This window comes from Triplophysa rosa, linkage group LG2 (genome assembly GCF_024868665.1).
Source record: "Triplophysa rosa linkage group LG2, Trosa_1v2, whole genome shotgun sequence".
Classification (NCBI taxonomy): Eukaryota; Metazoa; Chordata; class Actinopteri; order Cypriniformes; family Nemacheilidae; genus Triplophysa; species Triplophysa rosa.
This window is the reverse complement of record NC_079891.1, coordinates 30,835,658-30,896,439: the sequence shown is the minus strand read 5'-3', so window position 1 is coordinate 30,896,439 and position 60,782 is coordinate 30,835,658. Positions and strand designations below refer to the sequence as shown.

The 60,782-nt window shown below is 37.5% G+C and overlaps 3 protein-coding genes across 6 annotated transcripts; all 3 read right to left on the bottom strand.

Annotated features, from left to right (window-relative positions):
• Positions 1 to 12,036: 12,036 nt before the first annotated feature.
• Positions 12,037 to 30,996, bottom strand: susd2 (sushi domain containing 2). Of its 2 annotated transcripts, XM_057348998.1 has the most exons (15): positions 30,622 to 30,996; positions 30,283 to 30,478; positions 29,301 to 29,449; positions 29,032 to 29,199; positions 28,279 to 28,453; positions 27,936 to 28,137; positions 27,620 to 27,705; positions 26,630 to 26,898; positions 26,241 to 26,384; positions 26,005 to 26,163; positions 25,581 to 25,829; positions 24,910 to 25,188; positions 23,296 to 23,472; positions 17,386 to 17,482; positions 12,037 to 13,292 (listed from the first exon to the last, which is right to left on the bottom strand). In XM_057348998.1, the coding sequence occupies exons 1-15, from the start codon at positions 30,695 to 30,697 to the stop codon at positions 13,238 to 13,240; spliced, it is 2,481 nt and encodes an 826-aa protein (XP_057204981.1). In that variant the 5' UTR covers positions 30,698 to 30,996; the 3' UTR covers positions 12,037 to 13,237. The 2 variants fall into 2 exon arrangements, with proteins under 2 accessions (XP_057204981.1, XP_057204990.1); XM_057349007.1 differs by lacking the exon at positions 17,386 to 17,482.
• A 319-nt stretch (positions 30,997 to 31,315) lies between these two features.
• slc39a14 (solute carrier family 39 member 14) lies at positions 31,316 to 53,227 on the bottom strand. 3 transcript variants are annotated; one of them, XM_057355864.1, is made up of 9 exons: positions 53,054 to 53,227; positions 46,559 to 46,845; positions 44,138 to 44,309; positions 41,792 to 41,961; positions 38,473 to 38,595; positions 37,779 to 37,964; positions 36,157 to 36,376; positions 35,685 to 35,869; positions 31,316 to 34,166 (listed from the first exon to the last, which is right to left on the bottom strand). In XM_057355864.1, exons 2-9 carry the CDS (start codon positions 46,826 to 46,828, stop codon positions 34,014 to 34,016), a joined length of 1,479 nt encoding a protein of 492 aa, XP_057211847.1. In that variant the 5' UTR covers positions 46,829 to 46,845; positions 53,054 to 53,227; the 3' UTR covers positions 31,316 to 34,013. The 3 variants fall into 3 exon arrangements, with proteins under 3 accessions (XP_057211847.1, XP_057211831.1, XP_057211841.1); XM_057355848.1 differs by lacking the exon at positions 41,792 to 41,961 and adding an exon at positions 39,591 to 39,760; XM_057355858.1 differs by lacking the exons at positions 41,792 to 41,961; positions 53,054 to 53,227 and adding an exon at positions 39,591 to 39,760 and having other exon boundaries at positions 46,559 to 48,231.
• An 873-nt stretch (positions 53,228 to 54,100) lies between these two features.
• On the bottom strand, positions 54,101 to 57,476 carry piwil2 (piwi-like RNA-mediated gene silencing 2). Its single transcript, XM_057319434.1, has 4 exons — positions 57,131 to 57,476; positions 56,387 to 56,640; positions 56,110 to 56,217; positions 54,101 to 55,986 (listed from the first exon to the last, which is right to left on the bottom strand). The coding sequence occupies exons 1-4, from the start codon at positions 57,233 to 57,235 to the stop codon at positions 55,830 to 55,832; spliced, it is 624 nt and encodes a 207-aa protein (XP_057175417.1). The 5' UTR covers positions 57,236 to 57,476; the 3' UTR covers positions 54,101 to 55,829.
• Positions 57,477 to 60,782: the final 3,306 nt, after the last annotated feature.

The following is a 60,782-nucleotide window of genomic DNA, read 5'->3' as shown; positions in this document are numbered from 1 at the left end:
CAGCAGGCATGACAGAATTGTTCAGTGACTTCATTGACCGCTGAAATTAAAACGAACTCACCCAAAACCCCAAATAGCTTGGTAAAAATAACACTAGCTGCCTGGTGCCTTTTTCAACGTTTGAAATGATTTGCTTGGGTATGAAAGCGAACATAAGCGGGTGAATCATCGAGAGGATGGTCAAAAGGCTGTCTTGAAGATGTGGGGGTCTTAATCGGTCTCCATGCTCGAACCATTAAATGTACAAAATGAACCTTTAATAGTTAAGTCTAAAATGATTAGAGAAGGGGCATGTAACCCCAGGTAACACAGTTACGTTGTGACGACGTACCTGGACCGGACCATATTCGTTGCCACGACGTACCATAATAATGTTCCAGCGACGTAACTTTGTGATCCCCATATTCGTCGTGACGACGTAACATAATCATATTCAATGCACACACATGCAACCTGGTCTCGTGGGGAATACGTACCTCTGTACACTTTTTGCAGCACCACAAAATACGTACCATCAGGTACATATTGCTACAGTTTTGAGACACAAAAGTCCACTGGGGGCGCTAAAGAGAAGCACTATCTTGGTTAGTGTCACGATTTTCCTCTGTCCTTAAAATAGATATTTTATAGCACCTAACCCCACTTCTACCCTAAACCTAAAACTACCCACTTCCCTACCACATAAACAGTCAGACAGTATTTATTGCAAACACTGACCAAAAACAGTATAAAAGCATCACAAATGGGTCGCGTTGTGTTTCGAATCTTATAAAGCCGTACGATATTGTTGTGTGAGCACAGCAGGTTTTTGCGCTCCAGGGGGCGTATTACAGAAAGTTCCTTATCTTAGGTCTTAATTTAAGATATGATACGTTAAATTAGGATTTTTCACAAATTCGAATTAGAGAAGCAAATCTTAACTTGATTTGGGATTCCTATCCTATATTACAAAATCGTATCTTTTCTCTTAGTTAGGAAATCCTAAATGGCACCATTAAGTTCGGCAATCCACTTTCAGGTCTGTTACCAAGCAACCAACACTGCTAGCTGCTGATGAGGTAAACAAAATGGAAAAACAAAACTGGCGAGCTTTTCATTTTAGTGCCGCGGAAATAGAAACTTTAATAAGTTTGGTAGGAAAGGCAAAGCTGATACTATTTGGTAAGTCTTCACCTTCGCTCACTAACGAAGACAAAGACAGGGAGTGGGGCGATAATGTGTCTGCAGTGTCCGCCATTAACCGTACAGCTGAGACTGAAGAACAGTTTACCACCCTTGCAAGCGAAACAAAAAGAAAGAGCCCTACAGGCAAGGGAGATTTAATTGTGAGCGAAGTGCTGTTCTGTAATAGCGTTTGTCCTAAATGAAGTCCTAACTGAAATTACCATGGTTACCGAACAGATAGGATAAGATTTTCAAGATAGATACAATATTTCTGTAATACGCCCCCAGGAATGCACCACCCAGTCATGTTTTATTAAAGTGTACGTTCAAGGTTAGCATGTGACGGAATCAGCCAATGCCGTTTCATAACGTAAGCTAGTTTATACCATAGTCTTTTTGAATGCTCGATTCTGATTGGCTGGAAGGTGTGCATTAAACCCTTTAACGCACAGGTAGCTCCAGTAAGTTTGATTACATTTGAAAGTTAACTGACAAAATCACTGTAATTTTCACGTGCATGCATACTTGTCTTTTGCATTCGCGTTGCGTGCATTCACATTTATAATATGTCCGTCTAAGCGGCTAACGCCTCCGTTACGGCCCCATACGTTAGCGGCAAACGTGTCCGTTACGGCCCCATACATTAGCGGCAAACGCGTCCGTTACGGCCCCATACGTTAGCGGCCACCGCCTCCGTTCCAGCCCCATATGTTATTGGCCCACCGGGAAAATGTCCGGTACGCCAGATGGCCAGACCGCCCCTGGTTGTTGGATATTGTGATACCGCGTTGCACTGTTATGTATTTTGTAGCGCTGCAAAAAGTGAACTTGCAATGCCATGGGTTTGTCCATAAAAAAGAACTCTGTCAAATACATACATTTAAATGCGCTACAATGTAAAAAAATTACTGAGACAGATATTTTGAGAAATGTTTTAGTGGTTTTGTATCCATTGAATGGAAGTCAATGGTGGACTGTTGTTTGGTCACCAACGTTCTTCAAAATATCGTTTGTGTTCTGCAAAAGAAAGTCATACAGGTTTGTAATGATGTAACTAAAGAAATTAATGATTCAAGAATTTTCATTTTTGGCTGAACTATCCCTTCAATTTGTTTACCGTAAATGTATAAGATCATTGCTTTGTTTTCATCTGTGTAATAAGGGCAATTTAGTGAATAAATCCTCTAAACATTATACAACTCACAGGGATCAAATACTAAAGCCAGATGCATTTAATTCAATTCAATACAACATTAGAAAAACGTATGTAATTAAAGAGTAGAAAGAAATACCGGATGAGGATCAGGCCTGTGAAGTTTCGGTTATGGTGAGAACAGGGTGAATTGTATCTGGGCTGGTTACTTACAAACCTTAAGTGGTCAATTACAGAGTATCTCTGTGTTACACACAAGGTGCGGCATCAGAAACCTGAAGTCTGTTCTGTGTTGTTCTTATGAAGAGACTATTTACAATTTCTAATTATATTTCTTTTCTGTAATTCCGGTAAAAAAATATTTAGGAGAGTCAAAAACTCTGATATTCTTACAACTTGCTTCACAGCTTTGTCATACGTTGCAACCACAAAAGGCCTTCTCATCTTGTTATAACTTGTTAAAAGCAGGTTATTGGTTGACTGGAAAGTCCTATCCACTTATAGCATCATGCTTGCCATTTACAGCTTGTTTGATGTATACAAACCTTTTTTAATTACACATTTTTTAATCAATTTTTTACGGCTTGTTTGGCGTATACATTTTTAAAAGATGTAAACCGTTTAAGATGCTTCAGTGTGCTAAGGGATGTATTGAAACAGAGGAAGCGAGTCAAAACGTTACTGGCTTTGTCTCGCTTTAATTTCAGCTCTTATCTTTTTGTCTCTGTCAATGCAATGATTCTCACCTCAGTGTGCCTGTTTTAATTTGATTTATGAAGCAAAATACATGCGTACGCCCGACTACTATCATGTCTGCTCTTGTTATGCTTGTGTGAGCCATTTGTTGTTAACATAGGCAACCATACACGTAAATACGCAACACGGTATATAACAGGTTAAATTCACAAAAATATGTCCAGCAGGTCATTATTTTACTCTAGAAAAATAAAAAATGCTAAACAAATGAAAGCATAGTATAGTTTGTATATGAAGACTTTATTTGCCAAAACATTTTCGTAAATCATTTTTATATTGTGCATTCCAAGTAATATCAAACTGCAGTTGGATTGTATTGATCAAGTAATAATAATTTTAAAAATACAACTTTCACAATAAAAACATGACTATCTGTTATCTGTTTTTGCACATGAACTCTTCATATGTATATGATTTATGCTAAACTTCACCACTACGTACGCCCTCCCAAAAAGTAACACTTTGACATTAACTTTGTTTGAACTTACTAATTTGACTATTTTGATGACCACGTACTGCACAACCATAAACATTCTTCTTCTTTTCCCCAGTTTTTTTGAAGCTACGTCTTTCTTCCCAGCAACAAACATATACATTGGTATGTGTTCTTTGGCCTTGGGGTTCTAAAATGTTAGCATTCTCAAAGGAAAGATGAAAGTGGTGTTCCATTCAGCCCACAAACACACAAAAACACACACACATAGACAGACACACACTCATCCATCTCCCCTTGTTGCTTTAAGTTCTTTAATTAAAGCACAATGTCACACAGCGGAACGCTTCGTGATTATTACCTCTCATCTTTAAGACCTTTGAGCTGCAGCCCAGCACAAGCAGAACACCCACAGAAACTATTCACACCTGCTGGGATGCTTCTCACCGCGCTCTCTGATCTCCTCCCTGGTTTACCTGGAGGAAAAAGAACACCTTTTCACCTGCGGCACAGAAACTGAACCCTCCGCTCGGGCCCGGTCCCATCTAAAGCACGGCGACTTGCTGGATCAGCACCTTTTTTTTCGTTTGATCATTTCTGTGATAAAACCCTGCTGGCTGTAGTACTTCGGTGATGAAGCCTTGTGTCTAGTGTAGGTTAATGTGCACAGATAAAGCAAAAATATAAGTAGGGTTATGTCTGATGAGGCAGCGCAACAAAAAAGCAAGATATCTGACCAGAAACCAGTTGCCTGCTAACCAGCAATTTCCAACCGCATGGTCCCTGTAGCCAATAAGGAATGGTTCAACAAAATTGAAAATTCTTTCATCATTTGCTCACCTTCGTTTCATAACAAGCATGTATGGGGTTTTCCTTCTGAAAAACACAAAAGAAGATATTTTGAAGACCAAACAGCATCAAACCCAATCGCAGAGACGTTTCTTAAAATATCTTCTTTCGTGTTTAACAAATACAGTATATCTGGGTTTCGAACAACATGAGGATAAATCAATTTTGGGGCTAACGTTTCCTTTAAGCAAGTTCTACAGTTTCGTTTTTGATTAACTGTCAGTTGTTACCCTGAACTACTCAATAAACTTTGTGTAAATGTTGATTTATTCATTTGGGGTGATGTTTCAAACTAGTTGAGCTTCTGATCCCATCTGGATATCATTTTTAAATAAATTCGCCCTGAGGTCTTTCTCAAGAAAGTTGCTTCACGATTGCCCTGAGAATTGTTAAAACTTGTGAAAGACAAACAAGTTCAGGTTTCATATTAAAGAGAGAGGAAACCACTTTAGCGAGTCTGTTTTTCACAGGCTGTTTAGTTTTTAAAGTGAATTTAATAATATTAATGATAATTCTAACGGATATCTCGTGTAATATGAGGTAAAAGAAACACATTTCTGGTGGGGTGTTGATGAAGGGATGCAGTATTGGAGACGTTGATGAGACTGTGGGGAGACATGAAACAAAAGAGGATGCTAAAAACTGCACGGCAGAGGCACAAAATAGCACTTGTTTTATACCTTTCCAGTTCTGCGCCTAACTGAAGGGTGATTACTTTAACACTTGCTGTGAAACCACAAAAGTTGATAAAAAACAAGACGATCAGTCTCTTTCTAACAACTGACCTTTGAGGAAAAAGCAAGTGGGAAGATTAACACAAACTACCAGAGGCCTCAATAAAAATGTGCTTCCACTGTGAATATCAGATGATGACTGCATACCGCATTTGTATTTCAAACATAATTTGCATTTTAAAAACCCACTTTCATTTGTCTGTCAAATACCTGGACATTCATAGCAGCTGTGTTGAAGTGCAGAAAATAGGAGATTTTAGCATCTTTTATGAAAGACAGGAGTAAGCCATCTGGAATCTTTCTGGAACTGTTCAGAATGAGAAAGATGAGAGGTTTCAGCTGTAAAGTGGCATGAGGATATTCAATGTGACATTCTCCTGTTTGTTTGTTTTAAATATGAAAAACAATGGAAAATCTTTCTCTAACGAATATCCACATGCTCATATGGTACTGAGATGCATCGCAGGATAAAAAAGTGAGAAATTAAACAGTTATTATTAATATGAACTTATATATAATAATACATTTAATATATCAAATATTAATATTAACAATTTAATTTCTAAAATGAATTGTGAAGTAAGATTTAATAGGTATATGCATTTATAGGGGAATCAAAAGCTTAGGAGGACATTTTGTATGATAAACATTTGTGGTACTGTGTTGGATTCTATAACGTAAATTCCTTTAAAGGTCCAGTGTATGAAATTTAGTGGCATCTAGCGGTTGAGGTTGCGAATTTCACCCCTCTTTTTCGAAGCACTACGGTGGCTGACACAGAACTAAGATGTTGTCACATTTTTTTTTTGCCAAAGGAGATAACGCATTTACGAAACGCACTCTGTAGCGCAGTTTGTAGGGCTACTGCAAAAAACACATGGCATATTCTATGCAAGGGGACCTGAGGTGCATGTATAGAAACAGCTTATTCTAAAGTAATAAAAACACAACGCTTCATTATGTAAGGTCTTTATACATTTCTGAAGACATAGTTATGTATATCATATTGCATTTCTGTCAATAGATCCTCCAAAAAAACACACATTGGACCTTTAATCTAAAAGGTCAATACCAGTCAACATTATAGAAGTAAATCGAAAACTAGCTCAACTGGTAGAGCACGATGCTAGCAACACCAAAGATATGTGTTAAATTCTTATCTGAACAAATAAACACACTGATACATGTGCACTCATTGATACTCATTGAATGTCATTTTTACCGTACGCAAATAAATAAATAAATGAAGTCAAAAGATTGCTACAATGAAAATCTATCCTGTGTAGAATATATGATAACCACTGTTGAATGTTAACCATCTATTAGAGTACACGTCACATTTCCGATCATAAATCACAATAACCAAGTCATGAGAAGGCACTTGAGAGAGAAGACCTCTGTCATACTGAGTCATGGAGAGATGACAAAGATAACATGAACAAAGAAGAGACAAGATGGGTTCAGAAGATAAGGAAAAACGGAGAGAAAGAGATTAGAGCCGTGTGCAGGTAGTGATTAACATCACACATGACCTCACTAAGTAATGCGGTCACGTTACTATGGCAATGCTTATAGCACCTAGAACTTCGGAAATAGAGCAGCAAGTAGTTAACTAATTAAATGGTTTTGCCCTTTATTAATGTGACAATCAATATTGCTAAACTTTTTGTATAACATTAGTTATCTTAATCATAGAATTATTGTTATTACTACTACTATTACTACTACTACTACTACTAATAATAATACTATAATACTGTGTATTTGATCATATTTAATATTTTCTCCTTATTTTCACTACAGTGTTTTCTGTAAAGCTGCTTTGCAAGAAAGCAAAGCTGTGGAAAGTGCTATAGAAATTAATTAGAATTTAATTATCAAACCATAAAATATTTAACTATACAGCTGCAGAAAAATGTAGAGACAAATTTTCTTTTAATCAGCATTTCTGTAGTGGCCATTCCAGTCCAGTGTCTGTTGAATTAAAAAAAATCTAACCTCAGGAGTGACAAAGTTATCCGACTGCAGTGTGAAAGACCGATAGCATGACAAGACACATGAAAACTGTAATAAAAATCAAGGTTATTTACTTGTTGAACTTTTCCTAAATGCATGCCATGTACAAATATTACTGTTGTATTGCTTAAGAGTGAATATGAACTTGTTTTCAGTATTTGAGGTCTGAAAAGTACAAAGCATCTTTTCAGTGACTTTGACCTGTTTCTCCAGTTTTCATTTTCTACAAATAAATGCAAATAGAAACAATATTTTTATTTGAAATTTGGTAGACATATTGTTAGTTGTTCGCAGAATGAAACAAAATGAAATTTGAAAATCAGATTTTCTATTTCAAATTTTCACATTTTTTCCGTGGCTGTATTATTAGGACAATACAATAATGTTTTGCCTAAGAAAATACTGAACATGTACTGATGCATATTGTAAATACTATAAGCGTTAAAGGTCCAGTCAGTGAAAGCTAGCAGCAAGGTTGTGAATTGCAACCAACGGCTCACTCCGCTCTGCCCCTCCCTTTCGAAACCCTACGACGGCTGACAGAACATGGCGCATTACATGCAAGGGGACCCGCGGTGTATGTAGATAATGTAATAAAAACGTAACGCTTCACTGTGTAAGCTCTTTATACACTTCTGAAGGCATAGCCATGCACTGTATATAATATTGCATTTCTATCAATAGATCATTCCAAAAATTACACACTGTACCTTTAAATATACTTACAAATGTAGTGAAACGAGTCAAAAACAGCTTTTGAGGACATGGCAGGGATAAAATGTATATTTTATATACATAAAACAAAATGTTCTCACTAATATATCAAGGACGCCATAGGACGCCATCTGTCCACTTAAAGTTGACAATAAGAAATAACACCCTTCAAAACAAGCTAAAAGCTTTTCCTTTTCTGATGAATATTTAATATCCAACTGACATGCCGTTTTTTCCTCTACACTAGAGAGAAAGTCATATTTCACTTAATGAGACGTGTGTTTGATTAATGGCCGAGATGGAGAAGGGGAAACCCCTTTCTTGCTCTTTCTTTTAACTTGCTTTTGGCAGATCAACCCTATTCAAGTAGACCATTACACTTAATCATCCGTGCTGGGTTAAAGTCATTATCTGTAATGGCAGAGACAAAGCTCTCCCAGATCTGGGGGATTCTGGGATGGATTTAGAGAGAGAGCGGCTGTAGCCACATCAGTGGTTGTGCGTCGCAGCTCATCTGAGTCAGATTAAATGGGATTGAGAAATGCGTCCTATGCTTCATCTTTAATGTTTTCGAATAAATCCATGGTAACTATCAGCAAGAGAGAAGAAAGATTTTGTGTCTGTTCGTCAAAGCATGCCTGAGTTTGAAGTGCAACCTGTAAGACCTGAACTGAGACCGAACAATCTAAAAGGTTTTTGTAAAAACAAAGCTGTTTGAGTTGGCACGGGGGCCCAGCTCCCTGTTCATGGTGGTAAGAGAGGGATGGAAGAAACTTGATAGGCCTTAATTGAATTAAGAGATCGAGATTACATGCTGTCTTCAAGCTTGGATGGCAAAGAGAAATGAGGAGGGAAAGAAACGAGAGATAAAAAGAACAGACTTTAGTTAGTGAACATTTGCATGCCCTGAAACTATGAATCAAGCAGAGAAAATAAAACAAAAGAATGTGAACTTTTAAAACACTGACGATGGAAAGGATAAGAATATCATAATCAATTTAAGAATATGAAACATGAACATGAACCTGATCTATAAAACTATAAAACTGACTGTGCATACGGACACTTTAAGGATGAAGTCTACGCAAAGTTTGCGGTATTTTTCAAGCAGATTAACCCCATCCCTTTCTTTTTATAAACATACGAGTTTCCATATTTTGACAAGCATTGGTGAGCGTCTTTGCGGCGTCCGTAGTGCTCTTGAATTCCTATTCTTGGAGCTTTACCTCAAAACGGTGGCAGATTGATGGGCGCTCTAATGGTTTCCGTTGTACAGGAACGAGGGAATACATCTGCATGGGAGGAGTGAGAGTGTTTTTTTCTGTTTCCTGCCTTCTGCGGTGCAGTAAAGTCTTTTCCTGTGGCCTCCACAGAATGACGTTGGACGTTAAAAACAGAAGTGACTCAGGAGATGATGAAAGATCACATCTTCTGCTCGCTCCTGACGTTCTGGAAAGTTCTAGTGAGGAAGGAGATTCAGAGAATGTCAGCGAGTCGAGCTTAGTGACAACGTATGGTGACTAACAAGAATTAGGAAACAATAAACCAATATATAATAGGGAGGAAATAATACAAGAAGTGCCAAGTTACCAGATTTCAAAATGCTGAAACGCCATAGAGAGAAAAGATTTAGTAAGATTTTTAAATAAATAAATTAGGGCTGTGAAACGATTAATCGCATACAGAATAAAAGTCTGTGTTTACACAATATATATGTCTGTGTACTGTGCAAATTAATTTTGTAAAAACATACACATACATGCATATATTTTAAAAATATATCAAATTAATAAACATTTATATATAAAAATCTACCAATTCATATATAAAATATTAACAATGAAATTATCTGTAAATATAAACAAATATTTCCTAAATACGTTTATAAATACAAAATTAATATGCACAGTACACAGACATATATTATGTAAACACAAACTTTTATTCTGGATGAGATTAATCATTTTACAGCCTTAAAATAAACAGATTAGTTCAGGCAAAAACAAAAATGTATGTTTTGTCTTGTTGTATTATTGTGTGAGACCAATACAAGAACACCACTTGTTTGATTTTAGTTCATTTTACCTCTTAAAAAACACAATAGCCCTATTCTTTTCAAGAAAGGAATAGTACACACAAAAATGAGAATGCTTTTATCATTTACTAATCCTCATGTCATTCCAAACCTGTATCACAAAAGAAGATATTTTGAGGAACGTTGGTAACCAAACAAAATTAGCCTCCATTGACTTTCATTGTGTGGATCCAAAACCACCGAGACATTTCTCAAAATATCTTCTTCTCAAAATAACAAAAGTACATCTTTTGTGTTCTGCATACAAAAGAGTCCTGTACAGGTTTTGAATGAAATAGGGTGAATAAATGATGACAGGATTTTTGAGTGAACTATCCCTGTAGGCATGCTAAAAAAAATGACTACATAAATAGAAGATCTGATCAAATATGACACCTTTTGCAGAGCTTAGCAGAAGCCAAAGCTTGGAGTGTTGAACGATCGTTCTTTGATCAATCTGGTGGAAAACCACATCTGGTCCAAAAAAAGCAGCATAAGGAACGGTGTGTTTCATAGTTTTAGTTAATAACATCTAGAAGGACCTTCGGGAGCTTTCCAATATACCGTGGGGTACAAAAGCTGAAGAATGCTAGTGAAAACATTTCAGATTTTAAAAAGGTCATTAAAATATAAAAGAAGGATGATACTTTAAAGGAATACTTCCCCCTTAAATTGTTGCAAACCTGTATATTTTTATGTTCTGTTAAACACAAAAGAAGACATTTTAAATACATTTTTCTATATTGTATAGTCAGTAGTGCACTAGAACTGTTTGGTTACAAACATTCTTCCCAATATCTTTCTTTGTGTCCAGAAGAACAATGAAATGTATGTTTTTGGAATAATCTGAGGGAGAATAAATGATGACAGAAATTCCATTTTTGGGTCAACGATCCCTTCAAGTAAAATGTTTCCAAGAAACATTAGCATTGATTCAGAATATCTCAGTATTTGGTAAGTCACGCTTTAACTTTAATGACAGCATGCACCTGAACTGCCTTCAGTTCCAAGTGGTGAAGGTTTTTAAGTTATTTTTGGAATAACAGATTTTAAATGCGGTCTCAGGTTTTGGACCTCACCGTGAACTTGTAGAATTCACATCCACGTTTAACAATTCAGAAAACCTTTTTCAGAATTCCATTTGTCTTCAGTCACATCACTCTGTTCCCAAACAAGCCGAAATTGGGAATTCCACATTTCCAGCTGTGTTAAATTGGCTGGCTTTCTGCTGGCCCGAGGAAGCAGCTGTCGGATTATAAGTATGACTCTGAGGAAAAACTGCCGTGAGCTGTACGATCACGTCGACCTGCATAGAAGTGACTGACAAGACAGGCAAAACTCTTGAGCTCTGCTTAATCCCACGGTTCAACAGCATTTAATGGTAATGTAATGAGAAATTTCCCTTTGAAGGTAAACAGGTCCAAACAAATCAGAGAGATTTACCTGCTTTTTGACTTCAGTTAAGACTAATTAGGCTAAATAAACGTGAGGACACTTTCACAAAGAACTTATTCACGTTGGTATGACCAACCCTCGATCTCCTCCTAGCACATGAAGAGATTCGAAATAGGCACAAATTATGATTAAGCAACTTCGATCCTTATCTGTAAAGACCACCATGATGTCGAGCTCCAAGGTGGTTGTTATACATTTACATTTATAGCACTTACAAGCATCCCAGGTGTACATTATATCAGTTTGGTGCTCATGCTATTCTCATGCAACCTAAGCGACTTAATTTTTGGCAAAGTATGTTGAACATCTGCAAGTTGGAAACTTTTAAGTGATAGTTTGAATCACACTACTCTGTCCAGATTACTTTAATAGGGGTGAGCACGGGCCACACATACAGTACTGACGGCCATCTATCGCTCAGAGTCATCAGGGCAGAGGCCATACGTACGCCCTGTTTCAAATTCCCTTCCACGTGTTTGTTTTCCGAAGGAAAAGTTACTCCAGCTTGAGCGTCGCATGGGGACCTGTGGCTAGCTGTGAACAGAACATGGATAGGTTTTCAGTGGACGTTTGCCTTTGTACACTGATCTAGTGCCAACTTCCTCTACACCAATGTTTTGGTGGTGCGCTTCTTTGAAAAGTAGAATAAGACAATGAACACAGTTTAAAACTTTAGTTAGTCATTTAAATTAATTTATTAATGTAGATAGAATAATACAACAGAAATTTTGTACAAAATGTCAGTATTGAAATATAAAGACCTGCAAAACGAAAAGAATTGCTCAAAACTTGATGCGCTGCCATGCATTCTGCTGCTGTTTACATAGGCAGCGACCTTCTAAGGGAATATGCATCATAAGCAGACCGAGACAACATCTGCAGAATGGATTTGAATGTGTTGAAAAGAACACAGAGTACTACATGCTTGTTGGTAGCAGAACCAAAAGAAAGCAAATGTTTCATTTGAACAAAGGGATGAAGACCACGGAGAGCATTTCTCTTGGCTCGGTCCGCCATCTTGAATCATTTTAAAACGCCTTAAAATTATGTCAAGGTAAAGAATTTCACTAGGATTTACCCTATTGTTTTACAAGGCACAGTATGAGATTTTGGCAGCGAGAAGTCACGAAGGTGTAGCTTGGTGATGCTGTGAAGAAATGTGTAATGATGGGATTTGTTGTCTCCACCTCCACTGGTGATGGGTCAATCCGACGGCACTCTCAAATTATGGTCACGGATGACAAAGTGTTATAACAATTACGTTATAGCGTAAGCCAACAGACGATACAAGTACTATTATGCATTTTTCATGAGACTCACTGTATTGCTATGAGCTGTATTGAACTGTTTTGAACTGCGCAAATCGATTGTTGTATTACATCAAAGTATCGCGAGAGTGACTTGACAGTACTGTATTCGAATCGCTCTTATGATACTGTGATGTCATTTAGGTCTCAATGTCCTCAAACAACTATTGTTTCTAAGGTAGTAAAAGCGAAAACAACATGACATCAACGTGTGACGAAATAAGGCATGTTACACTGGTTAAAACGAAATTTAACATGGTTGAAAACATTATTTGAGATCACAAGTGAACAAACCATAACACTGTGCAGGTGGTTTTTAATGCGAAAATCTTACATATTGTGCCTTTAAGTTTTAGAAGGGTAGTAAAATCTCCCATGTGTGGTTGACACAAATCTGAAGCCCACAGGTTGCAAGACGACAAATCAGTCAGTGTTTAGCATCTAGAATAAAGCTGAACTATTGTCTAATATGCATAAATGAAATGTATCAATTTAAACTAAAGATTTGACCATTCTAACCTGTCTAATAAAACATATTTACAAAATGTACGAAAGATGAACATCCAATGCATTTCGTAAACATCACAGGTTTGATGCGTAATAGGTCACCTTGTTGTCCTGTAGTCTCTTTGCCTCTCTGAAACGAGAAATAAAAACAAATCATAACTAATATGCAGAAACATCAGTGCGGTTGCATTATCAGAAACAGATGAGGAATTTCTAAACAGACTTTCAATCATTAAAATTGCAGGTCGGCATGAGCGTGCACGTTTGCACGCTACGACACACTCCTCCCATTGGCTGTCCACAGGTGAACAGAATGTCTTGTCTCTTAGGAACTGTCCACGCCATTATTTACAGAAACATCCCCAAGGCTTTTTCTATATGAGATTGCCAAGAGCTCATTAGAGACTATAATCTTTTTCTTGCCCATGTAAATCACCGCCCAGCAGTCCAGCCTGTGAGAACCGTTCTGAAGCAGGACCGGTCTCTCATAAAGCACAAAAGGCTGGTACACGCTGCACCCCCTACCAAAAAAATTAAAACTTTTAAAGTTGACTGACGGATTTAGAAAAGGAACGGGAAGCAGAAATGAAAAAAAAAAAGGGTAACACGCTCATCCAAATAAACATAACAACTGTTGAAATGTTTTGGTCTTATTGTGAAACTGTATCACATTAGCATTTTTACTGTGTCCCAGAAACAATATTTCAAAGTTGGTTGAGAAATATAACATTTTAATTCAACATCAATACAATAACTTTCTCATCTCCAAAAGACCTTTTAGCAACTTAAAGGTCCAGTGTGTAATATTTTCAGGATCTATTGACAGAAATGCAATATAGTGTACTGTACATAACTATGTCTTCAGAGGTGTATAAAGACCTTTTTAAAAACCAAGGGTTGTGTTTTTATTACCTTAGAATGAGCTATTTCTATCTACATACACCGCGGGTCCACTTACATGGAATTTGCCAAGATGTTTCTACAGTAGCCCTAAATGGACAAACTGCTCCACAGAGCACGTTTCGTGAATACGTATCTCCTTCGGCAAAGAAGCAAAAATGTGACGACATCTTAGTGTTGTGTGAGCCACCGTAGTGCTTTAAAAGGGAGGGGTGGAGTGAGCCATTGGTTGCAATTCGCAACCTCACCGCTAGATGCCGCTAAATTTTATACACGGGACCTTTAAGAAACTTACAGTAAGAATGAAAATACAGCAAAAACTGGTAATAGGTTCTTGTATAACTTTTAACGGAGTGATATTTACAAAGGCTTACAGTAAGCATATTCTTGTAGCATAACAATTCTTACATTTTACCTGGACTTAAACCGAGCAAAATAATTTTTACTCAAACGTATTCCCTTAAATGTGTATAAACATCATAAATCTGTAAGCCTTTATAATTATACCATACAGAAAATGTTAAGTGGGTAAAAGTGTTTACTGATAAGCATCTCTCCTGTGCGGGCCCCTGCTTTGACTTTGATGTGCGATAGGGCCAGAATGAGGAACCATAACAACGTGTGTGTGTGTGTCAGTGTTAATGACTTTGCAGCGGGAGGGTGAGAGACCTGCTGAAACTTGCTGGGAAACCCAATCGCTGGAAAGTACCAGGTTGTCTGAGGCAGCTAAGTATGTTAGACACATTGACACACACCTACATGCAGATGAAAGAAGGAACAAAAGGAACACACTGATGCCGACACAGATACACATGTGTAGGACAACGTATTGAACCTAAACACACAAATACACCCACAATTACAGTATATACCCGTATGAACTTGGAGGAAAGATTTCACAATTTATTCACTCAACTAAGACCAAACCATAAGGCTGGAAGACAAAAGTATCCAATATGTCCAAAGAATATAAAAATGACTGACGATGGACTGAATGTGTGCATTGAATAAAAGCATATAGGATTTTTAGAGTTTTAGTATGCATGTGCTCTGCCTAAAGAAAAACAGCAGTCGTATTCAGAAAGATCAGATGCCTACTTAGATAAAGGTAACTTTAAAAGGCATTGTCGGATGTTTTAAAAGATGGGTAGAAATATAATGGTGCACTCTAAAAATATTGCCTTATTTTCAACTCAGTGTTGGGTCAAAAAGGGCTGAACCCAGCTGTTGGGTTGTACAATACCCTGAGCAGGGTTATTTTAACCCAAAATGCTGGGTTGTTTTAACCCTTGGTTGGGTCCAATATAAACCATTTTCTGGGTTAATTTGACCCAACACTTCGGTTGTTCGGTTGGACACAAAGAAAGATATTTGAAAGAATGTTAGCAATTTACAGTTCTGGAACATCATTCACTGCCCTAGTAGAAACAAATATTGTATTTTTTTGTTCTGTTGAACACAAAAGAAGATCTTTTGAAGAATTTAGGAAAGCAAACAGTTCTGGGGCACTTTTGACTACCATAGTAATTTTTCCTACTATGGTATTCAATGATGCCCAGGAACTGAAAATTACCAACATTCTTCCGAAAAAAATTCTTTTGCATTTAGCAGAACAAAGAAAATTATACATATTTGGAACAACTTGGGGGTGAGTAATTCATGACAGAATTTTCATTTTTGGGTGAACTATACCTTTAAATGTGATTCATTGACCCAAAAAAATAAGACCGATTTCTTTCTTTATTAAAAAAATTGAACCGATACAATGCCATAACACTGTTATCGCCGAAAACCGTGTAGTAAAAAAGGTGATATTGTGACAGCCCTATTGTATGACCAGGCCTTGGTAGGTATTAAAATCGAGCTAGTGTGTATCTTAGGTGAAGAATTAACAGCATTAAAAAGCTTGTCTGAAATGTACCAACATTATATAAACAATATAAACAAGTAGATAAACAAGCATTAGTCACAGACCTTTAGCATAAACACCCCGAGGTACAGAGAGACAGACAGCGCGAGATTGAATCTGCTATTCTACTTGCCTTCATGACCACAAATATAAGGGTCTATGACTGCACAGCGTCACACCTTTTAGTTTTATCAGCACATTTGTAACGCTACATCCCCATGCGCTTCTGCCTCTCTCTCTCTCTCTCACTACAGGTGTGCACCTTTGACTCACATTACTCTCCCCCACAGGATAAAAGCGGATGCTTTTATGAGGGGCAGGTGAGACATATTACCCCCCATGGCTGAAACTCTAGACGTGATCTAACTGAATGCTAGAGGCTAGACAACCGGAGGAAAGAGAGTGATGGGGAAGTGACGCTTAACATTTCTTTCATAATTATGGAAACATTTTTATATTTTTGACTAACACGACATTGTTTAAACTGACCTGCATGACAAAATATTGTTTGAACAACTAAGAAAAATTGTAAGGAAAAGCTAAGGAAATGAGATGAAAATGTTGTACTGTAGATTTTTAATATCTACTGTAAATCTCTGATTTGTCTGCGACGGGTTCTGGCATGAAGATGTACAACCGTTTCCTGCACAGGTGAGTTTTACGACTTAACCTTCAACATATCGAGATTAGGCCTATATATGAGACATTTCAGTAGTAAGGTTCTGACAAATTACGACATGAAATATATGCTTGATATTCTACCATAAATTACAGTAAAGAGACCCCACAAAACTCACATATGAAGGCAATGTATTTAACGTCATGTCCAGTATGTATTTTCTTCAAAAACTGTTGTTTACAAACCAATGGATAATGAAACTAATATAATAAATATTTAAACTAAAATTGCTATGTTAAAAAACCATTATTGAACAATTAAAATGATTATTGATATTGCGCTAATCATGCACATATGATAGTACAGTAAATTATTCATCAATTTTCCTCAAAGAGCCACAATTGTTACAAACTATTGTTGCTATAACTAAGACAAAAACAAACTGGAAAATAAAAAAATAAGTTGATAAATTACTTTAGACTTATACTATTTATTTATTAAAAATAACTCATATTAAAAAAAGCATTTTAATAGTTATTGTGGCAATATCGTAAATTCTTTTGGCTATGATAATCAAGTATTTGGCTATGATAATCATCTGATATCCTCTTGTTAAGTCGCGACGTAAGGAATACTGTTTCTGGGTCCAACCTAACCCTAAACCCTAAACCTAACCTAACAATTATGCTCAATTAATTGTGGGAAGCAAACATCATTATCACGATTAAAATACGTTTTAAAGTTTAAATGTAGTTTATAAACAAATAGAAATAAAAAAAACACATTTAGACTCACTTCTTTTGTTGCTTTGTGTAAACAACGATTGCTATCACCATTATAACCACCGCCAACACCGCACCAACACTGCCCAACACAATGGCCAGAGTATTATCTGTAAATAAAAGCAAACAACACAGCTAACTAATAATGAAATATTGTGGAATATAAATGTGAATTAGCGAAAGATGTAAGTTCATTAAACAAAACGATATCAAAAACTGACCATTTTCATCATGGATTTTAGTACAAGGTACTAGGGATGTAACGATTCACTCAGCTCGCGATGCGAGTCACGATTCTGATCTCACGATGCGATTTACTCACGATTTACTCACGATTTATTTTTACAAAATGAGTTGAAACAAATTAGAAATGAACAACTTCCCTTGCATTATTTCTTAAATGCTTCACGTTTCTTTGTATAATAAAATAATGTTTTATTTCAAATAACAAAACTAAACTGCAATTTTATAACAAATTAATAATAGAAAAAGTCTCTTTAATATAAACAAACTAATACTGTCTGAGCTTTTCTTGGATTTTTTTGCATTTAAGAAATATCAGTATGTCCATGTTTAGATTTGCAGTGAAAATAGCGGCCCCTGCTGTTCAAAAAATGTATTGCGATTCAGTTCACACCTCAACCGATTTGAATCGTCACTCATTATAACCGATTTTCAACCGGCTCACGGTGAATCGTTACATCCCTACAAGGTACCATGGTAATATTGTATCAAGTGAATAACCTTAGAGTGCCGTGGAATAAATAAATGAAAATTTAAATTATTTGAGGATTCAATAAATGATCTCAATAAATGTGAACAAGGTAATTGTTACACACACATGGGGATATCCTGAACAAAGGGGAAATCCTGAACAAAGGAAAACATCAAATTGTTCATATCATAACAACAATGCTGATAAGAAAATTTTCTATTCATTGTGCGCCAAGCTGAAATAAAGCATACGCCCAGTGCACTTTCAGCGTACAAAATTACACACCATTTGCATTTTTGACATTTTTATTACGTTTACATTCATTATTTTAGCTCAAGCCTCTATCCAAAGTGACTTACAAATTCATCCCTAAAGGCTCTGACCCTCAGCATGCAGCCAACAAGCCTGCTTTGCATTTCATCCAGGCAAGCCTATTTTCTCTTGATAAACACTCAGTTACATAATCAACGGAAACGTCAATGCAAATGAAGCGTGTTCTCTATTACAACCACAAGCCTCCTTTGGCCATCAAGTCCAACAGGCAAAGTCAGAAAAGCAGCATGACCGACGCTCGTGTATTTAAGAATATTTCATCCAGGTGCATTTCATTCAATGTTCCATCAGCGGAGATGAGAAATAATGATCAAAATAATGCTAAAAGATACACACGGTTTTCGAAGAATGTAATACACATTACATACAGCACAATTTCTAAAGGATCACAAGTTTTTATTTGTACTTGTTGTGCTTTTCTAGCCACGCAAGAGGGTTGCAGGTGACCGCTGACTGATGCTGATGACACGTTGCCTTGGAAACATAAAAAAGAGCAGGACTAAACTCGCACCATCAGTTTCACTCTTTGTCACACTCTCCCCCTCACGGCCGCTGCGCTCGACTGTCACGTCGCATTTCCACCATTGCCTGTGTCCGTCATTTGTTTTTTCCTCTCTCCTCTCCCCGCATCCTCCCGAGCCTGTGAATGTCTCATTGGGATGCTCATATCTGAGTGACCCCATGAATATCTTTTTTACTGGAACATCACTTCTACTAACCTTCCAAATGGATTTCTCAAACTGTGTCTGAATAAATTAGCCAGTGGATCAGCGCAAAATTCCTCAATGTGAACAAAAATCTTACTCGAGTCCATCTGAAATACTAACATTAAACCATTGTATTAGTAGTTATGAGTGTAGCTTAGTTTAGTTTACTTTTTGTTAATAACACAACATTTTGATCGCCACGACAGACAGTGATGTTATCTCCCCAGACCATATGATTTTCCTCCTTGTTACCCGCATCTTTCTCTCCCTTTCCTTCATTTCACCCTCACTTTCCTGGCCTTTCCTCCTCTGGATGTGAACAGTTCCGTAATGCATGCAAATAACTAACCGTTGAGGGTAATTTGCTGGGGGTTCCGAGCGCCATAATGGGAAGTCAATTACAGGCCCGAGCAGCCCTTTGATCTCACTGTCGCCGACACGCTTGACGGGGATGTGGGCTAGAATGTCAACCTTTATCAGCCAATAACCAAAACAAAAGAAAAGAGGAGGAGCGGGAGAAACAGAGATGGCGAGAAAGAGAGGGAAAGTAGCGAAACAGATAAGAGGGAGACAAGTCATTGAGACATTATCTTGGCACATGGCAGTAAACAAGGTTTAGAGGGACTGTCGCTTGAAGTATAGGTGGAGTCCGAGGCTCCTTACTCATAAAGACACTAGATTAGAGCTCTGACGATCAGGCAGGCTGAGAAAGGCCAACCTTCAAAACAAAGAGAATGTCTAAAGACACACTCAAGTGTCACGTCACAAGAGTACAAGATAACGCTATACCACACAGTAAGAACAAATGAGATGTATGTGTGGTTAGATTGTCCTTCAACCTGAACTACAGCAGATCTGTCTGACGTATTCACATTCTTATCATAAATGTAGAATTCTCAAAATTCAAAAAGGAGAGTGAGATAAGTGGTGGGAGAGACAGGTATGGGAGAGTAAAATAAGTGGAGAGAGACAGACAGATGGGGAGAGAGACAGGTACGGAAGAGTGAGATAAGTGGGGAGAGACAGGTATAGGAGACTGAGATAACTGGAGAGAGACAGGGGGAGAGAGACGGGTATGGAAGAGTGAGATAAGTGGAGAGAGACAGGTATAGGAGACTGAGATAAGTGGGGAGAGAGAGACAGACAGATGGGGAGAGAGACAGGTATAGGAGACTGAGATAAGTGGGGAGAGACAGGTATAGGAGACTGAGATAAGTGGGGAGCGACAGACAGATGGGGGAGAGAGACAGGTATGGAAGAGTGAGATAAGTGGGGAGAGACAGGTATAGGAGACTGAGATAAGTGGGGAGAGAGAGACAGACAGATGGGGAGAGAGACAGGTATAGGAGACTGAGATAAGTGGGGTGAGACAGACAGATGGGGAGAGAGACAGGTATAGGAGACTGAGATAAGTGGGGTGAGACAGACAGATGGGGAGAGAGACAGGTATAGGAGACTGAGATAAGTGGGGTGAGACAGACAGATGGGGAGAGAGACAGGTATAGGAGACTGAGATAAGTGGGGAGAGACAGACAGATGGGGAGAGAGACAGGTATAGGAGACTGAGATAAGTGGGGTGAGACAGACAGATGGGGAGAGAGACAGGTATAGGAGACTGAGATAAGTGGGGTGAGACAGACAGATGGGGAGAGAGACAGGTATAGGAGACTGAGATAAGTGGGGAGAGACAGACAGATGGGGAGAGAGACAGGTATAGGAGACTGAGATAAGTGGGGTGAGACAGACAGATGGGGAGAGAGACAGGTATAGGAGACTGAGATAAGTGCGGAGAGACAGACAGATGGGGAGAGAGATGGGTATAGGAGACTGAGATAAGTGGGGAGAGACAGGTATAGGAGACTGAGATAAGTGGGGAGAGACAGACAGATGGGGGAGAGAGACAGGTATGGAAGAGTGAGATAAGTGGAGAGAGACAGGTATAGGAGACTGAGATAAATGGGGAGAGACAGATGGTGAGAGAGACAGGTAAGAGGGAGAGAAAGACAGGATGAGGAGAGAGAGATCAAAGGAAAGAACAGTGGGGGACAGACAGGTGCGGGAGAAAGAGGCAGGTAGGAAGAAAGACACAGATGCGTACGGAGAAAAAGACAAGAGAGGAGATATATGTAGAGAGAGACGGCCAGGTGTATTGGAAAGACTGATGCAGGGAAGAGGAGAGACTGTAGAAGAGAAAGACAAATAAATAGAAAAGAATACAGACAGGTTATGAAGTAAGAGATAACGGTAAGGAGTAGAAGAACTGTATTCCTTTCTCACACATGAACTGATATCAGACTAGCCTATAAAGACCTACTCCTTGGTAGAAAATGTTGTCTGGTGTTTCAAAACATCAACAATCTGTACATGCACTGCCAAAGCGACAAAAAAACTACTTCAATTAACATCAGTGCCAAAAGTTTACTAAACCTCCCGGGCTGGTGCATTACCCACCCACATCACAGTATTGTGAGAAGTAGCGTGTGTGGGAGTGCCCATATATCAAGACAAACACTTTCAGACTATTTCCTAATGGTAAATAATGATCTATTTACTGTAGCCGTGTGAGATGCTGGACAGTGAACAGAGGGAAAGACTAATGCTTCAGTAATAGAAAAATGACTCTCAGAGAGCCAATGGTAAACAAGGTACACACACAAACCTGCAACTGTGTGTGAGTGTAAAACCTGTCTTTATAAATATGATGATCAAGTCCTGTTAATAAATGTTGTGATTATAATGTATTAATACAAAAACCGGACTACAGTGGATCAGTAAAACAGCGAACATATTGGGTTTTGTCCACTGAACATATATTTGTACATAAAACCTTGTGATTCAGGTTATATAAATATTTTAGAAATATAAAAGTTGCCCTATAATGTTTTAATTATTTCAGAGTAACAAAAATAATGTGTTATAACTTGATCTGGGAAAGTTCTGCATATAAATAAAACCCCTATAAATGTTATTATATAAACTGATCTTAAATATCGAAATCCTTGGTTTTATTTTGTGACTATTCTGTGCATTTCAGCAGCATAAGGATACACTGTATGTTTGCAAAAAATGACAAATGGCTTTAAAGTTGAGTTTGTGCAGAAAGTCTTAAGAGTATACAGTTTATATTCGTTATGTAGAATAGTCCCTTTCTTCAAATGAGGGGAAAAAATGATGTGTACACACCTGATGGAATCCACTTACTTTATTGCACAACTAAGCTTGCAATTTACACGCATTACTTTGTGAATGAAATCTATTACATTTGCAACAGCTTTTACCAATAAAAGGCTAGCCGATCAATATCAAATGTGACAAACTGCACTGGCTGAACTCAACTACTGGACGTATTTCGTTACAAATCATCCACTATGTTTGAGATAGCGTGTTTTCAATAAATGAATTATTTCAGTGGAAGATTATTTGGCTCACGGGCTTTTATAAAGCACGCTGTTTTTGTTTTGGCTCTCCGGTTACCAAACTTAACCCCTTAAAGGGCAGCAAATCTGCGGGGGAGGAATAAGTGATCCGTGTGTTTGATGGAGAGGATCCAAATCAGATTCTAAACAGATCCATCCTGTAGATCTGTATCGAGAGGAAGTGTGCGGTTCTGCTCGGAGACCGAGAGGTCAAGAGTTAACAAACTTAAGCACATCCAGGTCTGTCTGTAATAAGTCTGCAGGGGTTCCAGTTATTGTGATGTCTGTCTGTTTGTCTGACTGATGGATCAGTGGGTTTTATGTGTGAATGCCTGTCTGACTGATGGGAGATGTTCATGGCTATCTCACTGAAAAAGTTTATGGATGTCTGAGACATCAAAAAATGACTGGCGACTGTTTGGCTCAGTTGAACGGATTAATAAAAAAGTGCTTATATTGATTTAATGGAATAAACAAGAAAAAGTAAAAAACTGGCCTTTAAAGAATGACCACAGGCAGATGTAAATTTTGAAAGGGCAAACACTGCCACCTAGTGGCGGTTTTGTATAAAATAATTTCGGAACTGCTACTTATTGCTTTGAACACAGTGGGACCACTGGAGATGAAGCCCCTCCCACAAGCTGTGATGTCATGCAGTACATAAAATGTATTAAATGTATGACAGCACTTAACACTCTGCTGAAACAATTCATATTTTATTTTATCCAGATATAAAACCTTGCTTTACCCACCAGCCACACAGCTTGTCTCCTGTCCGGACCATTTTCCGTCCCCGTCGCAGGTGCGTTCCTGAGATCCATAGAGACGGTATCCATCATGACACGAGAATGTGACCGTTGCTCCTTCTAGGTACAAGGTTCCATCCTTCTGGCCATGGTAGGGTGGTGATAACCAACCACAGGATTGCACTAAGATCAAAAAGACCATTGCAGAAGAACAAAAACCTCCTATTATTACACCATATCACAAATAGGTTTTAATAACTGATAAGATAATCATATCAAAAGTTATGCTTATGTAATATGCAATTGTTTTTGAGTCAAAGATCAAATTTATAATTTGTTGCGATTTAATCAGCATGTGATGATGTTTAAAGTTCATCAACACATCTGATTTTGTGATGACACTGTAGTGTTGAAATTCATCTTTATCATAAGACATAAAGCAGAACATTTGATAAGACCTGTGTGAGCGTGTGCAAAAACCCAAAGCTACTGGGCAATAACATGCAAATGTCGAACCTTACCATGAAAAATAATGATTTTCCAAGATTTTCACCAAACTGCATTTGATGGTTTAAATACTTATGTAAGGTCTTGCAAAGTTTTTAAAGCATGATTTTTTTAAAGTCAAGAATTGTCACAACCTTCACGGTCCATTGTTGGGTATTATTGCTTCTATTTTGTGCACTTTAATTCATTAAAATCCTACAAAGCACTGTATGTCATCTCTCAAACACTTGTTTTCTTTTTTTGTCACATCCATAATGCGTGTTTATGTCCCTCATCTTAAATAGAAAATGTGTGTAAACTGATATTTTTGATTTTCCTATTTGATAGGAAAATATAAACAGATGGGTCAATATATTGGCAGCAAAATAATACTTTCTTTGAGAGTTTATTTCAAGTTTTAACTGCAAAAGTCACATTTATAAAGCTGGAATTGCTAACTATTTGCTTTCAGGTACAGTAACAACAAAACACCTTTATTGAAGATATTATATAAAATTGTATAAAATAAAAATAGCGCAAATAACAAACACTCTTAAAATGATGCTAAAGTGTGCCATTTGTTTTATGGTAACATGCTTTCTTATTTTAAGACTTGTAATATAACTTAATTTAAGTTCTTATCTTACGGGCCATTTTTTTCAAATGCATAAATCCAAGCATGTTTTGGGAGTTTTCGGTAACACTTCACAAAAAGGTTGTATTAGTAAACAATTAGTTAATGAATTTGCTAACAGGAACTAACAATGAACAATACTCCTACAGCATTTATTCATCTTAGTTCATGTTAATTTCAGCATTTACTAATACATGTTTAAAATCAAATGTCGTTAGCTAATGCACCATGACCTAACATGAATAACTGTATTGGCCATTCACTAACATTAACAAGGATCAATAAATACTGAAAAAACTATATTGTTCATTGTTAGTGTATGATAGCTAATGCATTTACTAAAGTTAACAAATACAACCTTATCGTAAAGTGTTACCGTGTTGTAAAAAAAGCTTCCAATGTAAACGATTATTCTTGTTTTTTAAGTACAGGACCCTGATTGATGGTTATTTTCTGGACCACTTCATCAACTGTTTTCTGGTTCCTCTGAATACACTCACCAGATTGCAGAGCAGTCTTGATGGACGTATGACTCCGGAAGGATAGCAGTGTTGCATTGCCTTGTTCCAGGCTGCGTGTGATTAGCGCGTCATATTTACAGAACTCCGCCCCCTGCCCTGAACACATCAGCAGCGTCGGCTCCAGCAGGGGGTCCTCGGGGTCTTCGGCCACAGAAAATACTGGGATGAAAGATGGATCGTGCTTTGGGGCGTAATAATATTCATCCAGGAGGTGGGTTGAGTCGTAAGTGAACAGTGAAGTTTCATTCGTAACGGCCCCTGGTGAGAAAAACACATTGGACTTTGGAAAGACACATTTTGGAGATGACCTCATGTTTCCTCGCGATTGATGCATCATGTTTATTACATTTCTAAAGCGTTGTGGAATTAAACACAGCACTCAAACGGATTGGTTTAAATGTTCTCTTGTGTATTATTTTGTTGTTCGCAGATGTTTCGGAACCAATGTGCAATTAAATTGAATTGAGGTTTTTGTAACTGCTCTGGAACCCCATTGACACCAGCTGTGGTGTTGTGTCAGCTCCTGATCTGTATTTGTCGAGTGACTCCATCATCAATTTCTGCGCTAAAAACTTTAATATGCACATATGAGAGGACTGAGGTAAAAGTGAAAGTACAGTGAAACGTAAGTGAAGTCCAGTGTTACTCACAGCTAGCACTATGTGTGAATATGTCCTTTGCACTGCTGTTGAGTGGGATCATTCCACCGTTACTGGACGTAAAATCATCCTCAGGGTCATTGTTCATTGTACCGAGCAGCCCCTGTGTGTGGTTCTGAAAGTCAAGGGGCAGTAGAACAGTAAGGGTCATGACCCCTGCACTTGCTCTGACCTCAACCCCCGTCCCAGACGGAAACATTACCGTCACATTAGAGGGTTTGGGGGAAAAAACAAAAACATCTAGAAAAAAAGACAGAACACAATAGATCGTAATACACGCCAGGATAATACACGTGTACTACAAAAAATATATAAACAACACTTATTGCATATTGACATCTATTTGAAGCATTAGAAAACATTTTGTTTCTTTTGTATTAAAGTAATTTTAAATTTAAACATATCCAGGTCTTACCTTTAAGGTCCATCCATTTCTGCTCAGAGAACGTAAGCACCTGCTGATTCATAAACACCTGCAGCTCATCTGCTTTGTCTCCGAGCCGCACCTCGATGACATCAGAGTCCTTCTCCCGCATGGCCACAGAACAAAGCCGTGTTGCATTAGTGACAGAACCTGAAAGTACAGAACAAACTTCAAGACGTCATAGAGATTCTATGCATCCTAAATATCAGAAGTTTTCACCGACTCACCACTCTCTGATTTCATTGGCTCAGCCCTTCCTTGCACAGACAGCTGATAGGTTGAGGAATGAACCAGATGGTACTCCCCTTTCCCATTGAAGGTGAAAGTCACACCGTCGAATGTCACGAAGTGCGGGTCACCGAGAACAGCAGCTAATTGAAAAAATATCAGTTGAAGGACATTTCAGTTCGACGTGATTTCACCCCAGGTAAAGGTCAGACTAAAGCAAACTGCAATTTTATATTTCAAACAGAGATGGCGATATAGAAGCAAATGTTACGGTGTGCAGCTTTGAGCACATTTATTATACCTACTGTAAAACCTATTTTTATATTGTGACATGTATTCGTTTTACAGTGTATAAAATTAAGCAAATTTAAGTAGTTGTTTTCGTTACCCGCTCTTGGAGGACGGTATGTTCTGCAGTCACTAGACGGTCGGTGTGTGAAGTAATACTCGCAGTTATCTGACCACAGACAGCAGTAGTAGAAACTGATGACATCATACTTCCAGTGTGAGAATGCTGGAACTCTAGGAGGTTTTTTGTACGGTGGCGACCCCCAATCATGCCCTCGATCTGGGGTGCTGCCACCAATAGAGTCCCCTGTGAGCACCTGAGCTCCAGTGCCGTCATAGCAACACTGCTGACCGGCTCCATATTGAGGACTGCAAAACGACAGATGATGGGTCAGTCTCAAAGTAAACATCATAGCAAATTAGACTTATTTACATTCACGTTCATTCCTTTCTCAGGCACTTTTCTACAAAGTAATCACTTGACATTTAATCAGTATTTGCATGACCTGGATTTGAAACCCATGACCTGTTAATAATTCATCAAATATTTTCAGTTTCATTTTTGCCATTACTTTTTTATTTTACACTTACTAACACATACTGCAGTAATATCTATTAAATGTTATATTTTAGATACACTAATACTGAAACTGATTCGCGTTTTTCATCCACATACAGCTAAAAATAATCTTTAAATAAGTGACAGAATGATACATTGCCCAGGCTGATGAATCAGATATTATTGACCTACATGACAATTAAGTATAGTGTCCAAACATAAATCTGCACATGACGTATTATTGTGCAATTGTTCTGGTGCAACTTCACATGATCAAAACGGTGCTCGGAATACAAAAACATATTTAAGAACAATAAGAGCAACACTTGTGATGTCATGGGGTCAGAATAAAAATAGAGTAGATTATAAAGATAGTATTATAGTAAATTTGAAATAGATATAAAAACAGTGTTTAATAATTCAAGTCTCTAAAACATTAAATGTAAGATAAAATGTTGTACTACTATAATGGTTTCATTAGCCATCCTCCTATGTAAATATTAGCTTCAGACATTAAAAACTTTGTCATACCTGCCCTGTATGGCTCTGACACAGTGGATGGCACCTGGGTGATAAGTGCATAAACTGCCGGCCTCAATATCACAGCCGTAATCCGTCTGTAATAGCAACACACCTCAGCGTAAGATGCTATTGTATATCTAAGGTCTTTTACATTTATTTGTATAATTATATTTATCTCCGTTTACAAATTCTTTACCCTAATAGGTCTAATGTAATATAATTCCTGAATTAAATTGGTCAAATATAATACTGTCGAATCTAATATTTAATATTCACAATTTGTTGCAAATAGTCAAGATCTGAATGTGAAGAATTCTTCACTCGCATGGAATCTCCCGATGTCCGCACGAGCCTGAGCCAGCGTGCAGGGACAGTCGGTGATCTCAGTCTGGAAGCTGGGCATTGCTTTCTCCTCTTGGTCCCAAATGAGACATTTCTCCAGAGCCCAGCCTGCCGAGTCCTTCCTGAAGGCCTCCTCTAAATGCCAGGCGACCGCATACGCTACAGTCCACAAGGCATTCACATCCCTGTAAACAAAAACAACATGCCATACGGAGAGTTCACACGGTTGCCTCCACCAATAATAAACATACAAATAATCCCACTATATCAAAAGTCTTGCAATTTTACATCATTGAAAGAACTACATATCATTCAATTGTTCTTACTGGGCTCCATCTGGTTTGGTGCTGGGACTGACCCGCATGCTGCCCAGGTCCCAGAGGAAGTAGGGCTTTTCTGCGGGCTGTGGGGTAAAACTGAAGACTCCATTGTTGGGCACATCTCTGCCCACGGTGTACAGATACTTCCATTCTGCCTCCCAGTTACTGGAATACGCCACTCCTGTTATCATAATCATAATAGTTTATCTTTGTGATCATCTATTTTGTGTTTGAACTTTAAATAGATAGTATGTGTGCACTGTAAATATAGTCAACGTATTTAACAAACAATAAAGGGACTGGATGAATCTCTGGAAAACATACCCAGTCACCACAAAACTAGTTATAAGTTTGTAAAAAATAATAAATGAAATCAAAAGAAATCACTAAGGAAATGATGTATATAGGACCATTACAGTAACATGCATTTGGAGGTGGGGAAATCAATCTACTGTCCAAAAATAATGATGTAATGCAATGTTTTCATCGACTGAAGGAAATATTTTTACCCATTTTAACCAATCTGTTTACTTATGATTATTATAGATTCAGTGACAACCAAACACAGATGTGTAAATAAATTATTAGCTTTGAGGTTGACCATCTTTCTTTTGCTTGTCCTTTGTCCAAAAGGCAAAATTTCTGGATTTTACTTGACGTTATAATTACGAACTAATTACATAGAAGAAATGTGTTATTTAATGCACTACATGTGTTCATTATTTTAAAAGATCACCTATTCCGCTGAGCTTTACTCACCAGTCTCATTGTAACCCCACAGTTCGACGTTCACGGTCTTTGCTTTTATTAGAGATGGTATCCATATCATGGACAAATCTCCACCCACATTAGGGGTGCCGTAGTATTGCCACTGCGTTGCATTGCCTAGTATGATCTTGTGAAAAGGGCTCAGCTTACTATGATGAACTAATCAAAAGAATCAAAGAATATAAAAGAACAACAAATGTTGCAATACATCAAGACAAAAATGTTCACTGTACGATCTCTTCACTGTGTCTGTAGCTCACCTGACATCCACCTCCCTGATCTATCATAGCTGACTCCATCGGTGGAAACTTCAAAAGGGATCCAGCCCGACTCGTACAGCATAGGAGACATGCAATGACCCGTGCCGTTCACATCAACATAACCCTCAGTCAAAATATCAGACTTAAACCTGTGATAAAAACATGTTGTGCTCAGAAATAATGCAGAACAGTTGGTTGAAAAGACTTTCCTTTTCACCAAGGCCACTGTTGTACATGAACTTTGCAACTCGGATCCTGTCCTTGGAGATTCAAAGGAAATAAAAACATTACAACTTTGAAATCAACCATTTGTAATGTTTTAAAAGAACCTTCAGTAAAAATTTCCTCAACATCAGAACAACATACGGCATTTAAACCATGTATTTTAGCACAAACTTCATACATACTGTAGTAGCCTATTATAAAATAACATTGTTGTTTTACAGATCATAATATTTCTATGAAATAACAACTACTTTTACACGTAACTCTTTAAACATGGCATTAATATGTGCACAATGCATAATAATAAATGAAAACAATTGAAAGTAAAAATTAAAACAATTGCAAAACAGATTAAAATGTGATGTGGCAGATTTGGTTGTCGGTTTTATGTGCTTATCTACATTATGATATTTTATTTTTAGATTTGTGAGCACGGCAAATCTGTGTCGTACATTTACATTGTACAATTGTTATTCATTTAGCAGACACATTTATTCAAAGAGGCTTACAATTGAGAGAGAACTGTGATATTGTGCTATTTTTATTTTAGATTAGTAGCCCGTGTAGGCTAAGCACATTGGTCAGGAACTGTTGTATAAATCGTGATTATTAACAACAAAATATTAAAATAATCTGTTAACAAAACAACAACTAACACAAAAGACATTGTAACTGTTTAACCTTGTAACTTTGAATGTCTCTGTGGTTGAGCAGCATGGTTTGTGTGGGAATATAAACAGATTTCTGGCACACTTACCTACAAGTCAGGTTAATGTTTTGCTCAAAAGTAACGTGGAGAATTTCAAAGTCAGTTCCTCCAAGCAAAGATCCAGAGTAGGGTTTAATGTCAAGACAAAAGTGTTTATAATCTGCGCAGCAATCCTTAAAGGATTCACATGTTGTATGACAGGAGCATGTGTTCAACTTCTGACCGCAACTGCGCGCACACTGCGCTGAGTGAAAAAGCACAATTACACTGTATTAAATTGCACTGCGTTTACGAGTTTTAATGAGAAGAGCAGGTTTTTTCAATGAACAATAAATTATATATATATATATATATATGATACAATGCACGTATGCTTAAAGTACTTACCAGCAGTTCTGCGCAACAACTGAAGCAGCACTATGAAAATAAAAAGGAGAATTTTGTCCTGAGATTTGTACAACATTGCTTCTGACCGGATATGTTTTTAATAGCAACTGGTGTGGTATGAGACACATGTGTGGTTCACAGTTGTGACATTGTGACAAAGGTCTCGCGCTCTCTTGCAGTAACTGTTTAACAGCCAGAAAGTTGCCACGTGATATGAATGAAACTCTTGGCGCAACATATGCATATCATACATTTCCCTAAAGGCTGTGTGTGCAAAACATTAATATTACACGTGCACGTGTAATAAAGCTGTAAAGTTTTAAACTTTAGGACTTGGTACGTCATTTGGGTGTGCGAGATGTGACCATAACGGGAATGAGAATGCGACTTCAAAATAAAAGTCCTAAACAAACAAATAAACACAATTTTACACAAAAGCTTTGACTATAAATAGAACAGGTGCGAGATAAAAATAATGTATATGAAGGATTCTATTAATAGCTTAAAGGTTTCTCCAAAGTGTTTTTTTTCCAGTCCTCAAGAGTTAGGAGATAAAGAGTAAGGCCAATTTTACAATGTAAGTTAGCCAAAAACTCACACTTCACAAATGTCGATTAATGATGATTTCCACATTACCATTTAGCAACTATTAATATCATATGTTAACCTACTAAATTAATCATTTGTAAAAAAGTAGCTTTTATAACAATTTGTTTTGCAACAAATTCAATGCCACTGCCAATCCATAAGAATATTTTAACTTCACATTTTATAGTCATAAAAATCAACAATACAAACAACTACAAATTAATAGAAAAACGTTTTTTATCAGATGGTATATTTTTTCATTGCACAATGAACTGAAAACCCATGGCTTGATACTTCCATATGAAAATAAAAATATAAATCATGTCACCAGCAATCAGATTTCACATGTTGTACAAATGTATTGTAACACAATTCACACAACACTTGAGATGTTTACAGTATTTAAAATAATGCCTTCATCATATTCAGATAAACTAGCAATTGCATTTCAAACAAAAAGGCTCCCATTTACTTTTACAGCAACCTATTCTCATCATTCAAATATTGACAAGACTATACATAAATTAAAGACTCTTTAAAGAAATTAAAGAAAATTACAGATGAACAATGACACATTCTACACTAAATTTGTCTTAAAATATTAATAAATTAAAATGAGGCAAAACATTTGATCCTTAAATGAAGGTGTTGAGACTATCCCGTCTTTAAGGTGTAAACTCACTTCAGAGGCAATTTCTCAATGCATAGAAATTAGAATCAAGCTGAAACAATGTTGTAACCTGCGCTGCCTACAAAGCCAAACGTAACTCCTAAATACACAAAGGGACAGCTGAAAGTCTACTGTATATGCACAAAAAATAGCCGAAAAATGTTACTCAGATCTGCTGACCGTATGTTTAAGTACAAAGATTTCAGTCTATACAGAGCTATATCAACTTCATAGTGAACAAGACGACCATTGTAGCTATTTTTTTCAACAGCACACTGGGAACTCGTGTTTAATGAATGCACATTAAAACCCTATCAATGCAATAGCAGCTACCATTACTTAACATACAATATGTGATGGAGATATAATGGAAGAATACGTTAAATGAGGAAGAAAGAGGTGATGCAGGCTTTTAAAGATGGTAAAGAATAAATCTGATGGCTGAAGCAAAGGTTGCCAACACTATAGACCGAACATCACCTCTTCAATAATGTCACAGTTTGTACTAACCATTGATACTGTATTCTGCATAGAACAATTTGTATGAATATTCATAATTGACAGACTAAAACTCAAATTGTGCCTGCATTTGCTTACAATTTCATACAATGACAACAATCTAAAAATTACTATTATAACAACTATTATAGAAGAATGATGTAGTTTAGTTTTAAAACCTGGAGGAGAATTTCCTTTGCCGAGACAAAAATCTGTTCCAACAGGAATTTCCTATGGGTTTTCAGGATGGTAGTTTTTGGTTTGAGCAAAATAATGTCTGTGATTAACATTACACTTTCCTGGTCTGATTGATAACAAAATACACCTCAAAAATGAAGTTGTAGCAGTTTTTGTGTTAAAAACACTGGCTTCCAAGTAACCAAATGAAAGCACGATTACAGTATGTAAGTGGATATAACAGTAGCTCTGTTGAGGGCAATATGTCTATTTGTGTTCTTGTAGCTTAACTGGTTGAGCATTGCGTTTGCAATACAAATGTCACGAGTTTGATTCCAAGGGAACACACGTACTGTACTGATAAAAAAATATATTTTTAAAATGTATAGCTTGAATGCACTTCAATGAAGAAAATTTGGATAAAAGCGTCTGCCAAATGCATAAATGTAAAAGGTATTTAACCATCCACACTTTACCTATCCATCCACTCGTGTCTGTCTATTACATAAATACATAAAACAAATAAATCATGAGATAATCAGAATTAATTTGGTTTTAAAATACTGTATAAACTGAAAGGAAAAAAGATTCACCGCCTATTCAGGTCATGAAAAAGGAAAAGGTGGCGGAGAGTTTTCTAGAAGAAACTTGGTCTCTGCTTCTGTGAAAAAGAGGTAAAAAACAACCAATAATAGTGAAAGAATTAGAGCTATTCAGGGACTTGTTTGTTTCAATCTCCAGCTGGTTTTTTTGGTGGGTAATATGGAATGGTATTGGGAGATCTTTTAGAAATAATGCCAAATACACCTGTTCGTAACAAAAAAACTTCTTACACAAGCACACACTATAACTAAACTAACATAAATTGTTTTAATCTAAGTGCCTAACAGCTATTTCATTTTTGAATTTCTCTACAGACTAACAAAAGCACTCGGTATGAAGCACTGGAATCCGTTAGACTAGCGCACATTCGGTCAGTTTCAGGAGGTTTGTAAAGCAAGTCAAGTTTTTGGAAACATCTCATGTCGTCAGTCAAGTCAGTGAGGCTTATTGTCAAAAACTGCAAAAAAAAGAATAAGAACAGTATAAATGTTTACAAACGCCCAGATGCTTACAATGGGGTAGTTGAATGAAAAGAAAAAAGAGCGACAGCATAGCGTCTTAAAGCTACTTTTGAGGCAAAAGGACGAGAGGAGGCCTAAACTAGAAAGGCAGATGTTCCATCCACAAGTCCTTGGTTCTGGATGAATCTAAACGTCAGTCAAACTTCTAGCCTCTACAGACAGCCAGCCGTTTAATCTGAGCCTGAAACACACCTTTCAATGTATGTCCTAACCTAGTCCAGCTGGGCTTTAAAACATGCCAGCACTGCTGGAGGTTTAATGTTTAGCCCGGTAGATCTCAGGTTTAAGTCCCAGATACTGAGTTAGTCCTTTTGGTTCAAAGTTTGTATCCTTTGCTATCCAAGCTGTATCTGTCCAGAGTAGATGGTGAGTAAAAGCATAATGGCAAAACCAGTCAGCAGCCCAGCGTTCTGGATGGCAAAAGTAACCATTGATCCGCTTCCTCCTGCCTCCTCTTCCTCACGACTGACCTCGTTCATCTCTGGAAACTGCAGAGAAGGCAGAGGAAAACGGAGAGGTTGAATCAACAGCATAGCTTTAAAGATGATTATAATGGCATTGACTTTCTGTGTTTTCACGTCTTTGTTCATTTAGCGCAGCTGTAAGATTGAAGTGTGATGATCATCTCCTATGATTCCCAATAGCGGCAGAGTACTTTGTGTATGTATTGATCAGGGTTGTTGTAGTTAAAAGGCCCACTGAAATGCTTTGAAATGCACAGCTTTGTTCAATGTGTTGATGTCATTTGCACTGAAACGGGAAGAACACATTTAATGGCTCTCCTAGCTCTTTTAAAAACAGCCAATTGGTTTACCTCATAGCTTTGAATCTGAATCGTATTGGCAGGAAAACTTTATTTACACATATCCTTTAGGCTAACCAAGAAACATTCACTTTGATTTCATGGGGGTTTTAAAGATTTTCCAACTAAATTATATTAAAATCATTTTAGTATTAAAAAAGTTTCAGTGATTTCCAGCAAGAATTTAGCTGTTTAATTATTGGCCTTTTTAATTATTCATTTTTACTAATAATCTCTATTTATTCTCCTAAAATTGCTCAAGTAAAATAACCATAATTTCATATTTCAGTCACTGTTCTTTTGATAGATAAAAAACATTGTACATTGTTTTTTCTGTGTGTAGTGTATTTCAGCAAGACTTTTCAGTGTACGACTGGCAATACCGGATAAACCTAGATACAAGTTCAAGTACACTATAAAAGCAAGAGGGATTAGTTTAATATTTGCAAAATTTAACTTCAAGGGCCACTAACCATTTTCTTCATGCGTTCTATTGCTCTTTCAATTTTTTCTATTTTCATATAGTGTAATATTAGCTAGAGGCAAGTAACAGTTGAAGTCAAAAGTTTAAAAAGTTCAAAAATTGTCCTCAATGTAAAAGGATGAATCTCAACATCATACAGTTAGTATTGGACATGAGTCAAATTTACAGAAATGCTGAAAAGCAAAGATTCTGGAGGACCTGGATTATTTTTCTGAAGATCAGTAGACAGTTTAATGACTCAGGACAAACAAGAAACCCTTAAACAACTATGACAAAACATAAAAACTGTCATCGATTTTGCAGGTAACATCATACAGTATTAAGAATCAGGGGGGATGTAAACTTTTGACCTGGGATATTTTTAGAAATTCTGTTATTATTCTATGTTACATTTATTTCGTAAAATAACTTGTTCAGGGCAGGAATAAATTATCCCTCTTAAATTTTCCCCAAAATTTCATCATTTTCCAGATTCTGCAAGGGGATGTAAAACTTTTGACTTCAACTGTATATCGCCATCTGGTGGTCTATTACCATAAAAAAACATACAGGCTGGATTTTGTTGTAACCTGACAACAGCTTGACGACTACAAAAGTCTTTAGTATTCAGCAACTCTCGTAAAAACAGCCTCACAGATCAAGACAACAAGAATTTTCTAAAGGCTTGGCTTTCAAACACCAGCTTTAAAGCCTGCCACGGGCTAGAACTAAATCTCTTACCATATCAGCCAGTGCTATGTAGAGGAACATGCCCCCGGCTAAAGCAAAAATCCAGTTAGGAGAGAAGCGATTCCCAGCCAGGACGCCGAAACCCATGCCCAGATAACAGCAGCACGCTGACAGGAAGTTAAAGAACAACGCCTGCTGAATGCTCATGCCAGCGTTTAGCAGGATCACAAAATCACCTGGACACAAATGACAAGATAGAACATAGCATTGTGGCCATTTTTGATTTTGATATAAATTACATTTTGACAGGATAGAATCTTTTTACAATGGTATAATAGTACAGTTCATTTTTAAAACTGCCTTGCCAAAATTAAGACAAACTAGCCTATTTATTTACTGTAAGACAAATGAACAACAATTAAAATTTTACACATCTTACATTAAGCGTCTCCTGTTCACTGCTAATAGTTTAGAGCGCTGAGCAGGTGTTAAAGTCTCTATAAGGGATTAATGTAATTCTCACCCAATTCATGTGGAAACTCCTCACACAGGATGGCAACTGAAGTACTGATCCCTTGAAACACAGAGGCCGTAAAGGAGGCCCCGATAGCCAGACCATCTATAAAATTATGGAGACCGTCGCTCAGAGTAATCATCCAAGCCAAAGTCCCGATGTCAGAGTATGCCCTACCCTTCAGCCAATAGCATCCGCCCGTTCTAGCGCCGCCTGAACTTTGAGAGTCCTACAACAGGGATGGCAACACAGGAAGAAGTCAGAAAAATTCAATCAAGGTAAAACAAATATTGTGCCGCATTCCATTTTGCAAGGATCCTCTCTTCTCTTGTGGTACAAATCCACAGTGCACACTTTTCCTTTATAGTGGTCCAGCTGTGCTATTTCTTTACATATATTTTTCAGTTGAATTCACAGTTTAAAAGCCAGGTATTTTTTTGTTTTGTTAGAAAAGTTAGTGAGTAATCGTGTTAAATAATCAGGATCTCAATATTGGCCAAAATAATCGTGATTATGATTTTTGTCACAATTGAGCAGCCCTGTGGCCTTGTATCACGAAGCCTGTTTCGGTGTTTACGCAGGTAAGTTCGCGTTTAGTTCGAGCATACGCTGAGTTTTTGGGCTCAAGAAGGTGGATTGGTTTTGAGCGGGTTTCGCCATGATAACTTAGGCTACACGGCTAACCTGCTACGGAGTAGGTTTTATTCTGGGTTAGAGATCGCAAACCAAAACTGGACCAATCAGCTCTGAGATAAGTTACGTATATCTTACGCTGTAAAGCCACTCACCCCATGTATCCCTCGCTCCAAATTAGAAAATTTGTTTATTTGTATTTTATAATTACATTTATTAATTATAATTCAAAACACATTAATATAATTATTATATGAGTTGATAATTAATATCTATTCATTAATATTAAACGCAACATTTAAATTAATATAACTATATTCGTATAAAACCAAACTTTAATAAATAAAGTTTTTAAAGTAACGAAGCATACATATTATCTTTAAATTATTTGTATAGGTTTACAAAAAGATCTAAATTCAGTTGCTTCTGTATTGATATAGTCATTGATATGACATTTTTTCATAATGATCTCTTCATCTTCAACAGAAAAGTGAATTGCGCTGATACTCGCGAGAAGTCAATCAAACTGATGATGCTTTCCATGTTCCGTGTGATTGGCTGTTTGCCGCACGTGTCACACTTTCAGGTGCACGCGCGTCTCACAAACTCTGGATCAAACCGGAGTTGACACAGAAAGTTTATACCAAGTGTTGTGCTACAGCTGAACCTGATCTGAACCAGGTTGGGTTTGTCTGGTTTTGTCAACTCAAAACTTACTCTGCAACTCAGTGTTTGTTCACCTCGCTTCGTGATACAGGCATCGAAACAAAACTTGACAATAAAACACACAAACAGCTACTAAAAGAGGAATTTTCTTTCACTGGTCTTTAAAGCAAACAAAGAATAGGCACTTCATGCAATTCATTTTTGTTTCATTTAATGTTTCTATGCTCTCCTACTTGATTGAATAAATGTAAATGTAATTTTTGCTCATAATTATAATAATAAGGTGACAAGGTGAAAGTAAAAGAATTCAGCATGTTTTGTTTTTTAGTCACCGGCACTGTTGGTCCTGAGCTTAGCATTTTGTCGTCCTCTCCGATCCCTCTGACATCACCTTCTGCCCTTGGTAAAGATGCTACTCCCGCCTCTCCATTTTGCAGTTTCTCCATAACACCATCCTCCAGGTCCCCATTAGTGCTGGCATAGCGCTCCGCAGGGAAGTGACTGTGGCCGTGTGCTCCCTACAGGTGTAATAGAGGCAATTAGAAAGAGAGCGAGAATAAGTTCTTGACTTAATTCTCACACAAGAGGGTGCTGTATTACAACAACTCCAACTCACCAAAGCAAACAATTGAATGATTCATCTAATGCAAGTTCACTGCTATTTGCTGACTAATACAAGTCATTTTGTCCCCAATACATCAGGTTCTGGTAGGTTTTAAGCTTTCTTTACTTTCTAGTATTGTTTTGTTCAACACCCAAATGGAGAATGTCATATCTGAAAGCACATCATTGTTCAAAAGTGTCGCACCCCCTCTGGAACTGTCTATCCTGTAAAACCAGACATGTACATACTGTACACACATTCTGATGCAAAACTTTTTCAAATTTTTTTTTTTTGTGCAGTGAAAGAAAACACTGCTCAGATGACATGACATCACGTGATTGGGAACCCATGTCAAAATTTGCTGAAACTACAAAGAACTTCCATGGTTCACAAACAGTACAGGCCATTAGTGTAACGCTCACCCCGTCCTTTGGTTTAAAGATCATCTTCAGCACTTTCTCCATAAAGAAGAACAGGTAGAATCCTCCAAACACGACAGCAGACTTGGACACGTAGTAATCCTCCATGGGGTCAAATCCAAAAGCCTGTATACAGAAAAAATGTCTTTAACAAATGTCCATGTCATTAAAGCCAAGTAGCAATAACTGTAAATATATTTAAGCAATCATAAATAAACATTATGTATGTATGTAAACTTGAAAAAGTTGATTTATGTGTGCCGTCTAGATCGTATGTAGTGTGCTAAATAATGAATCTGTAGTACATCATATAAAGTATTTGTTTAGTGTGAATACATTTCAAACCACCCCTCAGTCGCTCTCCTAGACTCAGTTTTTGTCTGGAAACATGGTTAAAATCTTAAATTGAAGAATGGAATTATAAGACAAATGCTGTAAAGATTTCTTTGCAGGTTTGTCATATTGTTTGAAAAACAATCTAGAAAAGCGAGTTTGGGAATGATGTTGGATTTTGCCTTAGTGCTTCCCCCTCCGGAACTTCTCACATCATCCAAATGACTTTTTTGCCTTCCCTTTGACAAATTACAAAGACTGAATTATATACTTAAGATATGAACTTGCATAGGGACATAAATAGTCGTACAACATGAAGTAAATAGATTAACTGATCTATACAAACTATATGAACTACGAAAATAATAACTGAAACAAAATTTCTGATTATGGATTTGTCCTAAATTCCATTTAATCGATTCCTGCTGGGGAGAACCACTAAGGTCAGTAAGATTTATATTTGCGTTTAAAGAAATATTCTCACCCAAAAAAGAAAATTCTGTAATCATATATGCAGCAATGTTACTCCAATCTACTTAAGATCATACAGAAAGAAAATAAGTTTGGACTATTTACTGCACATACAAACAAAACATAAATAACACAATAAGAGTGAGTAAATGACGACAGAAATTTCTATTTTTGGGCAAAACATTCCTTCGACTGTCAGCCTCAACATATCCACATCAGAAGCTGTCTAATGTAGGTTTTTTAGAGACAGTTGAATCTGACATGTCTGGCTGCGTGGCACACGTCTTTGAACCCTTTCCCCCACGTGTCCACTCTACCTCTGGGATTAGTTGAAAGAGGGCGTTGGAGTACAGAGTACCAATGGCCAGGGCTATGAAGTACAGCAACAACCGCTTGTAAAAGGTTTTCCGCATGAAGGGAACCACACTTGCCCCGACCAGTGAGCACAGAGATATCACTGTCACAGAGAGGAAACCATACCCCCAGACTGGCCAAATGACCAAAACAGAGAGAGGAGGTGGAAAAGAAAGGAGAAAAGAAAGAATATTTGAATTATTCAGAATAATTAACACGAGTGTTTTTTATAAATAAGATAAAATAAAATAAGAATTTTATTTCAATAGTGGTATTCATCCTTTTAAGAAAACAAGTAATGTGGACCATTAAGGTTTGACAAGCTGCAATCTATAACGTTTGCCTTTTTATTGCATCCTCTGTTAAAACACATAAAATTGCTCAAATGTCACAAACTGATGTTTCCCAGACAACACCGCACTCAACAGCTGAATTTGTACAATTTCATTACTGTTATGAATCAGGGTAAGGTAAAGAAAGTTTTTATTTTTAACAAAAAAAGTTACGGATTGCAGCTTTAATTTGAAAATATATTTTCACTGGATTTCGTTCATTGATTAATTCCATTTGCATTTGTAGCTAATTAAAAATATTAATTAACGATAATAATTATAACCATTTCAGACACAGAACCACTTTTCATTCTATCGTTATATCATCACAAGAACTCCAAAGTGTATAATCATTGTGTTTTATTCACAGAGGAAGTGGGGGCAGGCAGCTTCCTGCTAGAACAAAAGATAGCTAAAGAGACTAGATCACAGAAAATCATCATCTCTCCGTCCATCCAACCTAAAATCTTCCTAAAGGTGACAATCAACAACCCTATTTATGTTGAGCGACCAATGAACCGCAAACACCCAGTACACAATGGTTTACCTGTCCCTCAGTTTGACCGATGCCTTTGACAGCTCAACGACCCAACAGTTCATTAACTCCACAAATAAGACAGAAATTTCAAAGCTGGCAAGACAATAAAAGAAGGTAGTGTACTAACAAAGAAATTTCTAGGCGACCACATGGTTAGGTTCCTGCTCACAAAAACGATAAACTATAAAGAATGAAGTTAGTTTCCAACAGACAATGACATTCTGCTTATTTTAAAACTGTATTGGTGTATTATTTTGATTGGCTGCTATGTTTTCACCATGTCACTACTAATGAGTCCATGAAAGTCACTGGTTTTAAATTAAACCAAATTTTCCAACTTCTGAATTTTTGCCATGTTGCTTTTTAAACATCCGTTTTAATGAACTAGTGAAATTATTGGTTTGTGTAAAAACCCTTGTGCGATGTTCAAAGTAAACGCAAAGCATCGCGTTCCTCGCTCTTTATTACGCACGGGAATAGTTCATTATTTGCGCGCAAAAAACATTGTGTAAAGGGGAGTGTCTTCACGCATCCGGACGTGTCAAACAGTAGGTGTCAATGCTCTTCGCGCGAATTTCTCGCTCTAGTTGAAATTTTTCAACTTGCGCAGAAGACACGTTTGACGCACGTTATTCGCCTTAGAAATGTTACATTTTTTTATACTGCTTAAGAGAATGGTTCATGCTATTGCAGATATACAGTATATGCCTTTCTTCAGTAAAGCGTTCAATTCTTGTGACTAGTCATATGCGCGTTTTGTCAAGACAAATGAGAACCAATGAGAATTGACATGCCGCCATGTTTGAACTTACAGTGACGTACTGATCATCAAGCTCAAAATTCGAATCGTTTTCCTCAGAGGACATTTATTAACCCACTGGAGTCATTTAGTTACTTAAATAATGGACGTATGTGGTTTTTCGATTTCATATTTCAGTGAACTATTCATTTACGAAATGAACAAGACAAACAACCAAGCAGTAATGTTTAGTTTAGTTACACAAACAGGCAAAAACTACAGTAAATGTTTTGGCTTGTGTAGTTCCAAACTGCACCTGCTGTGCAGGACAGAAAATGAAATCAACTGGAAGAGAAAAAAAGTTGAGAAAGAAAAGATCACCACATCGAGAAGAAGCTTTGCTGTGGAGTTCTGGCTTGTTAAAAGTATGAAAACATTGTGTAGAAGAGGAAAATGCTGAAAAGAGACAGCGATTCCAGGCCCCCCTTTCAGATTACTCCTGATCTGAGGTTGATTCGGTATGTTTGGGTGGAGATGGGTGGATGGATACTGAACCTCAGGCAGGAGCTGCAGGATGGCGGTGGACAACAACGTTCCGATGGACAGAGCGATGAAAAAGATAAGCGTTCTGCGCATGAATCGTGTCCTCATCAGGGGAACCACAAAAACGCTGGTCAAAGCGAACGCGCTAACCAGAGTCACGCTCAGAATTGAATAACCCCACACTGCAGGACACACACATACACATACGCCCTTTAATAACATGACATTATATATTTAGCCTATAAGGGGATTAGAACATATATTACAGCGCTGCTCAGTTTGAATGCCGTCCAGCTTGAACACCTAGAAATGCAAGAATTGTGTCAAAAACATGATCCGGGAATGACTGCACATGCAGACTGTAGGAGAGAATGTCATTATCTGGGAGGGAAACGTGGCAGGTGGGTGTACTATAAATATATCGGATATCATGCGACACGATCAAAAGGGCTTTCTGTAAAACCAGTTTACATTTGTTTATACAGCAGCTGTGGGCTATTCTTCTGATAAATCATTCAAAACGACAAACAAACTTCTGCTTTTAGTCACACCTACTTTCTTTCTTACAACAGCAAAGAAGCGTAAAAGTGACAGCTGTTAAGACCTTGCGACACAATTTGCATACGCCATTCAAAAATCCATTCACTCATAAATCGGCACATGGCACAGTTTACATACAACATGCAACACGGCCTGGACTCATTTCCCTCTCTTTGTAGTCCATCTGCTCAAGAAGACTTTTTTGCATTTTACCATAGTATCTTAGTAGGGCAGACCTAATCCTTACAGTACATGGAATTTCATGTAAGGAATGAAAAGCGGATCAGGATCAGAATATATAGCCGTGGAAAAAGAGACCAATTCAAAATTATTTTCAGTTTTCCTGAATTTACAGTTTATAGAAACGCGTTTAGGTAAAATGATCTTTTTTTGTTCTGTGAACGACTACCATATTTCTCCCAAATCTTAAATACAAATATTGTTCTCATTTTCAGAAAATGAAAACTCGAGAAACAGACCAAAATAACAGAAAAGATGCTCTGTACTTTTTCAGACCTTCAATACTACAAAGAAAACAAGTTCATATTCAATTTTGAACGACACAACAGTAATATTTGTGCATGTATTTAGGAAAAGTTCGAAAATTATTTTTTATTTGATAACCTCCATTTTGTATCACAGCTTTCATGTGTCTTGTCATGCTGTCAGTCTTTTACATAGCTGTCGGGTGACTTTGTGACTCCTGAGGTTTGATTTTATTGAAATACAACAAGCACTGGACTGGCCACGATAAATCTAGAAATGCTGATTTGAAATGAAAATTTGGAATGGTCTCTTGTTTTTTTTCCCGCGGCTGTATATAAATCTCACATTATAGGATTGTGAAGTGGTTTCCTGTTTTATGTCTGGTTGACTTTCCCAAAATGTCCTGGAGGATTTCACAAACGCCCATGAAATTCTACGAACCCTCTGTTTTGCCTTTTTATACCTCTTGCCTACACAGGGAATATTTTGGTTGAGCTTTTGAAAGACTCCCTAAACAAACAGCCTCCTTTAAATTCTCCTGTCGACAAGAGCACTGTGATTGACTCCAGATGTGACTGCCATCTAAAATACAAAACATATAAATAAACAACTGCAAGTCTATGTTATGCTTTACGTGCATATGCACAGTGGCCTGAAGCATAAATGGACACTTAACAAAAATAAACAAACTTTAATTTCTTAAAAATGGATTTTTAAGTGTGACTAGTCTCTCCAAATGCTTTTTATATTCACATGAGCAGTGAGACACCAGGACACATGTTGCATGATGACTGTTTTCTAACTCTGCAGACTTTTGCTGTACTTTTGACCACACATTAACTTAAGTTCAAGACTCAATACAAGAGATGTTCAAAACAACACGCTTCCATCTGATCACCTTGGTCACAGTTTAAACTCAAGATTGCTAATCTACTGTACTGTGATTTGAACAATAGAAATAAAGACTTTCTGTACTACAGAGCAGACACACTATAATCCAGTCGCTGGTAAATGTGTGATAACATCTGCTGTACATTCCTTGCGGACGTGCAAAACGTTGCAGCTTAAAAAAAAATATTAAGAGACATGTTACATCAAAGCATGAAAGTCCAAACAAACAGAATCTCAAGAAAAACTGGAGGGCGGCAGCATACTGCACTCAATACACAAATGTTGTTACATTTTTATAATAATAATTTATCATAGTATACTATGCACTGCCAAAAAATAGATCTATTAGCAAAAACAAACAAACTATATAATATTATACAGTACCTAATAACATGTTTTTTAACATACATATATATATATAATGGTTTACATCAGTCTTACCCTCAGCATCTGTGGGTCTGGGGCTGGTTTCGGGTTCTTGGTCCTGTTGTGTTTTACACGCTTCAGTGTCTAGCTGCTGTAACATGGTGGGGCAGATCTCCTGCAGGCCCCGTCCATCTACACGGGACTGTTCGGTCATCCCATACACGGCCAGAGCATCCGCCGCCAAGCACTGAAAGCACAGGACAGAGGTTTTAATTACAGACTTATATTACAGGAATCACAGTTTGTACTGGAGCTGTGGAGCTCCCACACTACAGGACACAGCTCAAGGATTTGACCTTGAGATCCGAGACGGTCCGATTTCAATGTGGTATTAATGTTTGTGGGGTTTTTTTTAGGGTTTGTGGGAATGTGGCAAAAATGCCAAGGCCAAAATAAAATGTTGAGTAAACAATTGCAGCGCAATAAGGTATTTTATCGCTGTTGACAATGTGTTACAGAACAATTTGTTACTCCGGAGTAACGTACAGCTTTAGAGAAGCCACAACAGATGATATCCTTATTAAAAGGCCACACCAACAAAAAAGATGTCTGGGTGTGCACAGAAACAGAAGGTCAATACACGCTGTAATACAAATCAAGAAAAACAAGATGTTACTTCTGAGCTTGGCGTCTCCAAAACGCACCATTAAGTTGGTGTAGAATTCAAGTAGATTATGGAGCAGTCTTGAAGTTTGACCATATTAACCATCCTGTTGTGCATACAAACATAAATACTGTTTACATGAATTGAATCCAACCCACACACCCATGATTTGAAAAACTAATAGACCAAATCCCAGATAATTACTCGTGTGGTGACAGTTGGTGTGGTACAGGATTAGTTTCTGTAACGTCTCATAAACGGCCCCAGGCTGATCAACCGAGTCACGAGGGAGTCGAGACGACGCAAATCTTTGAAACCAAAGCGTGTGAACAAAAGCAGAAATTTATTTTCAGAATGGCAAAGCAGTAGATTCTTGACATAAAATAAAGAGGGTTTCATTCCCTTTTTGTAAAAAGTAACATTACCAAGTTGATTATGAGAAAATAAATAAAACCTTAAATAAAACTGGACATTGGGAGTACCAGGACATTCCCGGTGGACTGCGGGCTCCATGGGCCGGTGGCCATGGTTTTTTCCCGCAACTGTATTCATTTAATCAGTCAAACGTCTCACCTTTGCGTCTCTGGCCGTGGCCACATGTGTGACCTTGGACCACAAAAACAGTCATAAGTAGCACGGGAATATTTGTAGCAATAGCCAACAATACATTGTATGGGTCAAAATGATCAATTTTTCTTTTATGCCAAAAATGATTAGGATATTAAGTAAAGATCATGTTCCATGAAGATATTTAAATTATTCCTACTGTAAATACAGTATATCAAAACTTTATTTTTGTGAGTGGATGCAGCAAAATCGTGAAAAAAAGGGCCGGAAACACGCCTACAAACTTCGCTTGCTGCTGCGTGCTCTTTGGGAAGTACTCACTCAAGTTTGGAATCTACAGTATGTAAAGCTTAGAATTTCAGCTTTCGGGTTCTTCTACTCTCCACAACGTCATTACAGCGGTAAGCCGAGAAGTGAATTGTGAGACTGACAGGTACAGTAAATGTGATGAAGTGTGTATCTATAGAACAAGTTTATGTTTGTATTTGGCGTGCCATGTACGTGCAGAAATTATCTTTTGCTTGCATAAGATTTGTGTGCATGTGATAACAATTTTGTTGTGCACATAAAACCTAACCCACACTATCATGAGTTGACAGTGCGCATCATATGTACGTTAAAAGTATCTTTTGAATATAGCACGCCAAACACAAACATAAACTTGTGCTATAGATACGCAGCGCTAGGAGTTCGGGTAGGACTTACAGACAGACATTTATGTGAATTAAAGTATTTCGCCACTTCACGACACTCAAACACATCACAGAAATTAAGAAAAAGTCTTTTATGTGTTATATTATATTATAAGTATTATATGGGAATAATATGTGCTCATAAAAGACTTTTTGATGAAAAATAACCCATGCTACGTTTTTTATTAATGGCCTGTTGACGTTTTATATTATATGCAGAACAATAAATGCTGTAAATGTGTAACCCAAAGTGCTTTGTTATTCTCTTTTAAAGCTTTAAATAAGTTAAAACATTTAAATATTTTAAATCTTTAAATAAAGCAAACATTTGACATTTCCTTTTGTAGTTTTCAATCTAATGTTTCACGAATTCATACCCAACATCTCAATTTATAAATCACTACTATCATCCTGTCAAGAATATGAGTAAGGTAAGAGCGTCAGTTTTAAACATAGTTTTTCTTTATGTACTTGCGTAATAGCTGATTTTCATTTATTTTGAAGAAAAATTGTACAGATTGTTTTTAATCCTGAATGATGCTTTATTCTGTAACCTTCTTGAGATGGACTCACCTTCGATGCATTGGTTTTGGTGGGCTGCGGTTGTACGTTGTGGTCTCCACTCTGCCCCCCATTTAACTGCATGAGGAGCGACCGAAGCTGTGGGACGGAGATGGTGGTGTTATCTCCATATCGTGTCAGCAGTTCCTGAAGAACTTGAGCCGCGGACGGTCCTTTCTGTCCACTGACATCCCCTATTGGCCACTGGAGCAGGCCAAGGGTCAAGGTCAGGCCAATGGTCAAGATCAGCTGTTTAAAGCCACCGGCTTGTCCCGAGGTCATGCCTGAATCAGCGAATGCTACAGACAGAGAAAGAGGTTAATGAATAAAAATAAATCTCTTCAGAGATCATAACACAGATTTTGCTTTCTTAAATAGTCTATACCAACTCCTCCATCTTAGCGGCTAGCAGGTAGACCATGTTAAGTCTCTCCAAATAATGGAGCTATTGATATAAGCTTCTGCCAGACAGAACAGGTTTTCTTCGCCACAGACGAACCATTCAAGAACTTGTGGAAACACTTAGTGCATGTGCAGATTTTCGTTCATTCTGTTGATTGGTGAATGAATGGCGTAATGTTTTCAAACAACAGCAAACAAAGTCCAGTTGAAAACAAATTACCTCTACCTGTCACACAAGACTGAATGATTCCCCAATGAGATAATTGGTCCCTAAGGACCCCCTTTGCTAAGACACCACATGTCACTGTGGAAATTTTATGGTAGGGTAAACTTTGTATTAGTCAGATTAAGCGTTAACACTAATTTGTGGCAGATTTATTATAGGAAAGAAGTCATTTCCAGAACAATGAAAAGGAATGTAAAGAATTTTAGAAATACAGATGCCAAAAAGAATCTTAAAATATCGTCGCTTTGGAATGATAAGGTTATTATTCTGAGCAGTTTTCAGATTTAAAATTTCTGCATTCCATTTGACTTTGTAGACTAAACCTTTAATTTTTTTTAAAAGTCCCAAAAAACTTTTCGTCACACAACTTAAAGAAAAATAAACATCACATTGTGTTAAAGAAATAAGTCACAGGATAAGAAACGAATATGTCAGAAAAAGATAACAAAATTTGACAAACTAAATATATCTTGACTGGTCAGAGCAGAACCAATCATTTATTTAATATTCTTAAAAAAACAGACACTTCTAGAAGTGTCTTCAAGCTTAAAACGTGCTTAATGTGCTCAATTACTAAGACGCATAAACATGTTGTAAATTTGTATTTTTTTTATTCTTTGGAGCTAATTTGTGGCTTTTCTGCGACTCGAGTCATCTGCAGCTGGGTTTCATCACATTCTAAAAGGCTGAAGATAATGAAGTACCATTCAGCATTTACAATAACCCTTTAAGTCCAGATACTAAAAAACAACAACAACAACAACGCTAGACTGACCTCGCTTAACACTAACTGACTAGTTCATCGGCCAGGTTCATGTGCTTCAGACACCAAAAACGGCGAATGCAAAAATGTTGCCAAAGATTAGTCAGACATGTGCTTGTGAAAGAAGTAAAACCAGTTGACTAAAAACTATTCTGATTGTAGACAAAAATTCGGGACAACCAAGGTTTTGGAAAGACAGCGACAAAATGTTTGTCAGAGTCAGCGTGTGTGAGGAGGTTACTGCTGGTTGAAGGTGGTGGCTTTGTGTGTGTGTGTGTGTGTGCGTGCGTGCGTGCGTGCGTGCGTGCGTGCGTGCGTGCGTGCGTGCGTGCGTGCGTGCGTGCGTGCGCGCGTGTGTGTGTGTGTGTGTGTGTGTGTGTGTGTTTATGGATGGAGACACAAAGGTAATGTGATCTTACTTATGAATAATATATGAGCACTTCAAAAAGCAAGGCAATGCTTGAACAGTACAGTACAGCAAATGCACCATAAGGTTATCTTGAAATTCACATTTCTCCACATCTGGGTGGACATGCGATCTAGTGAAAATAGATGTAATTATTTTGTTTTAAAAAAACACTGATAAAACATTCACAACTTTTCCTCTTTAAGATATGAAGTTGCACATTGAATTGACTAAAGATAGCCGCAGTGAATACTGTTCATATACACTCTTAAAAATAAAGGTGCTTCACGATGCCATAGAAGAACTTTTTGTCTAAATGGCTTCATAAAAAAACCTTTAAGATCCGAAGAACCTTACTGTTTCACTAAAGGTTCTTTGTGGTGAAAAAAGATCTTCAGATTATAAAAAGGTAAGAAAGAGATGGTTCTTTATAGAACCTTTGAATGAACGGTTCATTGTGGAACCAAAAATGGTTCTTCTATGGCATCGCTGTGAAGAACCTTTCAAGCACCTTTATTTTTAAGAGTGTATTGCTTACCGCTAAAACTGGAATAGAAAGTCATATATCCCACAATGTTTGTGCCACATATATGAATGATATCAGAAACTAAACAACTCAAACTGGCATTTACACTGGAACCAGTAATCAGGTCAAGGCTGCCTCCCAACAACAGAATTATACTTCAGATAATGACAGGGTCATAACAACCCTGTCTGAAGATTCTTGTGGTCTGTTGTTATTTCAGGACATAAGATAAGCCATAAGAAAGAATGCCTGCCATTCAGAGTCTTAAGGGTAACTGCATTCAATAAACCATTAAGTACGACTTTTCTCCCAATAAACTCTTAATGTGTTGCTTATTGATAGTTAGTAAGGTAGTTGTTAGGTTTAGGTATTGGGTAGGATAAGGGATGTAGAATATGGTCATACAGAATATGTGCTTTTTAAGTACTAATAAACAGCCAATATGCCAATAATAGGCATGCTAATAACAACTAGTTAATAGTGAGAATTGCCCCCTATACTGAAGTGTTACCAATTATTTTAATGCATGACAATCAGAACGTCAATCAATTTTTTCAAGGCAAGCAGCCAAAGTCAACTTTAACACATTTTATTGGCTTTTTTACAAAAATGTACAATAAAGGAACAAAGCAGGGCTGTCAAACGATTAATCGCAATTAATCGCATCCAGAATAAAAGTTGATGAACGTGTGAAGTTAGTGCAGTTTCCGTGAAGGTTAATATTTGTTACACGATATTTGCTCCTGTTGTTTAAAGACATCTTGAAATGATGCCAAGACCTCAGGTGTCAAAGCGTAGAAGGGGGTTGAAGGCCTGCCAACAACAGGATTCAATTTGCTTGCTGTCTGCAAGTCGTAGTCCTCAAATTCCTTATAACCTTCAAACAGGATTGTTCAGCGTAGTGTGTGCGCTTAACAGCAACAGTGATGCCTAAACATCCTAGTGTTGTGTCTAAATTTAGCCTGTTTGTTTGTTAATCCAGTCCAACACTTCTGCTTAAACTGCTTTGTTCATAGATGGATTTGGTTCGCAGTATTATTGTGCAGACCTTTCCGAAAGCCATACTACATTTCCTTCAGTGAACTACGAAAGGCTTTCCTAGTACTTTTCCCACTGTTCCTTTAATAGCGTCTCGCCTATCCGCCAATTGTTTTCCCTGTTGTCTGTTACCCGTTATGTGCGTATTCGTAGAGCGTCAGCTTGACAACAGAGGGAATATAGAGGTTGATAAGGAGATGTCCTCTCTGGTGGTTATCACCTGAGTCGAGCCTTGAATCCTGCCTGCTCAGCAGACTGGAGATGTGTATGAGTGGAAAGTTTGTCTACTGTTTTCTACCAGTGAGCAGATTTGTGTCTGTTATTCTCTGGATGAAGACATTAAGATGGAAAGTGGATTTGGAGGTTGTTTGGGTGTGTTAAGCAGTGAACTGTCAGACCTCAGCGCTTCTTTTCTTCTAGTGAAATGTATAGTTCAGTCAGAAAAAAAATCTTATTTCCTCATCCACCAGCATGATTGTATTTATTTATTTTATTTTATATTGAAATGTGCTGGTAGCTCATTTTTGTTTCACTTTTCTATTTGACTGATCGTGATTTTAAAAGTAAAAAATGCTCCATATTATCACAAAAATTGCATTCCTTTGTTCTAAGGCTGTCAAACGGTTAATCGCGATTAATCGCATCCAGAATAAAAGTTTGCGTTTACACAATAGTTTATGTTTACATATACAGTATGTCTGTGTAATGTGCATATTAATTTTGTATTTATACAAACATACACGCATTTTTTTTTTTTGAAAAATATAATATATAAAAATGTATAAACATTTATATTTAAACACACCATGCTGAAAAAGAAGACAAGTTTACCTGTTGATCACCTACTTCACACAGCAATTCTTCATGGGCTGGTGTCACTGGCACATACAGTAAATGCTGAGCGCCTCAGTGATCAAAACCCCTTTAGACAATGGGGGTTAACTGAGACTGTAATTAAATCAACAGACCTCACCTGTCATTAAAGAAAACAGCATAATGCCAGAGAGAGCACTTCCCTTTAGCTTGTGAGGGCATTTACAGATAAAATTACCCTCAAGGAACAAGGCATCATCCATCAGCACCAGTTAAGCTCTCGTGCCTGCCCACTAAGCTGGAAAAATGCATAACAAGCAGTTGTGAAGTCTCCCGTAATACGTCAAACATGACGAAACCGCAAGGACCTCACGAGAGCTCTTCGGTCATCAAACATATTTGGGCAATTCCGTAAAAATGTCAACCTTACCACGAAAAAATTAAGATTTTACCAACGTTTTTTACTATGGTAACAGCACAGATATAAACATTTGGTGGTTCAAATACCCATGTGAGGTCTCTCTTTAAATTTGTAAAGCATTTGTTTTATTTTTAGTGCATGATTTTTCATAGTCAGGTAAGTGCCATTTTCAGGATTGTCACATCCATAACGCTACATATTCCTCATAAATGGACACATGAAAATTAAAATAAAGTAACTATTTTATGTTCTATAAAGAGGCATCCCTTCTCCATTCATTGGGTATTATTGCTTCAGGATTGTGCATTTTATTTCACAGAAATTCTACAAAGTTTGTCATCTCCCAAAAAACGCTTCCTTTTTTGTCACATCCATAACGCATGTTTATTTCCCTTTTTTAAAATAGAAAATTTGTTCATAGACTGACTTTTTTATGTTTAGACTCTATCAACAAGGGTTTAGTAAAATATAAACAGATGGTTCAATATATTCGTAACAAATTCATTCTTTGAGCATTTTTATGTCACGTCCATAACGCAAAATGTCACATCCATAACGTTGGAATTGCCCATTTACTAAATTTACTTTTTTATTCATTTACACAAATGTGACCCTGGATCACAAAACCAGTTTTAAGTAGCACGGGAACATTTTTAGTAAAAGACAAAAAAACATTGTATGGGTCAAAATTATTGATTTTTCTTTTATGCCAAAAATCATTAGGATATTAAGTAAAGATCATGTTCCATGAAGATATTTTGTAAATTTCCTACCTTAAATATAAAAAAACTTTATTTTTGTGAGTGGATGGTCTGCCACGGTGCCCCTGATTAACAACTTCAAAGGCGATTTTCTCAATATTTTGATTATTTTGCGCTCTCAGATTCCAGAGTTTTAAACGGTTGTATCTCAGCCAGATATTGTCCTATTCTAACAACTCATATATCTATAAAAAGTTTATTTATTCAGCTTTCAGATTATGTAAAAATCTCAATTTCAAAAAATTGACCCATAAGACTGGTTTTGTTGCCAAGGGTCACAAATAAGGGTCATATCTAGTGGAGTATTTTAGAGCTGATCATAACTAGAAAAAGAAAATCATATTCAGGCCAAGAAATGACAATTTTACCTTTTGTTTTAGGTTTTCCATTACAGCCCAGTACTATATTTTCAGTAACATTTTATAACAACTTTGAAACTATATTAGTAAACTATTATCAATAAAACTGTTACACTGTAAAATAACATTTAATTGTAATTCATATAACATTGTATACAGTAATTCCTAAAAAACCTAAACAGCACTCCACGCCTGTACAAGCTGTCAGATGAACAAAAACAAAATCTTAACAGACCATGCTTCCTCTGAATTGCTGCATGCGCTCTAACGTTACGTAGCCATGACCGACTGTCTTTTTCATCACGTTCTCGAAAAGCTCAAACTTTACAACAAACAAACATAACTCATAAATAACTCAATCAAAGCAACACAAATAAATATATTTACGACAACGTATGACTCTGCTCTGTCAATATTAAGCACAGCGGCTAATAAAACACAAACCCAGGGCGCAGGCAAGTATGAGAAATCTTAAATTATGTAAATTGTAAAGTTTGAAGACGTTGAAAATGAGTGAAGAATATAGATGCAGGTAGATATATTCATAATGGCTGCGTATACAGATAAACATCCATCACGCCAGCTAACAACAGGCCATCAATAGACCTCTACAGTTACATCATCACAGCACGCTCACAGCCACTAATAACCAAAATAACGGCACTAATTTGTTGTCTAAAACACCAATTAACCTGACACGGACAAAAGCTGTGAACCACACTGACGTGGTTAATGCTTAGCCAGCTAGCCGGGTAACGTTAAATCAAATAAGCGCAGCAAAAAGCAACACACCTCACTTAACTTGAGATTTGTCGATCTGTGGAAGCGTGTCCGGTTCGTTAACTGACCATCCAGAATGCTCGAAGGGACATGAGGATAACCCGTTTAAAAACCCCAAGCCGGATGGCTTTCCTCTTTTCAACAGTGACCCATTCACAAGACAGCGGCGTGTTGCTGACACGCGAAGCGGGGGGCGGGACGGTGACGTCATTTGAAAGCGCCGCCCGCGAAGACAGGAATACTAATTAATATTGAGTAGCAAGACCTTCCTCGGCTGGATTACACATTGTAACGTCAGCGATACTCATTAATATTCATGAGGTCTGCGTCAATATAATGAATATTTATAGAGTAATTAAGCCTCGAGTTGGGATTCGTCTGTAATTTTATTCTTGTACTCGTATCACGTTGACAGAGGCAGAAGCGTCGTACTGGATAAGACAGGTCAAGAGAGTTTTAGTTATAATTTAATATTTTTTGCTTTGGTAGTACGCGAGCAGTACAAGACTCTTTTCATTTAGTTTGTTAACTTGATTAATTATTGCACAGCGAATTCATGCGTGAAGATGCACGTGTGACATAACGCTTGTGTTTTCTTTAATAAGTAAACACGTTATTCATCAAACTCAAAAATAAATTCAACCACGAGTTCCGCTCTCTTGTAAAAACAGGATGTTTTTAATGCATGGGAAACTTCTAACAGGTTTATGGACGCACTGCGGACGTTGTCTCATAGACTTCTACCCTCAACATTTAGTTGACAATCGCGAAAAAACTTGATAAAAAACGTAAAACAATAAGGCCCATTTCCACAGACAAGGCTTATCCAGGACTATGCCTTAGTGGAAATGGGATATTTAAGTCGCTTTTATAAAAATGCCCCAGTAAAAAACATTACTGGTGTGCATCTCGAGACAAAGCAATGGCAATGGTATATTTTAAGGTATGTCAGTGCACGTTATTTTCAGTTAAGACAACTCAAACTTCCATTTTAGTCTGGGACTAGTCTTAAACCTCGTCTGTGAAACCGCGCATAATGACATCCACACTGTGATTTGCTTTATGTAGTGTACATTGTTAAGAGTCATAATTAAGATATGACTGCTTCCCTGTTTATATTTGTACTTTTTTTGCAGATTATAGTTTATTATGCCTATTTTATGCCTATTAACGTGCATTTTATTTTCATTATACACTGCACAAAAAAAATTGAGGGAACACCTAAATCACACTATATTAGATCTCAATGAACGAAATATCCAGGTTGAAACTCTTCACATATATAATTTGCATAATGTTGTGAGAACAAAATAATGTGAAAATGGTCAATGAAAGCCAAAATCATAAACACATTCAGGGCTGGAATTACAGTAAAATCAGTGTGAAAAATGATGACACTGGCTAATTCAACTTATTTGAATTTCACCACAGTAACTCAATGTTAGTCAGTAATGTGCACGGCCCCACGTGCCCGTATGAACTCCCAGCAATGTCTGGGCATACTCCTGATGAGATGGCACGTGGTGTCGTGTGGGGTCTCCTCCCAGACCTGGATCAGAGCACAAGTGAGCTACTGGACATTCCTGGATTTAGGTCTGGGGAATGTGAGGGCCAGTCAATGGCATCAATGCCTTCATCGTCCAGAAACTGCCTAAAGACTCTGGTCACATGCGGCAGAGCATTATCACGCACCAGGCGGGCTCTGCACTGTACCAGCAAAAGATCTGAGGATTTCATCCCGATACTTCATAGCACGTGGAGGTCTGCAAGACCCTCTGAAGATGGTCCTCCCTAGACCACCCTTGCTGTTGCCTCTGTTGTCATTTTTATTTGCACCAAAACAAGTAAAAATGGTTCACTATCACTTATGCTTCCTTACCGGGTTGATTGATATTCCTGAAGGTTAACAGACTCGAGTGTTTAGCTGTGATGATTAAGGGGCGGTTTCCCAGACAGGGTTTAAACCTAGTCCCAGACTAACTAAAATGTGACGCGTGTCTTGATCGAAAACAATTTACACCGACATATCTTAATATATCGGTGCGATTTTTTTGTCTCAACTCAAGATGCACATCAGAAACGTTTTTTTGTAAAGTATGTTTTTAAAAACAACTCCTAATCAACATCCTAATTTAACTAAGGCCTAGTCCTGGTTTAAGATAATCCCTGTCCAGTAAACCGCCCCCAAAGTGTTCCCTTCATTTTTTTGAGCAGTGCATTTAAATCAGTGCCTTACCGGGTGGATTTCCTTTTTAAGTATCTGTTCATGGATCTGTATGTTATGCTGCCGTCACGTGCCCTCGGAAATGAGATAATTTCCCACTTCAACCCAGAAATAAGTTATGGAACCGTGCTCTTTTAATGTTAGCAGATACTTGTAATGTTTTAATGCTACTAAATCATTAGTAACATTCATGTTTTAATATTACTAAATACTTCTAATCGAATTTCCGAGAGCACATGAATGCAGCATTAGTCCTTTAAAACAGACAAGAATTGTGCATCAATATTATCATCATATAGTCTATTTTACCTGTCATGCTACATGCTCGGGAGTTATTTCATAAGTCACACGTTTGCGCTTCATTCACTGAGATAGACACAAAGGGAAAATTGAAGTGTGCAATGCACAACTTTACTCAACTCTGTTATGCTCCACGAAATTGAACAAATTCACAATAAAATAACTTAAATACAACATTCATCAACAACATTTTAAACAACAATACAACAAAAGAAAGAAACACAAAGACCACTCCTCTGGTCACTTTTGGGACTCCGCGCCGTCTTAAAGGAAGAACAGCTTCTCGCAAAGCTGGATTGCTGGCTCAGAGTGCAGGTACTGTCCAGACAGGAAGGCCAGTTTGTGTGCGTATTTGCATGGTGCTGGGACGCGGATTGTGCCGGGCCAGTTCCAATACATGTGGCACATCTTAAAGGTCATCCTGCCAGATGCAAAATTGTGTAATGTGCAGTTGTGGCGAAAAGGGAATTTTTTCTTCCTAACCAATATTTTTTATGAAATGGGTTAAGTTAATATTACAAATTAGACCGAACTGTATTCATACCTCTGTAGGTGGTCAGGGGTTAGGTGTGCTGTATTATGGACAGTGATGTAATGTGTGGGTAGCCCACAACCCTGTCGGATTGAATGAGCCATGAGGTAGAAATCCACACTAAAGAAAGCAGAAACATCCATTTATATACGTATATACTAATATATAAAATACACTTCAAGTTAATGCACTAAGTTTGGCAACACATTGCACGTCTAGATGTAGGACACTGTTAAAGCTGTTTGGTGAACTGCCTGGTCTGTGCCAGCATCAGCTGTCGTAAACTAACCAGTCTCTGTTTGTGACCATGTGATCCAGTATGGTTCCTGGCGAGGGTGTGCCGAAGTGGTCTGAACCGTAGGAGTACAAGGTGGTGCTGATTCTTTTCTGCACCACGATGAAAGCCAGTTTTGGCTCGTAGTTTGGCATCGTCTCGAAGCATTTCAGAATCTGTGGAATCTCGTACTGTTCCACGGTCTTTAGCTGTCCGTCTGACACGCCGTCCCGATAGATGACAATCTTCTCAGGGAAGGTGTGGTTCACCTGTTAACAGGAAGCAGGTTTATGGTTAATGACAGGTTTACAAGACTGCTCCAGCCCTAATCAAACACAACTAAGCACATCAAGAACTGAATTTGCCATTTGATTAGGGTTGGAGCTAAACGCATTAGGACAGTGGGTCTCCAAGAACAGAACTGGGGGCGATGCCCCTCCATAGAAGTTCACAAGCACTGTAGTGTTACCACGGGGAATTCCCCTATATATTTTGTATTTAATAAAGGCCCATAAACATCCAATTCTTAACCTTATAAAACTTTATAGTGCACACAGTGAAAGCAAATTCTTGTCTAAAATACAAACACTGTAAATCTGGAGTTAAACATTTTCTAATCCTGTAGGACTTAAAAACATTACCTTTGTCTGACTCCCTTTCGATCAATAATAACAGCTGTTTTAAAATGTTAACAATATTTATAAACATGAACCTACATTTAAGCTACTTAATATGGTTGTAAATGTAAAAGCCCTTTACCTCGTAGTACTTCTGCAGGGCGGCGAGCAGACACACACTGAAGCCATTGATGATCTCTTCGTGAGGCATTTGGAAAGTAACTCTGGAGTACCATTTGGTCAGCATGCTGTGCAGTCACAATAAATACATTTATTTGACTTGCCCACTTAAAAAAAATGTTAGGTGGTGCAACCACATTTTTGTAAATATTTATCAATGCACCCCTGACTTTGCCTGTGCAACCAAGTTCATATATATAGTTTTTAATTACTACTAAAAGGTGTTTGATGAAATAGCAGTTTGCTTGTTTTACACTGGTTGTACCAAATAACACAAAGTGTACCAGCATCCTACTACCCATTACATGAAAGTAACTATCATATATATATATATATATATATAGGCTTGCATAGACTAGTCGGTGATCGACTACTTCAACCACTAGTCGGCGCTGTAGAAGCAATCGACTATCTCCGTGCATAACCAGAAATTAATTATTGTTTTGTTTTGTTCTGCAATGCAAAGACCATGATCCACACTCCAGTCCAGTCTAGGTGGCGTAATGCACATTAAGTCGCTTTGCCAACCGCCAATAAACTAAAGAAGAAGAAATTAACTCAAAATGGCGAACGTCACCAACAGGCACACGCATCAGATGTGTGGAAGTACTTTGTCAAGGAGACAAAAAAAGTAATTTGCCAACCTGTAAGACTACTTTAAAGTATAACAGCAGTAGGACTTCGAAACACCCAACCACAAAGCCAAATGTTAGTCAGGTGAATACCAAGTCCAGAAGCAAACAAGCATAGGGTGAATCTCGCAAACGCCCGATTCCAGAGAGAAGACAGGTAAGAACTTGTGGATTTTATAGTGAAGGATATAAGGCAGTTTCAGGAGAGGGTTCAGGGCGAGAATTCCCACTTATTTGAACCCAGTTACACCATCCCATCGAATGCTACACTGTGAAAAATAATTAGCCACAAACATGACTCTCTGAAAGCGGACATCGCATCAGAAATGGAAGAATGTCTCCCTCACTACTGATCTCTGACTTCTTGCATCATGGATCCATATATAAGAATAACGGCTCACTACATGAATGAACTATGGGACTTGAAATCAAGGGTGTTAGGCACCACTATCATGCCAGGGAGACACATTGCGGTCAACATTGCACAGAAGCCATTAATGAGTGAGAGTTACGCATACTTTGCTCAGTTCATGACGACGCGAGCAATATGAACTTGGCCATGGAAATCTGCGAGGCACTGCCCTATCACCTTGGTTGCAGCGGACACACATTGCAACAGGAGGGTGCCGACTGCGACGTGGCAACCAGTGCATTGCCCAGTGAGCCTGAAAAACCAAGGCTCGAGGCTGACCTCGAGGAGCTCTTTGGATGTCACTACAAAAGCCACAATCCTACGTCAAAGCGGCCAACTACCAGTGAAGATGAGGTTCAAGATATTTTCAGACGCCGGACATTCCCACCATGGGTAATCCTCTCGAATGGTGGGCATGTAATGAACACCGGTTTCCTCGGCTATCCAAGCTGGCTAAATCGTATCTTGCCGTCCCTGCCACCAGTACACCAAGTGAAAGAATTTTTTCCTTAGCTGTCAACACCGTCACGAGGCAAAGTCTGCATCGCTGTCATGTCGATGCGCTTATATTACTTAATGCAAACCAGCGATCCATGAGCTCGACCAAAGACTGTGTGTGGCAAGATGACGAAAACAATAACGGCGATGACTTGTGTTAGTCTATTACACACTTTTGAACCGGTTGAAGTAAGATTAATTTTGTTCTTGTTATTACTGTTGAAAACGTATTAAATGAAATGTACTCGTTTTACTAATGTTTTAATTAGTTTTATGAATACAATGAGTATGCATGCACAAATACGTAGTTTGGAAATACGAAGTAAATGTTAAGATTGCAATGCTTGTAATTGTACCTTATGTGGCTTTCTGTATGTTACATATATTTATTATGTTATAATTATAATGTTTTATAATTCACGCATGTTACATAATTGTTGCAATAGGCTAGGAATTCGTTAACGCTTGTTGACAATAACTAGGCTACGTTATTTTGTCTTTTTCTAACTAGTTGAATTAAGATTATTTTTGATCTTGTTATTACTGTTAGAAACTTGTTAAATATTAAATGATTTTTACTCATGTTTTAACTGTTTTACTAATGTTTTAATTAGTTTTAAAAATACAGTATGCATGCGCATATACAGTATTTGCAAAAAATACGACATGAATGTTAAGATTACAATATTGCGTGTAGCTGTTACTTTCTGTATATTACAAATAGAATTAATATATGTCATGTTACAATTAGTGTTTTTACAATTCAAGTATATTTCGAAATTGTTGCATTAGGCTATGGTGTTTAATAAACTCTTGTTGACACAAACTATATACATGTCTTTTCATTTACGGTCGTATAAACCACGAGTAGTCGAGTATTGTTTTCATAAGAAATCAACTAGCAAAAATCAGTAGTCGTGCAACCCCTAATATATATGTGTGTATATATATGTATGTAACTTTGCTACAACGTAAAGTAGTGAGTGTACAGCTTGTATAACAGTGTAAATTTGCTGTCCCCTCAAAATAACCCAACACACAGCCATTAAAGGTCTCATGAACTGGCCTTGTTTATTGTTTTATACTGTTGTATGAGGTCTACTTATGACGTTCGCGTAGTATTTTACATTCAAAAACATCAAAATCAATAAGTAACAGGCTATTTTCTACCCGGGTTTTGAGGCCGGCTCGACAAATGCTTGGTTTTAATGGGCTGCCCAAAACTCTTCCTTCTAAATGATGACTCTCCTTACACATTCTCTCTAACTCAGAAAAAGATGTTGTTTTGTGGTCTTACTGCTGCTAAAAAAATGCTTGTCTTACGCTGGAAACCTCCTCACTGTCTAGCCTGGTCACAATGGATGCTTTATTATTTGGACTTTGTGAGTATGGAGCTCTCTGTGGCAAGGCTACATGGAGCTTTTCAGAAAACTATATCAGCCTGGCTAGACGTAATTTCAACAATCAAAGAGCGATTGTAAGATATTTCTAATGTAACATGTTCTTACTATGCACTTTCCTTTATTGTACTTGGGTTTTGTTTTGCATATATGTCAGATTATATATTATTTAATACACTAATGGGAGAAAGTGGTCTGGGGTGAGGTCACCTTGGGAATGTGGGAGGGTAATTTAAGGGAGAAAAGTATTTCAGAGGGATGTTTATATTATTTTTTCATGTCAGACTTGATATTTATTTTTCTCTCTGTAACAATAAAAAGTTGATCACAAAAAAAAAATGAATGCATGAATTAACTTCTCTGCATCTGACATTGACAGCATATGACGTAGTTTAGATATATTCTTAAAATGGAAAAACGCAATTTTACAGGTGTTGGCGACATGGCTCTCAAATGACAGATTACTATCGAATAGAACGCCAAGATTCTTTGCTGACGACGAGGGTTTTATGGAACATCCGTCAATAGTTAAACAGTATTCTTGGTTGTTACTTATAGCAGTTTTTGGTCCAATAAGTAACACTTCCGTTTTGTCCGAGTTCAGTAATAAAAAGTTGTTACTCATCCAGTTTTTTATATCGACTATGCATTCCATTATTCGATGGAACTGCT

Excerpts from the sequence above, each read along its gene's own strand:
- susd2 (XM_057348998.1), bottom strand. The coding sequence starts at position 30,697 with ATGTTGTACAAATCTCAGGACAAAATTCTCCTTTTTATTTTCATAGTG. Across the intron at positions 29,450-30,282 it reads AACATTAACCTGACTTGTAG|GTTTAAGTCTGATATTTTGA; the intron begins GTAAGTGTGCCA and ends TTTTTATCACAG. Across the intron at positions 29,200-29,300 it reads ATCAGGGAGGTGGATGTCAG|TTCATCATAGTAAGCTGAGC; the intron begins GTGAGCTACAGA and ends TCTTTTGATTAG.
- slc39a14 (XM_057355864.1), bottom strand. The coding sequence starts at position 46,828 with ATGACCTCGGGACAAGCCGGTGGCTTTAAACAGCTGATCTTGACCATT. Across the intron at positions 44,310-46,558 it reads CCAAAACCAATGCATCGAAG|TGCTTGGCGGCGGATGCTCT; the intron begins GTGAGTCCATCT and ends CTGTGCTTTCAG. Across the intron at positions 35,870-36,156 it reads GGAGTTTCCACATGAATTGG|GTGATTTTGTGATCCTGCTA; the intron begins GTGAGAATTACA and ends ATTTGTGTCCAG.
- piwil2 (XM_057319434.1), bottom strand. The coding sequence starts at position 57,235 with ATGCTGACCAAATGGTACTCCAGAGTTACTTTCCAAATGCCTCACGAA. Across the intron at positions 56,218-56,386 it reads ATGGTCACAAACAGAGACTG|TGTGGATTTCTACCTCATGG; the intron begins GTTAGTTTACGA and ends TGCTTTCTTTAG. Across the intron at positions 55,987-56,109 it reads ACCCCTGACCACCTACAGAG|GATGACCTTTAAGATGTGCC; the intron begins GTATGAATACAG and ends TGCATCTGGCAG.